At 34.9% G+C, this 68,995-nt stretch overlaps 1 protein-coding gene across 1 annotated transcript; it reads right to left on the reverse strand.

Moving 5' to 3' along the window:
• Positions 1 to 30,986: 30,986 nt before the first annotated feature.
• On the reverse strand, positions 30,987 to 60,544 carry LOC135219022 (histone-lysine N-methyltransferase SMYD3-like). The gene is made up of 6 exons (XM_064255458.1): positions 60,361 to 60,544; positions 49,952 to 50,065; positions 39,929 to 40,719; positions 33,209 to 33,330; positions 32,476 to 32,745; positions 30,987 to 31,610 (listed from the first exon to the last, which is right to left on the reverse strand). Exons 3-6 carry the CDS (start codon positions 40,089 to 40,091, stop codon positions 31,011 to 31,013), a joined length of 1,155 nt encoding a protein of 384 aa, XP_064111528.1. The 5' UTR covers positions 40,092 to 40,719; positions 49,952 to 50,065; positions 60,361 to 60,544; the 3' UTR covers positions 30,987 to 31,010.
• Positions 60,545 to 68,995: the final 8,451 nt, after the last annotated feature.

Below are 68,995 nucleotides of genomic sequence, written 5' to 3' on the forward strand. Positions count from 1 at the left end.
ATGTATGGGTTTTCTGCAATGCATAATTTGGGCTCAATAATACTTGCATATACTCCTGTGGCAACCTCTGGCGCGGCGTAAAAACCGTAGTTCAATGCCTTCATATATAGGCAAAATATGGGTTATGCACTGCATATGGGCTCAATACTTGCATATACTACTGTGGGCGACCTCTGGCGCTGCGTAAAAACCCGTAAGTTCAATGCCTTCCATATATGCATAGTATGGGTTATGCCAAATGCCATAATGGTCTCAATACTTGCGTATACTACTTACTGTGCAACCTCTGGCGGGGCCCCGGCGTAAAAACCCGTATGTTCAATCTTTTCATATAGCAAAATAGGGGTTTATGCAATGGCATATGGGCTCCATACTTGCATTACTACGTGGCAACCCTCTGGCGCGGCGTAAAAACCTGTAAGTTTCAAGCCTTTCATACAAAGTAATGGTTGTGCATGCATACTCAATACTTGGCTATACTACTGTGGCAACCTCTGGCGCGGAATAAAAACCGTAAAAAGTTTCAATGCCTTCCATATATGCATAGTATGGGTTTATGCAATGCTAATGGGCTCATACTGCATACACTTTGCACCTCTGGCGCGGCGTAAAAAACCCGTAAGGGTTCATGCCTTCCATAGCATATTATGGGTTGTGCAGTGCATAATGGGCTCAATACTTGCATATATACTGTCCACCTAATGCGCGGCGTAAAAAAACCCTAAGTCAATATGCCTCCATAGCGCGGCGCCCCGTAAGTTCAATCCTTCCATATGCATAGTTTGGGTTATGTAATGCATAATGGGCTCAATACTTGTGCATATAATACTGTGGCAACCTCTGGCGCGGCGTAAAAACCCGAAAGTTCAATGCCTTCCATATATGCAAAATTATGGGTTTATGCAATGCATAATGGGCTCAATACTTGCATATACTCTGGTGGCAACCTCTGGCGCGGCGAAAAACCCATAAGTTCAATGCCTTCCATATATGCAAAATATGGGTTATGCAATGCATAATGGGCTCAATACTTGCATATACTACTGTGGCAACCTCTGGCGCGGCGTAAAAACCCGTAAGTTCAATGCCTTCCATATATGCATAGTATGGGTTATGCAATGCATAATGGGCTCAATACTTGCATATATTACTGTGGCAACCTCTGGTGCGGCGTAAAAAAACCCGTAAGTTCAATGCCTTCCATATAGCATAGTATGGGGTTATGCAATGCATAATGGGCTCAATACTTGCATATACTACTGTGTGAACCTCTGGCACGGCGTAAAGACCCGTTAAGTTCAATGCCTTCATATATGCAAAATATGGGTTATGCAATGCGTAATGGGATTAATACTTGCATATACTACTGTGGCAACCTCTGGCGCGGCGTAAAAACCGTAAGTTCAATGCCTTCCATATGCATAGTATGGGTTTATGCAATGCTAATGGGCTCAATACTTGCATATACTACTGTGGCAACCTCTAGCGCGGCGTAAAAACCCGTAAGTTCAATGCCTTTCATATATGCAAAATATGGGTTATGCAATGCATAATGGGCTCAATACTTGCATATACTACTGTGGCAACCTCTGGCGCTGCGTAAAACCCGTAAGTTCAATGCCTTCCATATATGCATAGTATGGGTTATGCAATGCATAATGGGCTCAATACTTGCATATACTACTGTGGCAACCTCTGGCGCGGCGTAAAAACCCGTAAGTTCAATGCCTTTCATATATGCAAAATATGGGTTATGCAATGCATAATGGGCTCAATACTTGCATATACTACTGTGGCAACCTCTGGCGCGGCGTAAAAAAAACAAAGTAAGTTCAATGCCTTCCATATATGCAAAATATGGGTTATGCATAGGTGATTATTCTACGTCCCCTTTGAGGGGGGACAGTGCCTCTTTTTGAACCTTTATCCCCCAAAAATTGCGGTCTTGGTGTGACGCCCTAACAAGTCTCCCTTTCGACCTTCCTTTTTTTCATGTATTACTACAGTTTGTCCGTTAAAAATTAGAGACTAATTTTTGTTTAAAATGTCAGCAATAAATAACGTCCTGAATAAAAATCAATGTCATTGATTAACCATATTTATCATTTTCTGTTATTGGAGATACTTAAAGAGCAAATCAAGCAAAAATACGCAAAGAATGACGTAAGAAAAATTTTTTTTTAATTTAAAGAATAATTTTCTGTTTAATTTTTTTTCAGCAATAATATCTGAATCAAAAAACACTAATTGATAGACCTTAAAATGTCTGAATAAAAAGCACTGATTGATAGACTTTTCTCATTTATCATCACCTGTAATTGAATATATTTATGAATTTATAACGACTCAACATAATGCAAGGTGCTTATGGTCTTACTATACTTTTGTCCCCCTTTCGTAGTCAAATAAATGGGCATCCTAGTTATGCAATGCATAATGGGTTGAATATTTGCATATACTACTGCGGCAACCTCTGGCGCGGCGTAAAACCCCTTGTATGTCCCAGGGGTGAGATCGCTTGCGATCACTAAAGGCCCATAATATATATATTTGTATGTATATATATAAATGTATATAAATGTGTAGTATATATATATAATATACACACATATATGTATATATATATATATATATATATATAATATATATATATATATATATATATATATATATATATAAATGTATATATATTATATATATACATACATACATACATATATATATATATATATATATATATATATATATATATATATATTCTTATAATGTAAGTTTTGTAATGCAATTATAATTTTGGTAATATGATTAATTCACCTCAGAACCTGTGTATCATTTTATTTTTGAATGTATGTTTTTGTGTTCAGATTCCCAAATTAAAGCTAAAGATAAAACTGTTAAGTGGTCCAACTTTTCATTTGAAGTAACGTAAGACAGAGAGAGTGGAAGCTTATTTAGCAAGCCTTTGAAAGGGTTGTATCCACACTTTGAGAATGTCTTTTGCTAAGCTGATTCTTTATCGGCGGTGAACACGTGCATAGGGACCTCCATGCCGCATCGAGTCCTTTGAGAACCTGCCCTACAATGATGTTTAACATAGAGAGAGACTGCTTTGTCTGAGCAGAACTTGCGGTTATCCAACCCTTGAAAATAGATTAGCTAAGCTAATTTTGTTACGTCCCTATCTGGCCTGTAACGGAACAAGGGGCCTTGTTCTTTCTGCTCAATATCCCTATAGAGATTGACGTAATATGTTTTCGCTCGGACGTCGTACGCTCAACTACCTCCATTCACCCTGATACGCAGTATAGATTAATTCGCTTTTGAGACGTAGCGGCGTGCGCTATAGAGTGTAGCATTGCTCTCAAGTCTCTCTCTCTCTCTCTCTCTCTCCCAAAATCTCTCTCTCGCGCTCGCTCGTTCGCGAGTGTTTAATTTAACGTAATAATGTAACTTACATTTGTATTTGAAAGGTCACTCAGTAACTGTCTTAACGTATGTGTTGTTTGTGGAATATGAGCATAGTGTTACTAATATTATTTTTGTGAAGGCGCCCACGAAAATATTGAAGAGGTTGAAAGATTGTAACAGGCCTTTTGATTGGAGTTTGCAACTGCGTATAAAGGTATTTTTTCAAATGTTTTGAAGTGCACTTTGAGGTTTTATTTTACCATTGGATAAAATTATCATTTTTTAAATACATTTATCTTTTACTTTGTTGCTTTGACATATCCAATTTTATATGATTAATGTTTGTACTGTCAATGCTTTAATTGTTTTCATATTATGCATTATGTTTTTGCATTGTCTTTATTTTGTTTAATTAGTTTGAATAATATTCTATTATGTAATTGTTGGAATTTAACACTTGCAAATTAATTTGTAGTTAATTGAATTTCATTTCAAATTTAATTATTGCTTTATGATTTAATTTAATTAATTTTCTTGATAAACTTTGATTTAATTTTGGTTAATATTAATTCAAGAATTAATTAAACTTTTGTTTTCAAGTATAACAATTTTCCTGATTGTGAATTTCACTTATAAATTTTGAATTTAGAAATAAATTTTTGTATTTAAAATTTTTGGAAGAGTTTCATTTACTTCCGCCAGTATATAACAATTAAGTATTATATTTAATTTTTGTTTAGGTAGAAATATAGTGATAATTGTGACGTTTCCCACAAATAAAACAGAATCAGGGAAAAATACTTAGATTTGAAATTGCAGGAGTGATGCCTTTAATTAAGATTACCTCACACCTATTTTAATGAACTTAGAACTGATTGTGTTTTTCTTAACGTTTCAGTTATAAAAGGGATCACTATCACCTTAGAGTATTCAGTCGTTTAGTATTTGTGATGATAAGGTCAGGTGTCTGGCTGTAGTGAGGTAAGTAATAACCAGGTACTTGAACAAACTGTGGCCCTAAGTACAAAAGGGTGTCCCAGACCCAGGAATAAAGGGTCATCTTGTACTAGTATTAATGGTATCGGGATACCATTAATACCAAGTATTAATGTATCCAGACCCAGATACTCTAGGCCACTTCGTCACAATATATATATATGGCTGACTGTCTGAGTGAGTGTGTGTGTGTATGTGAGTGTGTGGCTGTCTGGCTGTGTATCTACAATATGTAAATGTGTGTGTATATTTTATGTATATATATAGTATATATATATATATATATATATATATATATATATATATATATATATATCCATGCCATTCAGGTCAAAAATTAAGTAGCCTGAACACTCAAAACATAAATAATCACGCAATCAATGGCAAGATAGAGGTTGGAATTAAACAACACTTCTCTATTTTAGGCGGGTCAGTTAAAGACTCTGATTACCTAACCACTCTAGAGTCATTATATATTAACCGTCTTGTTCCCTCATTGAATAGTGGAGTTTTCACTTCTCCGCTTTATCTGGCATAGTCAACATTTTAACTTCTAGCCCAAGTCTAGTCATTCTACCTCCTTCCTTCTCAACTAACGGTTGGTTGTGATTAGTATTTGTTTTTTATTGTACTTTTTACTTTTTTCGTTTTACTTGTCAATTTTTTAGTCCTTTCTGCCAATTTTAAGTTAATTTTAGTCTTGTATTTTTTTTTACTATATTAAGAATCCTGCTCTTATTTAATGTTAATAAATATGTTTTTATCTCACAGACTGAAGATACACATTGAATCGATACGTCTCAAATAAATGTTTCTTCTGATGTGGTTGTCTGTGATTTCCTGAATGGATGTATGTGATATACTTACATAGACAATAGACTATATATATATATATATATATATATATATATATATATATATATATATATATATATGTATTTTATATATATATATATTTATATATATCTATAATATATATATATATATGTATGTATGTATGTACACATATATATATATATATATATATATATATATATATAGATATATATATATATATGTATATATATATATATATATATATATATATATATATATATATATACGTATATATATAATGTATGTACATATATATATATATATTATATATATATATATATATATATGTATATACTATATATATATATATATATATATATATATATATATATATATATATATATATACACACACACAAAGTATATATGTTGAGCAGAAGTCTGGTTAAGATTAGTTTATGTAGGAAAATATCTTAGCTAGGAAACTCTCATAGTAGCGTTTTTAGTAGATAAAGGCGAAAGAGAAGTAGAAGAGAAACGCAAACCAGGTTGTTTGCGATTACGACACTCGTAAACGCAGAAAAGGACTGAGTGAGACAACAAAAATCGATGATGCGAACTGTTAGACGTAAATTTTGACTCAGGAGCAATGAATAACAAGTGGGTGGAGGTAGCTTACTACTGCCTCACATCATACACCATGATTTGTTAGATGTCGTTGCCGGAAGTGGTAGGCGTTAAAGTTACCCAATTATGAAGAATTAGGGTGGTCTTAAAAGGATCCAGAAGAAGAAGAGGCGGAGCCAGAAATCAGAAATTGGTCGATAGTTCAGTTGGAAGATGGGAAAGAATCAGTTAACTACTCACTTCGGATGCATAACTTGTGTCGGTTTAAACTCCGTTTATCCTGGTCATTAAGACGTGTGATAGGAAAGTGAGATTGTGAGTTTTACAATAATAATTAAGAAAAAAAAAAAAAAGTGTTTAACTTGGCCAGAATTCTAAAGGAAACCGAACTCACATATTTTCTCTACGTGATTTGCCTCCTGAGAGACCAACCAAGAAGATCGAGAATTGGCCAGTATGCAGAACAGTAGTCCGGAAGAATAGAGAAGTATTAGAAATATATTTATATGATCAAGTTCTTAATAGAGATAGAAACTCAACGCTGTGTAGATAAGAGTACCACCATATAACATTATAACAAATAATAACCAAAAATAAAAGGGAACGAAGAACTTGTCGTAACATGCAAATGGTGGTAGCGAATATGGGATTCTAAGTGCAAAAGACCAACGCGTATAGTGACTAAACACACATAGTACACACACAGACACAGTGGAGATGTAAAAGGCGGAGAAATTTTATACCTTCCGACAGACATATTAATTGACTTATCGCTGAAAAGCGGAGCGCTTAGTGATTAGCGCTATAACAACAGAACCAACAAACAACAAAATTTCGAAGGCACAAAACATTCTACAATTGAAGAAAAGAATTACAGAGTTCAATAACTCGAAGGACGAAGAAAAGGGAAATTCGTCGAAGGGTAAGTTAATGAACCATATCTCCTAGACTGGGCACCCGCCTAGACTCAACAACTTCATAACAAGAGGGAAAAAGGGCGAACAAAAATTCATCAAGTGGAAGTAACCTACTTCTTTCTCCCAGGGCGAAATGCAGTGAGAAGCTACGAAGATTAGTGGACGTCCCGTAATGGTGTAGTCATTGCAGAATTCCGCAATCCCCAAGCCAACTTGACTGTTCCAATATTAGCGGAAAAAACAGGATCTTCAAATTCAGCACAGCAGAGCTTCATAATAAACCATTGCTGAATTCAATCAACATAAGAGCGCTAACCATCATTACGGTAGAGATAGCGCCCAATTCACCAACAGCGCCAACAGTCATCACGAAAGAGAACGGTTGGTGACGGCAACGAAAAATTTACAAGGCAGCACGGAAGTGTTCGACGCAACCAGAAACCAAAGAAAGAAGAGTAAGTTTGAAGAATCCTAATAGATTAACGTATGATGATAAATTAAAATAGAATTTTTCTCACACCGAACTGCTTAATGATAATAGTAATGCTTTTCTAAAGATAGTTTTTATCATAATCATTCTTTTGTTATTTTGTTGTTGTAATTTTATTTTGTAAAAGAAAATAATTTTTTTATTTTTTCTTCTTCCTTTGTTGTTGTGTGATCTAGAACTTATAAAGAATATTTTATTTCAGTTTATGAATGATTCGCGAAGTGCAATGGTGTAAATAAAGAATAACGGCATGTACTAATGTTAATGTTTTTCCAGATTGAAGGAAGAAACGTTAGATGTAATCATATAAAAATTATATAGGCAAGATAGGGACTACATAGTACGATAAGACTTCTGCCAACGGTGAAGATAAGTATGTACAACAATGAATATATACTTTAAATTGTATCTTAGTCCATGCTGTAGTATGAAATGAACAGAAATTTTAATGAAATCATAGCCAGGTTGCAACGTTAGCAGAACTCCAAAAACTCGGACCATTTATAGTCTACGCCCACCCCTGACCGACTATCGACTGAGTAGTCAGACAAATTTTCCCCCACGACATCACGTATGTGAGAGTCAACAGAGTAGCCGCTTTCGACAGTAGCGAATATAAACACGACTCGTGTGATTGTTTCTAGCCATATAACAGTACTAACCAATTACTAGTGCCTAGGTATTCTAGAATGGCACAGGCTGCTGTAATAACACAGGCTATACGCTTTTGCGGTAATGTAGAAAAGGGTCATCCAGAGAAGAATAAATTAGAATCATACTTGGTGTCGCAGTGGATAGCCGACACTTCGAAACTGATTTCATCCGTTGAATTGCCGATGAGCTCAAGAAAATAGATGAAGCTTTACTCTATGTTATTTCAGAGAAGGGAGATGCTCATCGGACCCTAAATTCATTCGGGTTCAAGGAAATCAAAACTTTTACAGAATTTAAGAAGTGTGTTTTGAAATTTGGGAGCCTATCACTCAGCAAGATCGATGGTACAACCTCAGTAAGTTTTTACACAGAAGTATGGATGGTAATAGTATAGCAAACCTCCATACTGATGTAGATGATGCCATCCTAACTTACAACTAATGATTTAAAGAGAACATAAGTATATATTGGCAATTGTAATAATTTTACTGATGATGTAGCAGATTTAGTGAGTTTAAGATAGGTATTAAACTACATTGCCTATGGTACAGTATAGGAAGCTATCGGGGAGGAAGATAAAAGTTTTCAAGAAACAAAAACCTAATCCCAAGAGTGATAGTTTTAAAGTTCATGCAAAGGGAATTGCGAAAAAGAGAACTGAATCTAACAAAGGAATTTACTGGTTTTGTAAAAATAATGGAAACAGGTAGAAATTGGAATAATTTTCAGAGAAGGACAGATAATGTTCCAGAAAGATCTAGAAAATTTCAACCATAGACAACAGGGAAACAAGATCCTAGGAATAATCATAAGCACAGCATGGTAGATTTTTCCAAGCAAACAGAAATAGTAGATATAGGCCTCAACAGCCCAGGGGAAATCCAACAATGGTGATCAAACTCAAAGTTCAAACGGGCCAACCCATAGTCAGAGTCCAGGAGATAATAAAACAAAATAATGGACAGGAAGCAAAATTGTGCCAATTGTGGTTATTCCAACCATGCACTCAACATTTGTAGGCGACCAAGATATTGTTCCAATTGTAATAGAACAGGTCACTTAACACAGAAATGTTGGTTTAATAATAATCATACAAACAATAATACTCAATAAGTACACCCAAAATAATAATCAGACGCAGTGACAATTACAGAAAGGGTAGTATACGAAAGAAAGCCTCGTTACCAATTAAGAATGAGAATGAAATATCACTGTAGATAAGGAAGATACATTCAAGTTGCCTTTTGAAGGAAATAGGGAGATAGTATTTTCAGTAAAGGATTGTGAAATATGCCAGGAAGATTTACCATATCATCCAAACAAGAATTAATGGTAAAAACAATGCTCAATATATTTAGATACAGGCAGTACAGTAAATAGTTATAGCTAAACAAACATCAATAAAACATTTAGGCTTTGCTGATTCAGACATACAAGGTCCTGGGAGAATTATAAGAGGAATAGCAGGAAAACAGATTAATGCTTTGGGTAATGTCACACTGGACATAGAGATTTTAGACAAAACTTTTAAGGAAGTGTTTGTAGTACTAGAAGAAAGATTTTATCCTACTCAAGCTCTGTTTTTCATATAAAGCTATGAGGAGATGTAGAATAATGTTAGACTGTGGAGAAAATAAAATCAATTTGCAGCGCAGAAATAGAGAAAATGTTTGTTTTCAGCTAGAAGAATGAAAGCCTTGCATAAATCTGATCGATGTATCCGAGACGACATCTTCTAGAGAAGCGAACATCCAAGAAACTAAGATGGATAATAATGTTAGTCCAGGTAGTCCAGAATTAATGGCTATAATAGTGAAATAAATAGTAGCGATCAGTTTTTTGAAGAAATGTCATTAGTCAGGAATAAACAACTTTAATAATGCAAGCCTTGATACTCAGAGCTCTGACAAATTATTTGCGTGTGAACGAATTGATGAAGATGAATCAGAGAAATTTATTATGAGCATTCAATAATATATGAGGATGAATCAAAAATTGATTGGACATATCTCATAATGGATGAAGGTAGGAAGAAAAATATATCAATGAGGTCCTGTTATTGGGAAAAATAATAAGACTGAATTAAATTCAACAATACTATTGGATGAAAGTTCAGATGAGGAAGAAATATAATTAATTAGTAATGCAGATGACCATACTGTCAGATTTATGCTTAACAGAGAGGTAGTTTTGTACCAGCAACTGCTAACCAAGGTTTGTCTTAGAGCTAAAACACGAGGACTTGCATGAAATAGATGTAATGCTAACTAATGAAGACTTACCTGACTTTGTTAGGATGGACAATTCCCTAGTTCACATGATGGTACTAATTGCGAGACGTACGTCCAGTTGATTAAGTTCTCATTCCATTGTTTTATATGCTGTAATTTTGTCGAATCTGTGCTATTAAATGGATTTCCATTGTTTTTAAATTTTGTCTAACTTTATGTATTGTGTGTGTGTGTCTTGATTCGTTGTTCTAAATATTGTCTCATTTTGTATGTATCAATGTCTGTGCTTTTTGCTGATTTTTATTGCATTGAACGTTTTTTATAGTAGCCTGCCATAGAAGCTCTACAGCTTAGGCGGCTTTGCTAGAATTGTGTGGAGAATTGTACTAATATGATATAAATAAAAACTAAACTAAACTAAAACTAGCTTATACTTATTTAATTACTTATTATTTATTTATTTATTTATTTATGTTTTATTTATTATTATTCATTCGTTTTTATTTATTTGTTATTTATTTTTGTTTTTTATTTTCATTGATTTTATTTATTACTTTTATTTATTCTTATTAATTTTTATTTTTGACTCTTATTCATTTATAATTATTTATTGATGTTTATTTTATATATTTATATTTTTTATTTATCTATTTGTTTTTTATTTTATTTTTATTTATATATTTATTTTTCTTATATTGTTTATTTTATATCACATTTTTATTAATTTGTTTTTGTTTTCTATGTGGAGTTTATTTTTATTTTTAATTTATTGGTTCTTAATTTGTATTTCTATTTATTTATTTTTATTTGATATTTATCTTATTTTATTTCTTTATTTTTTTTATTTGTTTACTTTTTTATTTTTGTTATTTGATTTCTTATTCAAATTTTAATTTAATTTAAATTTTTATTATTTTTTTATTTTTATTCAATTTGTCAAATTTAATTTATTTTAATTTTTATTTATTTATTTATTAACTTTGAATTTATTTATATTTTGTTTATTTTTAAATTTATAGATTGTTAATTAATGTTTATTTTTAAGAGTTATTTTTTTGTATTTATTTATTTTATTGTTTATTTATTTATGTATGTCACTTTTGTTAATTTTATTTGTTACTTTTTTTATTTATTTTAATTTAAATTTATTTATTTATTTTATTTATTTTATTTATTTTGGCTTATTTTTTTTTATTTATGTATGTATATGTTTATTTATTAAATAATTTATTTTAGGGGTTTAAATTTTTCCACTTTATTTTGTTTATTTTTTATTTATTTATTAATTTATTTTACTTTTATTCATTTGTTTATTTATCTTCATATATTTATTACCTTTATTTTTTGGTTTATTCATTCATTATTTTCTATTTTTAATTTTATTTTTTATTTGTTTAGGTACCTTTATTTATTTTATTATGTTTATTCGAATTATATTATTTCTTTATTGTATTTATTTTATTTTTTTATTTTTAATTTATTTCTATACTTTATTTTATTTATTTATTATTTTGTGTTTTCATTTTTTATCCATCTATTTTTTGTTATTTATTCATTCTATTATTTTTATTTATTTTTTGTTTTATTTATTTATTTATTTGGTTTCTTTTATTTATTTCCTTTATTGATTCATTTAATTCCTATATTTATTTTTATTATTTATTGTATTTTATATGTATTTTTTGTTATTTATTTATTTATTTTATTTATGATATTTACTTTTGTTTTATTTATTTTTTTTATTTAATTTATTCACATTTTATATTTACTTGTTTTTTATTTATTTATTTTGTTATTTATATTTTTTATTTATTTTAATATACTTTTTGATTTTATCAATTTTTATTTTTTTATTCTTTTATATTACTTTTTGTTTATTTATTTATTTGATATATTTATTTAATTTTATTTATATTTAAATCAATTTTCTTTTTTATTTATTTTTCTATTTTTTTATTTATTTATTTATTTGATTTATTTATTTATTTATTTATTTAATTTTATTCATTTATATTTATTTATTTATTTATTTATTTTATTTGTTTTAATCATTATTTATTTATTCGCCTTTATCTATTTATCTTTTTTTTATTTATCATTTATTCTCAATGATTTTTCTTTTTATATTATGATTTATTCTTGCTTTTATATTTATTATTATTTTTTCATTTTGATGCATATTTATATTTTGAAATTTTATTATTATTATTATGTTTCACTAGTTGTAATTATTTTCATAATTTTTATATTCATTTTTATTTATACAATAATTGTTTGTATTACTAAATTCCATTATTATTATCATACTAAGTTGTATTTATATTAATATAGTTTTATATTTTCAATTTTATTATTATTTATTATTATTATTATTATTTAATAACATTAATTTCAGGTTTATTTTTAACATTATTTATTTATACTACATTTCTATTATTTTTTTGTTTATCTTAATATACATTCATAATATTTCAATACTTTTACCTCTATTCCTGAAGTAAACCAGCTTTTAAATATGGTAGCTTATAATAATATCACAGCCTCAGCTGTAGTAATATTATGTAGGTCTATTTTAATAATTATGATTTTTCTTATTGTTGCTTAAACTGCTGAACAACGTACCGAAGGATGGCATGTCTAAAATAAGTAATTATGAAAGTCAATTTTAATTTTATTCAAAGATGCCAGAGGCTGTAGTTAAACATTCGTTGTAGAATCCGTAGAGTATTTCAAGGCGAGTAGACTGCCCATGGAGGTCATTTTCACATGCAGGGCGAAGATCAGTGCACAGATTTATATATCAGTCTTTATAGATATACTATGATATCAAAGTCTCTCTCTCTCTCTCTCTCTCTCTCTCTCTCTCTCTCTCTCTCTCTCTCTGTCTTGATACTTTTCAATCTTGTCCTGCTACTCTGGTGTCACATGGTATTGCCTTCACCCGCACAGCCGCCCAGGTGTAAAGGGGGCGTGGCTTAGGGAGGCAAGAGATGACGACAAGCCGATTTCCTTTGCTCTAGCTGTCTAACTTATACCCACCTTTTTTATGACCAGCATGCACTTGTGTAAGAGACTCTCCTGCCACGCCCACAGGGGGACTATAAAGAACCACACTCGCACCAAACATCAGAGACTTCTCGTCACATGTCAGCAAACTACACAAAGAGGCCTCTGGGATATTAATGACGAGCGCTACCCCTCTAGATACCTTGGTTCCTGGAGGACTGTAGGATTGGTCTGGAGGTATGTAAGGAACTGCGGAGGCCCTGCGACTGTGAAAAGGTAGGAGGAGGCTTAAAATCTTGTCCTAGCAGGACGGTATAACCTCTATAGTACATACCTGAGAGCGGTGAGGTCGGGTGACTCTCGACCAGACAGTAAGCAAGAACATCTTAACTTGGTTGAGGGCTTTTCCATTTGGTGACGAATTGGTGCCTGTTAACCCAAGCTCCGTAGGAAACTCTTAACCTCTCTAATGATGGGATATCTGCGCACCAGTGTCATCGAAAGCGCGGACCTGGTGGGCAGGATAGCGACCACTGGAGGTGCAGCAAATATAGGGCCCTGCGCTGGAGGCCTACTAGAACTGAAGGATTGCCCATCCCTGTCACTGTAATGGCAGTAACCGCACTTTGCACAAGTCGTAGAAACTCTCGCTGAAGTCGTGCTTGGGTCCATCTTTTTGTAGTACTTATGTCATTTGAATCATGGCTACTACGAAGAGTAGTGGGGACAGTGAGTCGCCCTGGAAGAACCCTTTCCTAATGTTAACCTCTCCTAGTCTTTTTCCAGAGCTTGTAAATACTGTATTCCAGTTGCCCATTGTATTTTTGAGGAAGCTGATGGTGCTTTCCTCTGCCCCATATATGTTCAAGATTCTGCTTATTATTATTATTATTATTCAATTGTTCTAATTATCCTTTTCCATCTTTATTTTTATATTAATACAGTTATTAGTATTTTTTATTTTTATTTTTTATTATATACATGATATTATTTTCGATTTTGTATTTTTATTATTATTTAATATTTTACTTATCATTATTTCATCATTCTATTTGGTTTTTATTAAATTTACTTTTTATATATATTTTTATTTCAATTTATTATTATTATTATGTTATTAGTTTTGTCTTTATTTTTATTATTTACATATACTTTATAAAAAAAAATTTTTTATTTAATTTATTATTTTTATTTTTATTTATTTTTATTTTTATTAATATTATAATTTTATTGCCATTATTTTTATTTTCACTTTTTACGTTACTTTAAATTTTACTTTTATTTTATTTTTATTTTCATTATTCTTAGTTTTCTGTTTATTATTATTATATTATTATTGTAATCATTCTTTATTTTTGTTTTTATTGTGGTTATTAGTGTTGTTTTTATTTTTTTATTTTTTATATTTATTTATTTTATTTAATTAGTTATTCATTTACATATTTCTTTTATATATTTATTTATTTATTGTTTATATAATTTTATTTATTTTGTTTATTTATTAATTTTTATTATTTTGTCACTTATTTTTATTTATCTATTTATTTTGATTAAGTTATTTTTTATTTTTCATTTTTATTTTTATTTATTTTATGAAATTTATTTATTTTTATGAATTTATTTATTTATTTATATATAATTATTTATTTTTTATGGTATTGATTTTATTCATCTTTATTTATTAATTTTATTTATTATTTATTTGTTATACATATTTATTTACTTTTTTTACTTTATTTTGTTTTTTTTATTTATTTATTTATATATTTTTATATATTTGTTTATTTATCCATTTATTATTTCTATTGTAATTATTTATTTTTATTTGTGTGTTTATTTTTTATACGTATTTTATTAATTAATTTATTTCTATATATTTATTTATGTATGCATTTATTTATTTTTATTACTTATGTAAATTGTTTATTAATTTTAAAATTTATATCAATTCTAATAATAATATTTATTTCATATATTTATTTATTTTATTTATTTATTATCTTATTTATCATCTATCTATTTTTACTTGTATATTTATTTTTATATTTGTTTATTTATGCATTTATTTTTATTTATTGTTATTTTTTTAATTTATTATATTTTTTATTCATTTATTTACCTATTTTTTATTTTTGATTATTTATTATATGTTTATATTAATTTATGTATTTTTAATTTTTAATTATTTTTATTTATTTATCTTTTATTTATTTATATTTATTTATCTTTATTTTTTTGTTTATTTTTTATTATTATCTTTTATTTTATTTATCTATTTATTTTTCATTTATTTATTTTGTTTATTTGTTTATTTATTTATTCATTTATTAATTAATATATATTTTTTATATAAATAATTTTTTCTTTAATTTATTTAATTTTTATATTTACTTTTCATTCTCTACTTATTTTTATTCATTTACTATTATTTTTATTTTATTTTATCTATTTTTTAATGCTTTTATTTATTTTTTATCTATCTTTATTTTGATTTGGTTTTTATTTATTTTTTTTATTTTTTTTTTTTTTTTAAATATTGATTGATTTATTTATCAATTTATTTATTTATTTGTTTATTCCTTTTTTATATAAAAATTTTTATTTATTTATTCATTGTATACTTCTTATTTATTTATTTTTATTTATTTATTTATTTATCTATTTTGATTTTTTATTATTTTTTTTTTTTTAAATATTTATTTGATTTTTTTTTTTTATTTATCAATTTTATTTATTTATTTGTTTATTCATTTTTATATTTTAATTTTATTTATTTTATTCATTGTTATATACTTGTATTTATTTATTTTTACTTTATTTATTTATTTTATCTAGTTGATATATTTTTCTTTATTTTATTTATTTATTATTAAATTTTTTGTTTATTTATTCATTTTTTTAATTTTTTTATTCATTTACATAATTTTAATTTTATTGTTTATGTATTCGTTATTATCTTTTTATCTATTTCTATTTATTTATTTATTTTCTTTGATTCTTTTTTATTATTATTTATTCTTACTTTTATTTTTATTATTATTTTTATTTTTATTATTGATAATATTACTTTTTTATTTTCGTATTTTTTTACTTTCATATATATTATCTACATTTAAAATGTTATTTTTATTATATTTTACTAATTGTATTTATTATTTCATAATTTTATAATTATTTTTATTTTTACAGTTATTGTTTTTATTACTAAATTTCATTATTACCATTTTCCTAGTTGTATGCATATAAATTATAATTTTAATTTTTATTTTTTTATAAAATTTTTTTATTATTATATATATTATTTTTATATTTATAAGTATTAATTTATTTCAGTTTCATTTTTCTTACTATATTTTATTTATACTACATTTCTATTTTTTGTATTTTTAAATTTTAATTATATTGACCTTTTTTTCATTATTTTTACCTCTATTCCTGAAGTAAACCATCTTATAAACATGTTTAATTAAAAAGTATTATAGTATCAACTGATGAATATTATGTAGGTCTATTTTCATAATTATGATTTTCTCATTGTTGCTTAAAAGTCAATTTTAATTCTATTTAAAGGTGCCAGAGGCTGTGGTAAACATTCGTTTTAAAATCCGTATAGTGTTTCAAGGGTCAATTTTTATTCCAAGTCTAGATTCTGACTATTCTTGGCACTACTTAAACAGGCTAGTAGAGTGTCTATGTTCGATATACTATGATATCAAAGTCTCTCTCTCTCTCTCTCTCTCTCTCTCTCTCTCTCTCTCTCCTGATATTTTCAATCTTGTCTCTTTTACTCCGGTGTCACATGGTATTCTGACATCAATGAGTGATACTTTCTTCTTAATGTTGTCAATCAACGTCACCTCGGTCTATTGGCACATCTCCTTTTATGTATTGATACCACAGACCCCGACGATATTTGCTTGATCGTTTTTTATCTCTAAGCTCCTCCCCATTTATACTCTGCTCTTCATATTTCAGTGCTGAAGAGGAAGGCGTCTTTTTAGCTATATTGACATTTTGCTCTTCATATTTCAGTGCTGAAAGAGGGAAGGCGTCTTTTTAGCTATATTGACATTTTAGCATGGCTAAATTATGGTGTATGGTGCCACATAAAATCAGGAAAACGTAAGGAAATGTTTAGATTTTCATTGATTTCCAAGAATTATTTCGGTATGTGACGTCAAATCTGCAGGATGACGTCATTATTCCTTTAGCAAATTTTAATTACAACTAGCTTATATTAAGCATAGATTTCTTCGAAGAATTAGAATTACAGTAACTTAAGATGTGTAATGAATAACATTTCAATTAAATTACAATTATACAAACCTCCCTTCACCACACAGCTGCCCAGGGGTGGGTAAAGGGGGCGTTGCCTAGCCGGCAAGAGATGACGACAAGAACCACGTCCGCACCAAACATCAGGAGACTTCTCGCACAGATGTTCAGCAAACTACACAAAGAGACCTCTGGGATATTGAATGATGACGCCACCTCTCTTTGTAGATACCTTGGTTCATGGACGACTGTAGGATTGGTCTGGAGGTATGTATGGAACTGCGGGGGCCCTGCGACTGTGAAAAGGTAGGAGGAGGCTTAAAATCTTGTCCTAGCTGGACGATATATCCTGTTATAGTACATACCTTAGAGCGGTGAGGTCGGGTGACTCTCGACCAGACAGTAACAAAAACCATCTTAACTTGGTTGAGGATTTCCTTTGTGACCTAATTGGTGCCTGTTAACCGAGCTCCGTAAGGAATCTCATCCCCGCGAATGATGGCTATCTGCTCCTAGTGTCATCGAAAGCTCGACCTCTAGTCTACTGAAAGAAGGGCAAGATTTCATTTGAAAGGGTAATGGTGAGAATCTAATGTTTATCCATTGTTTTCATGCCATTAGGGTCTTGGATGGAGTCAGGAAATGCTGGGTGACACCTTGTCACCATTGGGGAATTTTTTTTAAACGACCGATAATAAAATAACTGGTTTTGGCACAATTTTTAGATTGGCTCGAATTGGTAATTTAATTCTTTTTCTTATGAAATTTGTTTTTCCAGACAGCTCATAAACATTCGGAATGTGTTTTGATATACGTTAGAAATTATAATAATAAATTTCAGTAATTCATAGAACTACAAATTATGATTTTTCTTGTTCAGATTTTAAGATAAGGTGAAATTTATGAAGACACTTATTTGTAGTGTAAGGATTGACTGTTAAGAACTTTAGATAAAGGTTGGTTTATCAGGCTTTTATGAATTATCAGCTGTTTGTTCTTTAGTTTAGATATTAGCATATTGTTAAATATACCGCTGATATAGGCTACATTTGTACACCTTTCTCTTTATAATTTATTTAGTTATCATGACCATAAAATTTCAGAGAAAACTACAATTCTTTTCCAGGATGAACAATTGTATTTTTAAAGATCATCCCTTTTGTAAAGGCAACTTCAATTCCTATTAAAGCATATCGACAAAATATAATGAGCAAAGCAAGTAAAAGAGACGTGATGAATTGTATCACAGCTGGATCCAGATACAACAGTGGAATCTCACAAAGACTGTATATCACAACTCATACATCTTCTCTGCATATCGCCCGATACTTAAAGAGACATAGAAGCAATCACCTATTAACCTATTACCCCAACTTCCCCTAAGATAAAGAAAAGAAAAGAAAAGAATCAAGGCACTTCATAATCAGAACATTGCATATTTTGCGGAAATGACTGTCTAAGTTACACCTGATCCGCGCTATCCTGAAAGGTGTGACAAGGCATCAATTATGTCGCCATTCAGGCCAGGCCGCCCCCCCCCCTGGTATACATAGAATCTTTTAAAGAAGCTACGGTATATTAAATGTTCGTAAATTGCCTAATGATCAGTGGGGCTCTAAAGTAGAACTTAGACCAAGTGGAGCAACAGCAGATCTTCATGCTGCAGATGGACGACACCACCGGAAGTGCTAGCAAAACGTTTGTTAAACCAAAATACTATAAAACAGAGAGCTCTTCTTCAGATATGACTGACATGGATAATACTCCTGCACTACATGCTTGCATAACTGAAATGAAAAAAAGACTATTCCCAGATATGGAATTCAGTTAATCTTCATCAAGTTTATATTGCCCATGGTGGAAAGCTCAAGCGTCGTCAGTTTATGAACACCATTATGAATATTTTAGAAAACGCTAGTATTATTATTCATAAATCATCTGCAAGTCATCCCATAAAGCTGTCAAGAGATGAAAGAATGATGATGTTCAAATAGCTGTAAAAACTATTGCTTCCACACTATTGTAAATGAAGGCTACTTCTGGGGGACGTAGTCAATCAACTGAAGCTACAGTTAAAAAACTTCACCCCATAGTTTCAAACATTTTAGCAGCACATGCTTTATTTGATGCTGACATAACATCACAATGACATCGAATTTGGAGGGCGTCTGCTGTAAATGTTTTAAGGTAAGGTCCAGATTGCTGACTTGGTGATACTTAAATGCAAACTTGTCGGATGTAATACAATAAGCAACTACATTTATATCACGCTGCTACGGCATAGTGTCAAAAGCCTCTGACACTATGTCTGACATTAGGTATGCAGTGTGGCAGAAAAAAAATGTTCTGCCAATAAAGTTGTAGGAGCTCCCCAGTTAAAGACACTGCTTCCAACAGCAGCCGCATTTAGATACCATGTTTACCGGTGTCACCTACTACAGGCTGCCCGATGGAAATGTGCTGATGAAGCCAATCCACCCCTTATGGACCCGACCGACTAATGGCTGGGAATTTGACCCTACTCATACTTTTCTAGTGCAGTTACCACACCCAAAGGAGTATCATATGCTCCAGAATATTTTCTGCTGCTTATTAATTAAATGTTCCTGTGCTATTGGAGGGAATGCACGTGGAAGTGCAAATTGCAGTTGCGTGAAGGCATCTCTAGGATGTAGTAAATTGTTTGGTCAATGTAAAGGTTCAGTCGATTGTTTGAACCGATTCACTAAACTGATGAAAGATAGAAGAGAAGAAGAAGAAGAAAAAAATTAAGAAGAGGCTATTCTTAGAAACATTTTAAATGATAGATAGCTAAATGTAGTAACGGTCTATCACAGTTTGTTTTGTTCAGTGTAATAATGATAACTATTTATACATTTTTAATGGATTTTTCACAAGGCTTTTTTCTGAATATTGGTAATTTTCTTCTCAATTATGGCCATGTATTTTTCCAAATAACAATAAAACTATTCATCTGTTAGAAAGAAGAGAATAATAAAAATGTCACACGGAAGTATAAACTTGAACAGATTTTTTGTCGCGTAAATACTTCAAACTTACTTAGGGTATAGATAATTTACCCCAAAGGGGACAGAGTGTCACTCGGCAGTTTTTTAATTGTTATATCCTATAGTATTAGAAAATGCAAAAAAAACATTGGACTCTCAACATTACCACTTCATGTGGAATTTTCAGTAGACTACTCTGGGAGGCGCAGCAAATATAAGGCTCTGTGCTTGAGAGCCTACTAGAGCTGAAGGATTGTCCTTCCCTGTCATTGCAATGGCAGTAACCGCAGCTGCTTTCTTGGGGGCATTTCGACCAAGTCGTGCTTGGGTCCATCTTCTGTAGTACTTATGTCATTTGAATCATGGATACTACGAAGAGTAGTGGGGGCAGTGAGTCCCTCTCCCAATGTTGACCTCTCCTAGTCTTGTCCCAGACTTGTAAATACTGTATTCCAGTTGCCCATTGTATTTTTGAGGAAGCTGATGGTGCTTTCCTTATCCCCATATATTCATGTTCAAGGATTCTGCTTATTATTATTATTATTATTTTATTGTTCTAATTATTATTTTTTCATTTTTATTTTTATATTTATTATAGTTATTAGTATTGTTTTTATTTTTATTGTATATATTTATTATTTTTAAAATTTTTATTTTATCATTATTATTTATATTTTACTTATTATTATTTGATTATTTTATTTGGTTTGTATAAAATTACTCTTTCTTATTAGCTTTATTTATATTTTTATTATTTTCATATATTTCATTTTTAATATTTTTATCTTATTTATTGTTAACTTTGTTTTTGTTATTTTTATCTATATTATATATTTATTTTTAATATCATTTCATTTTATTAGTTTTATTTTTACTTTTATATTTCTTATGTTAATTATATTTATATATTTTTACTATTTTTATTATATTTTTATTTTTATAATTTTTAGAATATTTTCATTAATTTTTTTTATTTTTTGTTAATTCATATTTTTATTTATTTTTTTCTATTTTTCTCAATGTTATTATTCTATTTTTATTATTATTTTTTGTTTTAATTTTTTATGGGAATTCTATTTTATCTTATTATTTTTTTCTTTTTATAATATATATAATTATTTTAATTAATTTATTTTTATCTTTTATATATTGATCTAAATTTTCTTTTCGTTTTACTTTTATTATTCTTAGTTTTCTGTTTATTAGTATAATTTTTATTTTGCTAATAATTTTTTATTTTTATCTTTATTATTGTTATTAGCATTGGTTTTATTTCTTTTTTATTATATTTATTTATTTATTTATTCTTATATTCTTTTAATTAATCAATTAATTAATTCATTCATTCTCATATTTCTGTACATTTTTATTTATTTTCTTTTATTTGTTTATTCATTCTTATTAATTTATTCACTTTTATATTTATTTATTTAGTTTTATTATTTATTTATTCGTTTTAATTAATTTATTTATTTTATGTATTTATTTGTTTTCACTGATTTTAATAATTTGTTTTTATTTATTCTATTCATATTATTGATTTGTGTATTTATTTATTTATTTATGTTATTTTGATTTATTTTTCCTTATTAATTTATTCATTTTATTTTTATTTATTACATATTTATCTATCTTTATATATTTGTTTATTTATTAATTTTTAAAATTTATTTATTTTGTATGTATATTTTTATTTATTTATTTATGTATTCTAGTTTCAATTTATTTATTTATTTTTATTTATATATCTATTTTTGTATATTTATTTTTATTAATTTATTTAATTTATTGTTTTTATTTTCTTATGTATTCATTTATTTTATTTATTTATTTATCTATTTTTACTTATTTATTCATTTATATTGATTAATTATTTTTATATATTGATCAATTTAATTTTTTTATTTTAGTTATTTATTTATTTTTCTTTATATATATTATATATATATATATATATATATATATATATATATATATATATATATATATATATGTTTTATTTATTACTTAATTTATTTTATTTTTTATCCATGATCTTATTTTTCAATTTTTTATATTTATAATTTTTTATTTAGTTAATCATTTTTATTTATTCATTTATTTATTTAATAAATGATTATTATTTATTCATTTTTAATTATTTATTTAATTCTATTTATGTTGTTATTTTATTTTATCTATTTAGTTTTATTTATTTATATCCTCATTTGTTTTAGTTATTTATTTATTTTTCTTTATTATATATTTATATTCATTTGTTTTTATTTTTAATAATTTATCCATTATTTTTATTTTCTTTTATTTCTTTCTTTCTTAATCTATTTATTTTATTTACTTTTTATATTTTTAATTTCTTATTTATTTGTTTATGAATTTATTTATTTTTATTTATTCATTACTTTATTTATTATTTATTTTATTTATGTATTTATTTATGTTTATTTATTTATTAATTTATTAAATTTTAATATACATTGATATTATTTCATTATTTTTACCTATCTTCCTGAAGCAAACCTTCTTTTAATTTTTCGTGATTTTCCTAGTGTTCATTGTCGTCGTCTTTGTATTCACCCCACCCACCCAAAAAACCCCGGTTTCCCAGTACGTCCCCCCTTATCGTTTTAAGGACATTTACCATTTCTTGTGTGTTCTCCCCCCACCCAAAAACCCCGGTTCCCAACAAGGTCACCCCTTACTGTTTTTATAGATTTTTGGGTTTTATAGTACTTGTTGAGTAATAAACTCAAGATGAATGATTCTATTTAAGTTTACCATTTATTTTTATTACATTGTCTGTGATTTGCCGCTGGTACCTCTGTTGGTGAAAGTTGTAACTACTGTTGTTGTTCCGTGAAGAGTAAGCAGTAAAATGGTGTTGTAGCCTGTAAAGTTATTATCGGCTTTTTACTCAAGCAACCTCCCATATATTGCCCATTTTTTCTGCCGTCACGCAATCTTCGTCTCAACAGGTTATGGGCCCAGGCTGTAGCAGACTATTTCGACGATAAGGCAAAATATGGATTATGGGAAGTGAAGTTCTTTGGCCATCTACGATTGCAGAAGTTACTTGAAGTGGTTACTGGTTCCGGCTCCCCAAGTGCCGAAGATAATGCCAAAGTGTATACCCAGATTGTGCAACTTTTGGATGATCGTAGCCTATCTTTAATTATAAGAGATGCTAAAGACGACGGGAAGAAGGCTATACAAGTTTTAAGGAATAAATTTTAGGCTGCAGTAAACACGGAGTTGACATCTCTGAAGAAGTCTGAGAAAGAAAACGTGACTGACTACGTTATCAGACCCGAGACAGCAACTAATTCTTTGAAGACTGCAGGTGAGACCATCAGTGATAGTCTACTCTGGGCCAGAGAGCAACCAGTAGTCCCCCAGGCTACTGGTTGCCCCCCCAGCATCCGTCTGGTGTAGTGGGCCAAGTGTTCTTCAAGGACTAGGCTTGTATAGGTCCTTTTTGTGAGTCTTCTTCTTGGTCAGAGAGCAACCGTAGTTCCAGCATTTTTTTTAGTCAAAATTATTTTTTGCTTTCTCTCCAATCATTAGTTTATAATTTTCATTTATAAATGTTTAGAGTATTATTATATTCAAGAATATTTAACATGAGTGATGCGTTTAACCATGTTTGTGTTTTGTTTAGAACTAAACTATTTGATACCTTTATTCAGTGCAGAAAAGATAAGAAAAAAATTAGGGAGAGTATTTCCATCAAATACTTTGTCTTTGAAGCTTTTTACAATCAAATTCGTTTTAATGAACGCGAAGAACAACATTTTGGGTTTACTATATATTAACGAGAATTGAAATTTAAGCATTTCAAAATGATTGCCGAACCGGAAAAAATTTATAACCAAATATTCCTACTATTTGCAAAAAGAAAGAAAGAAAAAAGAAAAAAAAGGGGCCACTAGCAAATTTTTAAGGGGGCAAACACCCCCGATATCATGATGTTTTTAGACTTTCGCGTTATACTCCTAAATATGCATTTTATCTAGGACATTATTATATAGGAAATTAAAGTAAAGTAAATGACATTTCTAATGATGTATATGATTTGCTTTTCTTTGTTCGTATAGTACTATGATTCAACAAATGTTGATGTTAAAACCTTGAAAATAAAGTTTTTTCCAAATTTTGTCTTTTAACTTTTTTATGGGTATTTTCTGAAAACATTTTCGTTGTACTATTAAAATTAAATTCTTTTTATATAATGGGGTACAATAACATACATCTTACTCAATTTATGAAGGTGGTATGGTTCGAAAAGGGTTCCAAATTAAAGAGCGGAACCGGGATCAAATTTCTTACCACATTATTCCCTAGTATTACCAAAAAAGAAGAATAAGAAAAAAAAAAAAATGCCCGGGACCCCTATCAAAATGTTTAGGGGGGGCAAAACCCCCAAAATCGCGTTTTTGTTTCATTTTCGCGTTACACTACTAAAAAAATGCATTTTATCAAAAATATTATTATATACGAAATTAAAGTAGATTAAATTACTTTTCTGATGATATATAATGATGTATACTTTGTGATATTATTATAGTACCTATGATTAGACAAAGGTTGATGTTAAAACCCCTGAAAATGCATTTTTTTCCGAATTTTGTCTTTCAACTCTTTTTAAATGGGCATTTTCTAAAAACAGCTTCACTGCAATATAAAATAATAAACATGGTCCTCTATAAATTCTGTATAATGGTGTATAATGATGTATTTTTACTCAGTCTGCGTAGGTGGTTTTGCATGGTTTTGGAAAATGTTCCCAGTGAAGTTCCATTAGTACGGTACCTTCACGTTCGATATACGACATGAGTCATAAAGTTTTCCGAAGCTTGAAATAACAATTGATAGAATAATAATTCGAACCCAGCAGGCTTTAAATCCTAGATAATATTCTATATAATTGCGAGGTATTGCCAGTTCCAAACGCTAGCATTTTTTATGATAAATATTTTAAATGCTGTGGTCCTGACTCATTTATGCGCATTAAGATATGATTTTATACACATTTGACATAAATCTATTCCCAAAATTGAATACGTTTTCATACATCCCCCAATATAAAGCCTGGGTCACGCCATGTCATGGCACAACACGTGTAATGATAGCTATGAGAAATAATATTAGATAGGGTAGCGTAAAAACATAAGAGAGAGAATAATCAGAGTAGTACAGTGGAAATAACGAGAGAGAGAGAGAGAGAGAGAGAGAGAGAGAGAAGAGAGAGAGAGAGAGAGAGAGAGAATTGAGAATTGAGCTTCTGTGTGTGAGTCAAATTTAGTCAACAACCATAGACGTAAAAACCTCTTAGGCACAGGACACTAGCGAGATGGGTGAGCGGCAACAGCCATAACACCGTCTCTATGAAATCTTATGAGAGAGAAGAGGAGGACCAGCCGCCGTCATACAGTAAAGAGGCAAGACTTTGCCAGTGATCCAAAACAGGTTCTTAAGTTGTAATTTGTGTAACTGTAACTTGTATTCTTTGCAATAGTAAAGAAACTCCTGAGAGACTATTATTACTAATCCAGAACTACCAATTAAGAAGTAGAATAAAGACTTAAACGTATAGCCAGATCGTAGTACAAATCATCTAGAAGAGAGAAGCAGGTAAGAGATGTTAAACACGAACACTACAGTCTCTAACATTTCTGGTGCCAGCAATTGTGGAATCCAGATGTAACGTGTAGTGAATATAGTTAAATAAATAGACATTTCGAGTTACCAACAGTGATACTAATCGACAAATAGAACTTAGAATTAATAACGACGGCGGAAGAATAATAGTGATCGATAAAATCCTGCTTGAAGACGTCAAGGAAATTAAGTGTAATCATAAACTTTAAACAACGAGAGCAATTTTTCCCCTCGAAGAAGAAACGAGGCGTAGCGTGTTAGAAACGAATGCATAACAAGTGCCCGACAAAGACAAAACATCATCGAGCCGAGAAGTTGAACTGCAGCAGCCGACAAGAACTCAAACAGATTTCTATAAATAATCTGTTAAAAACGGATGAGTGCATTGCAATTGAACGAAAAACATCCCCATTAAGCCGGCCGGCGCCCCTTAAAAATCATCATTACTGAAGAATTTTCGACAAGGAAGAATCTTTGCCGAAAAAATAAAAAAGAGCGTCAGTCAAGATTGATTTTGAAACACAACAGGTAAATTCGAGTGCCGACAACGAGGAAGTGATATCGAAATCAAAGTAAAAAGAACAACAAAAACTACATATAAGTTTGCGAAGCTGAATTTTTTTATTCTCTCTCTATAGAGTGTGTGAAAAGATTGTGTATTATTTCCCTTAGAAAATATAAAACTTTTTTGTTTTTAATTCTCTCTCAAGGGTATAAAGATTTTTATAAATTTTTTTTTTGTTTAATAGCTAGGAAGTCTTAGGTTTTTTTTTTTTTTGCACTGTTGGTGATATATAATTTTGAATACTTATGTATTTGCGTCTCATTTATTTGAATAAATTTTTTTAACAGGTTGTGCACTTTGAAACCAAATTAATGAATTTTTTTTATATACTATTATATCTTTGAACTAACAGTGCATGAGAATTTTTTTTTAGGTACTGTTGTGCATAGTGAACAATACATATAATTTTTCTTTGAATATTATGCTGTGTATAATTTTATTTGAATAATTTTTCGTGATACATTTTGTTCCCAATTTCATATATGATTTTTTTTTTATGCTGTTGTATAATGATGAGTAGCATATGTGAATAATTTTGGGGGGAAAATGCATAAGCCTTTAACGAATTACTCGACACTGTCAGAGATAGCTCATACAATTCAAGACCAACACCAGACAGACGCAGTCGAATCCCAGTCCCAATTTCTCAAACCTTGGTGATTCAGGGAACTAACCTTAATAACATACTAACGATAACCATAATACAGTGCCAATAACACTAATAATAATATTACTAATAGTACTAACACGTTCCGAAATAGAAGAATGAATCGGGCAGCTGTAATAACACAAGCCACACGCTTCTGTGGACAAGTTGAAGATTCCCATCCAGACGAAAGTAGGCTAGAATCATATACAGTGAACCATTGGTTAGCTGATGCCGACAGCCGCATATCTTCAGGGGGGATAACAGATGAGAGAGCTAAAATTAATGAAGCCTTGCTTCTCGTTAGTTCTCTCTCTCTCTCACACACACACACTAAGCTACGTGTTACTTCATTATCAGTATAGTTTTATTTTTTATAAAGTAGGCTTTAGCCCGATACGATATGACGCAAGTTGGTTTAGCATATGTTTAATGGAATTTGCGTCTGGCTGTTCCATTCGCCACTCCGAAAAGGTAGCTTTCACTCAACAATAATATCCTATTTCGAATATTAACGGTGTAAATCGCATACAGTAAATTATTAAAACACTTTTCAGTTGCAAATGTACGCAGTGTTACATGCGAGAGCACACAGAAGGGTGGACAGGAAAAAAAAAAAAAAAAAAGTATAACCCATCCAAATTAGCATCAGTCTCTAGTATGGGATTTACAGACAGTTCAGTGACGCTTTTGGGCGACGAACTCTGTAACAAATCGTGGAATTTGCTGGTGTATTACACAACATACCGTAATTTACAAGAGTATCAAGAATCACTAATGTACAGAATAACTATACTTGTCCTTGTGCCAAGAGGCAAAAACTCGATTAGCCAGAAATGTAGTTGGCCGAGACTATAATAGAATCGATGTCGGCAATCGAGTAAATTTCTTAATATATGAATAAAGGCATACAGAAAATAGTTGATAGAACGGAAATACAATACAGGCGATATTGAGCTTGAAGACTCCAATCAACAGACGGTAGCAATTATGTATTTTTTTTTTCGTACTGTACTGAGCACAGGGCAAAGGGCAGAAGCGAGGGAAATTAATCAATAGAGGTCAGTGGTTAGCAGAGCGAGGGAAATTAACCAATAGAGGTCAGTGGTTAGCAGAGTATAGGGTCTATAAGAAAGCTTGACCTCACCCAGTGACCTCATCAAACACGTTGCAGTAGGCCGTACGTATCGAAAAGTCCTTGAAACAATAATGAGCTTTAGGAAAAGTTCTAGCAGCAAGAGGAATAAATTTTGCATCTGAACGTTTATCAACTGGCTACCTAACTATGGCTAGACAAGGAATCACAATTGATTTACCTAAAGAGCAACTAGTGATCAGAAGGAAACACAAGACTTCTAGAATACCACCGAGTAAAACATCTGAAGAAAACTAATCGGGAAACTCCTTGTTAACAAGGATCCTCTTATTTGAAATTAAACCGAGACCTAAGACTTAGAGTAAAAATTTGGATTAAATGCAAACTCCAATTTATGAGGGAAAGACATTCTTGCAATAACAGAAGGATCACACGCAAATGGAATACATTATTTTTCTAGCCTAAATGAGGTAAGACAGGGTAAACTAGTTTTACAGGTTATAACAGAACGGAAGGTTAAGTTACCATAAGGTAGAGAAATAGGTTTAACAGAGGAATACACTTCCCTTATTCAAGTCATAGAGAAGGAAAAAAAAGTGGCAAAATCAATAAACAATATTGAATTCATCTTAGTAACACATCTGGGAAGAGGCTAGGATAAGGATTCACTTAAAGATTATCACAGAAAACTGTGCTAGAGCCCAACTTGGCAGAATCAATGGTCGTTACTGAAGACATATCACATGAATACAGATTCCACAGAATACTGAGCCAATTTATATACGAACTTATAAAAGAGTAGCACACTCCCCTAAGATTACTGAAAGAGAAGTTCAAAAAATGAAGAGGCAAGGGATAATTGAACCAATAACCTCTCCATGGTCTTTTCCTGGTTCCAAACAGAGGGAAGAACTGAGAGGGTTGATTTCAGGTTAAATAAGATTACTGAACCTTATCCAGATTTGATACATAGAACTTTATAAATTCCTGTGGACGAAGAAAGTAAACCTTCAATAGTTGTTCCACTAAACAAAATTCGACTACATATATATAGTGTAGAATAAAATTCCTTATAGCCATAGGAGTGATTATGGCCATAGAGTGCAGTGAATTTAATATCTGCAACTTCATGTGTGCATTACACAAAGTTTGCGCTAAATTGCTCCTACATTTCAGACTAGTGTGGCTAAACGGTTGCAAAACACAACATGAAGCCTCTGAAGTACAGTGCAAACAAACTTAATTACAAAAAAATCTTCTCATGCTGATAATAAACCGATACTAACCAATCTTAATTTTTGTTTATTTACTTAATGAATACATTTACTTTGAATATAAGGATCTTGCTGGTCTTTTAACTAACATTCTTTTCTTTCTCTGGGGGGGGTATGTAAGATTTTGTACATTTTTCTTCAGAAACTCCTAAATTGTTTGTGTGTCTGAGAGGATGAATTGTGGTCGTTTTGTTGAAAACAGCTCTCTTTCCACTGTTCCCCTCTCTGTAAAGTGTCTGTCTATTTTAACACGTTACATATATACATGTTCCAAATTCATTAACACTTTAGTCCTTTCAATTCCACTTTATTTAGCAGAAGCATGTACATACATTTAACATAATAAATTCTTATTTAGGCCGATTCCCACAATCACGTGGGAGTTAATGTAAGCTTTTTACATCTCATACTGCGTGTACCTTATAATCACTAACAAAAATGCAATGGAATAGTAGTAGTAAAACATATGCTTCACCTCATAGTTTCGCCTAGAATTTATTTTTTTTACATAAAAAAACCCAGGTACTGGTATACATACATTTCAGGAAAATATTTCTTTACTTTTCCCCGGTTTGTTTTTGCAATGCTGACAATGTTGGTTACTCAAAAACAATACAGAAGTTTGGATACAAGTGGAATACTAAGGGATACAAGTGGAATACTAATTGTGCATGTATATATATATATATATATGTATATATATATATATATATATGATATATTTTATATATATGTAGGTATATATATGTATGTATGTATGTGATATATATATATATATATATATATATATATATATATATATATATATATATATATATATATATATATAAAATAAAATTCCTCATCGTTATATAATCAAGTGAGCACCAATCATATAATCCTTTACATTTTCAAAAGCTTTGATCTCGTTCCATTATTTCTTACAAAAATCAGAGAGAGAGAGAGAGAGAGAGAGAGAGAGAGAGAGGAGAGCGAGAGAGAGAGAGAGAGAGAGAAGAGATTGAGATTGAAACCTACCTGCTACTTGATAATAACACGTGAATAGGAAACCTGCTTTGCTCAGTTTAAAACTTTACTGAGTAAACTGCTTATCAAAGTTAAAATAAAAAATCTAATACTTATTTGTAAAAACAGCTGAGCCAAGAGTTCAAAAAAAAACTAAAATACCCGATACTTGTTTTTTTCAACCAAACAAAATACCCACTAATTATTTTTTAAAAATCTGGATGACCAGTTCAACAAACCCATAAAAAAAAAACTGCTTGGCCAGGGGTTCTTAAGAAAAGCATGACACTTATAAAAATAAAGGTGGGGGGAAAGCACTTAAATGTAGCCTAGTCAGTCACTTCACCCAGTGTACATCAATCCAGCATCAGCACAAACCTCTACTGACCCCATGAAACCCACCAGGGATTTGGAAGGCATTGCAGAATGTTTAAAGGCCACCTCTGATGCCTCGCAAAGGCGTCTGAATTCCTCTTTAGATATGGGTTTTCCCGTTCTTATTTTGCCCTCCACTCGATGCAAGACCCTGAGTGCTGGAGCCACCTGAGAATTCTGCTTCCGTTTTGGCGCCTTCTTGGCGACTGCATTCCGACTTCTTGTTCTTGGCAGACAATCATCGCACTGCACATCCACACTGGAGTGTGGTTTGTTGCAATACTCGCAGCGCAACACAATTGCAGGCAGACACTTGGTTGTTGGCCAGTTCTCTTCACAGGCTTGGCATCTGCACACAAATCTATAGTTCCTCTGGAGTTTTTCACTTCTTACACTCTTCACTTCAGTGTTGAAGTAATCTCCATAAGAAATTGTGAGCTCCTCACCAGATACAATTGGTCTTATGGCATAAACGAAAGTCTCCCGACCAAAGGAAGAGTGTGACATAACAGGACAACACGAGTGGTTGACTAGACTTTTCGTTGGGTACAGTTTGAAAGCTGCCATCTGAAATTATACAGAGGAAGACAGTCATACAACAACAACAACAGATGCATGGAACCAACACTTAACATGCAACATTACATTTTAAGTCACCAAATAGGTGGAATCTGTGGAGAATATCTAATCATATGTTTTTACTGTTCCTGAGTAGTGATCACAGTAAGAATACGTTGTTGGTTAAGACTCGGGAAAACCAGTCAATACAGATTTTGCCGAACATACAAAAACTAAAAAGGGATTTTTCAATGCTTGTCTTCATAGTGTTGAAGTCCTTGAGACAATTAGCAAACTTTGTTTTGGTGGTTTTCAAAATACTCTCAAACGTGGTGGTATTCACGATGCTCTCGAAAGGTTTCTCTTGAAATACGTAAAAATGTTAGTACGTAATGGTAATATAAAACTTTTTCAATATCATTGAAAAACGTGCACACTACAAGTTTAAAAGAAATTTTGGCCCATGAGGATGACCTAGGACGAGTGCCAGTTTACTGAAATACCAAGTACTTTGCAGAGGCAAGACTTAAACATCTATATTGGTAAAGTATTAAATTTAACATGTGAGGGCAATTCCCTAGTATGCTATTTAAAAACTGGTAAAGTCAACTACAAGGGTAAAACTCCAAATTGTTTACAGAACATTTAGGGAAAATCATTAAACCAACCTTTTGTCCAGGAACACCAAAGGAATTCGCTGCACTCCTAACAAAGTTGCAGACTAGTATCTTGCAGGTTTCTAGAAAATCTTCTTTAGTCACAGGTATTGGTTTCCCGTACCATCAACGAAGTATCTTCCACTCACTCCATGAATTTTGCCAACCGAAATGCATGCAACATTCTGCTATCAGATCTTCCAGTGAATATGTACTCAAATCTTGATGAAGATGGTAAACTGACTGAAATGAGGACGACTGTACTTTCCTGTGCTATCGAATCCTACTTGCTCAGGAAGTGATGGTTGATCATCCTTGAGCTTATTGCAGATAGATATCATCTGACTGCAGTTAAATGTTTTCAATAATTTATAGGCGCATGCCCTAGACTCTAAATGATGGGCAAGCACAGAGGTCAAAATCTTGCACTCAAGCCAGTGGTCTTCTGAAAGACCTCTAACACGGCAGGATTTGCTACAGAACACAACCTGGAAGGGGCGAAGGACTGAGTGAATGTACTAACTCTAAATTACAGTACTTAACACATCTTAGTAAAAAGCATAAATTAAAAATTCTTTAATATAGAAGTCTTTATTTTACAGGCATTTTTGAGTGCTACAGAACTTTTCCTAAAAAGCACCACAAACTTCAATCACCTAAAATGACTAACATACTCAATCACCTAAAAGAGGACTAACATACTTTGAATTGATCGTAGAGCTTTCCTAAAAACAGCATAAAACTTAATCAAATAAATTGAATAAAACACACTGTATTTACAAAGCTTACGTTTAAGTATTTTTCGAACCACTGTCAGTGAATAATTAAGCCATGAACTCAAAATAATGAAGATTGTACATTTCCTAGGTAACGACACCTGGATATGAAATTGGATGTACTTTCTTTCAAACACATGAAATTTACCCTAAACAAAGTAACTGAGCATATTACCTGGGTGCAGCCAGGACAAGGAAGAGGATTCACACACTCGCGAGTACAAGTGGAGCAATTTGTAGTCAACTGGCCTTTACCAAGACCAACTGCATATGCCCTTTCCAGACACAGTACCTCACCTACAGATGTTAAATTTTACATTCAGATCAGTATAGTAACTGTAAATAAATGAAACGTGAGACTTTACATTAACCAAAAAATTTACTATGCTTGTACTCATTGGATTATCATGTACCCTTTATTTACCAACTGCACATATTACAGACGTCTCACGTGCGATTAATACATCTTAGGTACTTTATATTATAATTTAATACTCCCTTTCGAATACGAGTTTAGTTGAATCTAGAATTTAGGGCAAAGGCCAAGCACTGGAACATATGAGATCATTCAGCACTGAAATGGAAATTGACAGGTTTGAAAGGTGTAAAGGGGGGAACCTCCCAAATGCACTATGAATAAAAGTGTTAAGAGAGGGTGGAAAACAAGATGAAGAAAGAGAATATGAAATGAGGTACAGTACAAGGAACGAAAGTGGTTGCAGCTGGAGGGCGAAGGTATGCTGAAAAGAACCTCCCAAGGACATGGTAACATTGCATTTTTCTCGCCTTCTGGCCATTGCATTCAAGAGTAACGTCCACTTTTCTCTGTGACGGATGTTTCTCCATCCACGTTTATATATGTAGCTGCCGACTCAAATGAACCTACTAGTTTATGAATAGTTTCTTCCCTTCCTTCAAGAGGAACAGTCAAAAGGATGTACTAAGCCAGACTACGCTCAATAAAAGAGTCCCAACCATGGCACAGTGATATGACTTTACAAGTGTTTCTAATTAAAGCAAGACGACGACGGACAAAGCCACCATTACACCTTGGATACCAAGGATTTCCTAATGGCATGTGTTTCAATGTTCAGTGCTTTATGAAGTGTAATATGTGTGTACTTTCAGTGTTGCCATAAAGTGTTTTTCAGTGGTCCCCGGGGTTGTATCATGTTTCAAACGAGTAAGGACAATAGCTATGTATGATTGGCAGGCACATCGACATCAAGCCACTTCAACTTTTATGGGTAACCGAGTTTGAAATACATTACGACTGACGACTAACCAGTCACCAACGGTCAAGTTATCTCCTACATCCCTGGGAACCATACCACCATTACTCCAGCACAAAACCCTGGCACTGCCAGAATAAAAGGTTTTTACAATGTAAAAACATTTATTCTAAGGAATGAATTATTCTTTTTATGTTCTTTTCTTCTTTATAGAATGAAGCATTTTCATGTTATAATAACCCCTGGATCATTCATTAATTCAAGAGGATTCTACAGATATCCAACAGCAAACCAGGGGAGGAGAATTTATTCATCATAGAGGAAAATTTAATTCAAGTGGAAGGACAATTTACTCCAAGTGGAGGATATGGCACAAGGGCCTCTCTCTCCCCATTACACTCATCCACAATCAGCTACAGGAGCTGATTTCCTATTTAATTAAGATTTTGGAGCAAACTCGGTTACAAGAGGATGCTAGAAGATGAACTACGACATTGCTACAGAGGTTGGTTACTGCTACTTCTCCAGATTCACCTAGATTGTCAATGCCTATTACACCACCTCCAACATCTTAAGTGGGCCCCCCAAACCCCTGGCCCTTCTAGCAGCTGCGAGTTTTCATGAATGGAGATGTCGATGGGTTGATTTATCCAAGCCTACCAGAGCAAAGCAACTCATTCAGCTTAGAATGTGTCTTACGCTCAAGACACAGGACCTTCTAAAATCACACCCTAAATATTCTTCCCAATACAGATGAGATTGCAGAAGGTGTTCTTGAATGTGCTACAGGATCATGTGAATAGCCTATGAATTGAAGCCCTTTGCATAAGAGAACTCTTAGGCTGTAAAACAGAGGGAGAAACATTTTCAGATATTTATGCACAAATCAAACATAACATGCCACAGAGGAAGTGAACATTTGTCCCTGGGAATTCTCCAGTAAGTGAGGAGACTCAGAAGATGATAATTCTCAGGGTAAAGGATGGGAATTAGTGCAGAAACTCTCATGGTAATCAAGGATGAGAAATTAGTGCAGAAACTCATCTCCCTTGATGTGACAGCATCAATACGGTGCATGCTGCTCGTAAGCGCCCGCCAGGAAGGCAACTTCTGCTATTCGTTCCCACACACTCAACGAGTGCCCTGCAGCTAATAGTAATTGCACAAACTGAGGCCATTGCATTGGGCCAGGGCACCGAAATGCCCTGCCAACACTGAACTGCTTTCATGTGGCCAATCAAGTGGCATTGCTACCCCACCTGCTTCAGGTATATTTCAGCCCTCAACGAAGTCCAGCTGTTGGCATGTCACACAAACCCCATCTGTGAACTCCTTTCCCCTGGCTATGTTATATCTCGGGTTCAGATGTTACCTGATACAGGCACCAAAGTCACCGTCAATGGATCATAGCACCTTGATCACTTGAAGAGCCCAAGGAATAGTTTGAACCCTTTCTCTACAAATGTAACATCAAGCGCAGATGGCTCACTAAAGAAACCTCGCTCTGGCCAACTTCCAGACTACTCATGCTCTTAACAAGCAATCCTGTTTTGCCCTGATACTGGTTCACGATGGCATCCAATGCCCACTATTATCTTACAGTCAAGGTCTAGAGCCGAGGTTTAGAAGTAGCCATCATCCTTCCTGACTTCCCCAAGCCAATTATTCAAGTCAAACATGTGAACAGGTTCAAAGAACTTCCCTTTCTGTCACCACATCCCTTGCTGAGGTCAGAGTTCTTTCTATGAGAATTCACGGACATGCTAGTCCCCAAAGAGGATCCAGCCAATGACAGGTCTTCCTATGAGGATTCACCTTAAGGATGGTGCAGTGCCCTTTACTGTCCAAACACCATGTCAGATATCCTTCGCTTTCTGAATCCAGGTCAAGGAAGTACACGACACCATGGTGACCAAAGGGATCACCAAACCTGCTGGTGAGGATCCTCCAGAATGGTGCTACCCCTCGTTGTGATAGCCAAGGGCCTCAGTGTGCGTATCACTGTCAACCCATCACACAACTCTCCGACTCCATTCGCCACCATCTGCAGCCTCAGGTGTCATATCACTGTCAACCATCACACAACTCTGACTCCATTCGCCACCATCTGCAGTGTTGATTCGAAGGCAAGGTATTTTACCACAGCAGATGCCTTAAGCGGAGGGAAAAAAAAAACATTGGCAGATTGAACTTGCTGAAGATAAATAGCACCTGACAACATTCATCACACCATGTGGCCGATTCAAACACTGTAGAGGACCAATGTTGTTTCCCAGCTACAGGTGATGCCTTCTGCCTCCCAGCAACATGACCCTTCAAGGTAGAAAGAATGGCATCAATGTGATTGATGAAATACTTCATGCCGATAAAGATTACTTCAACTAATCTTCAGCGAATTCACGAGATGCTTACCAGATGACATAAGTTCAAGATTAGTCTTAACAGGAATAAGCTCATAGTCGCTGCACTCTGCCTGTCATTCCGTGGACAACAACTCTCAGGAAAGGGCATATCAGCTGATCCTGGTAAGGTAAGTACAATCCTCGACTTTTCCACTCCGACTTGACTTTGACTGACCTTTGGTCATTCATGGGGTTGGTGATTCGGTAACAGAGTTCACCCAGATACTTACTGATGCTGCAGCGCAACCTCTATGCCCTCTGATGAGCCCTAAGAAAGAATTTCTTTGGCCTCCAGACCACATGAGCCATTTCGTTGAGGTAAGGCCACTCTTATCATACCCCGAGTCCTTGTGTTCTCCAGACTGATGCCTCCAGCCTCTATTCCGGGACTGGACATGCCCTCCTACAAGACAGCAGTAATGGCAGACTTTCGTCTAGTTCAGTGCAGCTCCCGGTCCTAACAGATGCTGTCTTTGCTTTACTGCCGTTGAACTGGAGATATTACCTGTGATCTGGGCCTCTATGGACTGGACATGCCTCCTACAAGACAACAGTAATGGCGGAACTTTCGTCTAGTTTCAGTGCAAGCTCCCCATTCTAACAGATGGCTGTCTTGCTTTACTTGCGTGAACTGAGATATTAGCTGTGACCTGGGGGTTATGTCTAAGTGTTGGTTATACATCACACGCCTTCAGCATCAGCATTTTACCATCTACATGAATCACTGACCACTCATCCCAATTCTTAACCACTATTCATTCAATGCCGTCGAGAATCCCAGCATTCAACGTCTAAAGGAAACAGTTCAGCATACCTCTACACAGCATGTGGCGGCCTGGCAGGCAGCTTTGCATTCCCTATGCTTTATCAAGAGCCCAGCACGTCATTCTACTCCAGAGGATGAAATTACTTTTGCTGATACCACAACACACCTAAGTAGTACTGTGACTATCAATGCCGTCACCTCTGAGGAAGCATCGCCACCCCAGGGAGCTGACAGAACTCTCCAGGAACTCTGAGCCACAGCAAGAGCAGACCCATTATACCTACATCTTTCTCAAAAGGAGTGGCAGGCCAAGTCTGCGGATTGTGACTGTTGTGCAGCGGGCCCTCCTAGACAAATGAGGTTACAGTATGATCAGCATGACCTGGCCCACTTCCCATGGTTAACCATTGGTCAAACAGTAAGGATCAAGGTTCCAATTTCCAACCACTGGAGCAAGGTTGGTCGTTTTGAGCTGTGGCAGATCATGGGACTACAAGGACTGTCTGCCCAGTGGCCGAGTCTGGTGGCACATTCACTACCGAGTCCGGTGGCACTTTCACTGCTTTCTACGTCAAGTGCCATCCCCTGGTGAAGACCATCTATCCCAGGTCCCTTGGATGGGCACAGAAAGGTAACTAGTATCTAACCTTCCAGTGGTCCCAAGCAGATCTCAACGGCTTTTGTGGAAAAGAGCCCGCTTGAGTTGGAATGACTACTACACATTTTACCACCCTTGTATTCATTACAACATCATGTACACTTTGTATACCCACGATGGAATATTAATGGTGTCATATATATAATATATATTATATATATATATATTATATATATAATATATATATATATATATATCAAGTACTATACATTTCACTATTTCATTCTGAATATGGCAATGATCCGAGGACATGGTAACTGTACTTTATCCACCTCTACCCTTCTCCCGTGACGGCTGTCTCTCCGTCCACTTGTATATAAATGTACTATATACTATGTCAAATGATCATACTAGCTTATAGGTATATAGTGTCTCCTTCCTCCCTTCAAGAAGTAATAAGACTTATTATGGCTCAATAAGGAGTCCCCAACAGGAAACTTGCTGGTATTTGATCAGCTTAGTGTGGTACAGGAAATACTTTTAAACATTTCTTACTTTCTCTTCTTATTACTGCTACTTCCATTATATAGAGATATAATCACAGTAACAATAACAGGTTTCAGTTGTTAATGGGTTTACTCATGGGGAGTAACAATTTATGCACCATCAATTTGGGGGAATCGGGCAGGAAAGAGGTGCTATTACTTCTACTTCTATAGCCCATAAATTCACTAACGGGAACTTTTAGACTGGTTCAGATAAAGTGGGCGCCTCATGAGTTATTGGTTTACTTGACTTCAAGGAGATGTACTGAGTGCGACTCTCACTCTCTCTCTTGTGATATCTTATATACTTGCTCATAAATATAACCAGGGGTTGCTGTCGATTTTAGTTCTATCTTTCATGATAGCATGTCAGTTATCATTGTAATTTTGCAAATAAAAGTGCAAAGAAATATTAAAAGACATGTGCAATTCAAAAAAAGGTACTGCATCTTTGATCTCAATAACTTTACATAAATATTTTATTACAAATATGTTCAGAATTTGTATCCAATTTTTACAAATATGCTCAGAATTTGTTACCAATTCTAGTCCTAATCTGTTTTGATATTGTGCGAGTTATTATAATTTTACAAAAAAGTAAAATTTTACCTTATAAAAAAACATGTATAACTTGGTAAAATTTATGATAGTCTTGTTAAACAGGCCCTGCAAGGTTGGTAAATAGTGACTTTCAACTTCTCATGGAAGGTAGGAAAAGTTTTCATTTTTTTCCTTAACACCATCTGCATTTGCATATCTTCCTCTTTGCACTGATGTTTTTTTTTTTTTTTTTTTTTAAATTGGCCGAATCTCATAGTTTTATCCAGCCTTGGGTGTTACATATCGAAATTTTACCCTGGTTCTATGGGATAACAAAAATAACAACACAATGATATGGATAATTCATAATGTTAAACACCTAAAATGTGGATGAATCCTGTGCAGAGAACCTCCAAGTTAGCCCCTAACTGTGAAAATTTTTTTGCTTCATCTACTACTTACTACTTTCAAGTTTTTTTTTTTTTTTTTAAAGATTACGTTAGTTTAAGTCTAAGAGGATGGGGTGAAAATGTGGCTATAAATATAATAAAGATAGGAAATTTGGTAAGGGGGAGAGCTAAGGAGTCAATATGGATTAAATGGATGAAATACTGGGCGGGTTAGGTGAAAGACTGGAGGGGGAGGGAGAGAGGAGAAGAGAGAGAAGAGAGAAGAGAGAGAGAGAGAGAGAAGAGAGAGATAGAGAGAGAGAGAGAGAGAGAGAGAGAAGAGAGAGAGAGAGAGAGAGCCATTAAGATACAGTATAATAACATAATTGATACTTCATAAACTTTAGTCGAGATGATACCGACCTGGTTTGATATCTCTAGTTGCAATCAGTCCTCTTCCTTTATTGGGCCAGTGTGACACTTCGACAGCACTACTAAGAGCTGGTGTGCACGGATTGGGGTCGATTAACGCTGGAGGCTTCAGAAACCTGACGGATAATCGCTCCTTCATGGATTCCCTTAGCATCACTAAAAATGGATTATCTGCAGCCAAACGTCTTGTCCTGCAGTCTGGGCGTCCAACCTTCCTTTGCGCTGCTTGGCACTTTAACCGTCTTTCCTCAAGCTGAGGACGTAGTTCTTCTGGACATCCGTATCTAGAGCCAGATCAATATCTTGCAAACATTTCTCATAGTCTTCAAATTCAACATAAAAGCTGATCTACTTGCAAATCCTTTCCCCAAGGCAGTACATCTCTCTAGGGCTACGCCACCATACCTGGCAGGGTCGATGCGAGGAAAGGCAAACTCTGTTGTGTTGTCTTCACTTCCTTCAACCTCTTCATTACTCAACACTGGATGAGGTGCAGCCATGATACTCAGATTATAGAATGCCAGGGCTCTATTATAACTCTTCATTTGAAAATGTAAATCACCTGCAAATCGCAAGCGCTCGGCTTCATCTTCAGACTTCACCGATGGTTCCAAAGCATCACAATCAAAATGATAATTGTCCCATGCCCAGTGAAGGATTTCATCCAGGTCCTTTTTTCCCTTGTAACGCACCAGGGCAATGCCAGAGTATGGCTCAACATTAGAGAGCAGCAACTCCATGAAGCACTCTACGAAGTTGAAATAAGCCATTTCTTTTGATTCCTGTAAATTAACATGTATTAGGCAATGTATTAACATGTATTAAGGCAATGTGAGTGTTAGTCAAGTTAACAGTATTACCAGACACTTTTTCATCTCTTACCTTTGTTGAAATTTATAGGTCATGAAGGTTTACTTCTATTACTATCATACCATAGAAAAAGGCTTAATTGCAACCTGTTTCCACCTTATAGTGTAAATGGTATACAGAGTTCCCACCTTATAGTGCAAATGGTATACAAGTTCTGGACCAAGCTCCACAATACAGATATAGCTAAGATTCCCCCCGAAACATGGTCAATTACAGCTGTTGTGTGAAAATGTTCACAAAGGAATGAACTCATGACTTTCATTAAACATCATATTCCAAAAGATTTCACATGCAGTAAGAGTGCAAAAACATAAATTACCTGTAATTTTTACTTTCATATAAATTACTTTTTAGTGAAAACTGCTCCAAAGCAAAAATGATAAACTTCATAAAAACTCGGCAAAGGCTCAGTTAGTGAGTTTCATTCTAGTACCTATCTCAAGAGTCAACACACTTTCAGGGGGGGTACTAACAACAACAACAAAATTTTATCATCATACCAATAGTAGACAAAAAAAATGACAAATTTTGAAAGTAATATGTAATTTTCCTAACATACAAACCTGAGGTCTTTACACAGGAATTACCTTCTACGCAAGCTGGTGAGTAGACAAAAAATGACAATTTTTAAAAGTAATTTGTAATTCTCCTAATAAAGGGAGTCCCCCCGGCGTTATGATGGGTTTTGGCTTACAACCGTAAAGGTTACAACACTTTTAAATTATATTTATCAGAAATTATTTCCAGGTTTGCGACGCACATTCCGGGGGTTTACGGCGCCTACAACGCTGATCTGGCAGAAGAAATGACTCCAAAAATTGCAAAATAATCAATATTTGAAGGTTTTTTTTAAAATGAAAAAATGCAATAAGAGTGCAGTTTACATAGTTTTTTTAATGCACCAAAAGTATTAAAAGTAAGGTTTTCCTTAGGATTTTTTTACGATGTTCCAGCTTATGACGATTTTCGGCTTACAATGCGTCTCATGAAACAGCAACCCCTTCGTAACCAGGGGACTGCCTGTACTATACAAACCTTAGGTCTTTACATAAGAATTGCCTTCTAGCGCAAGCAGGAGCAGGCTATTCTACACACCAAGGTTGTTTGGCTACCAGTGGGAGAGGTGAGGGGTACCCTAGCTCATCCCTCCCTTCGCTGAGTTACATAACCACTTGCCTTATAACCCAGGTAAAGGCTTGGGGGATGGCTCAAGGTGGGCACTTTATGTAAAGACCTCATCATTTGATTACTTAAAAAAATTAAAAAAAATTTTCATTTACTTCTACAAGAATACAAACCATCAGTCTTTGCATTTTTATTGGTCGTGCAGTATCAACGCAAAGGAATCAGTGCAATGCCTCTGATCAGAGGGGCAAAAAAACCTGTGCTTGATTGTCTGACTTCTGCACTTTTCAAAGTACGTACATAATGGGTTTGAAAGCAGCATTACTCTGAAAAGAAAATGAAGAACATTGTGTCGCAGACAATAAAATTGGGCTAAGTAATAGGTTAATTTTATTGCCCAACCCTCTCTCATCTCGCTAGAGAGGGGGTGGGGATTTGCTTCTATTAGATCATAACCATGAAAAAATACTGATCATTCATCTGCATCTGTGTCTGTCCAGAGTATGATGACCTAGGAACCTATCCTCTACCCGCCAAGAGACAAGGTACAAATGGAGAAAGGGTGGGAGGCCAGTCACACTTCACTTCTATTACCGAACATCTTAGAATAGGTGCTACCTGTCTGTTAAGGGAACTGGATGAGCTACACAACTTTTTATTGATTGAATATGAAATTTAGGTCTTGAGGACCAAGCGCTGCAACTCATTGGGATTATTCAGCACCCTGATGAATAAACATGAATGATAAGAATATGTTCACATATGAACGTAAACAATTGAAGAATGATGATAGATATAACTAATGAAAAAATAAATATCAAAATTTAATATCTAAAAACAACTTTATAAAATAAAAATTACTAAAATCTTTACTAGATATATATGAACCATGTTTTATTAAAATAACCAGTTCTTTCAGATAACCATAAGGTTATCTACCTTAATAACATTATTTAAAGTTTCTAAAACTCTTCCCAGCTATTAAGTACTTTACCATAAGGCAATTAAATCTAGGACAATGCACCCGCATGTGCTCAATGGATAGCTGACCATCCACAGTGACCACAAACTGGGGCACTGCCACTGGCTCCCTCTAAAATATAACTATGAGTGAAGCGGGTACGGCCAATCCTAAGCCGCGTTTAGGATGATCTAAAATCTTCTGATGCGACAGAAACCTGAACTCCAAAAACCAATACTTTTCTAATATTTGTGTACTTCCGTATTTGTGGATCAAATAGGGGAAAACCATCTCTGCTGCCATTTCTTATGGATATATCTTCTCTAATAACTGGGTGGATATTGAAATGTGGCACCTTATTAGTTAAGAAATCACATCTCGCAGCATCCTTTGCTTCACTATCAGCCCGTTTGTTTCCTTTCACAACTTGTTGAGCAGCCACCAGAATACCCAAGGAAAAAGTATCTAGGGATGTGTTGTCATCACCTGATATACAGACTGATTCTTCTTGAACATGAGGGAGGGTGCAATGCCATTAACTACATGAACTCTGGGCTGGAAGCAATAGGAGTCCTCCTTGTTTGATGGCTTCACGAAGCCTTAAGAGATAGTGTTTTTGGGCACCTCTTTCTTGGATCAGCCAAAAGTCTTCAAATCTCAGGCCAGAGTTGCAGAGTCATTTTAAGATAGCGAAGAAGCACTTTAACTGGAAATAGCAACATCTCTTCTCGCTCATTACCTACAAAGTCCGCTTTGGAGGGGATTGAAAAGGTCTCTAACAGGTGGATTAATTAGAACAAAACTGATCCCCATCCCCTTGAGTGTTTAACTCTGTGGACCAGTAAGAAAATCAATATACAGCCCCTCAGGCCGTTTAAACTTTGAGGTTGGCCAATTTATAGGAGGGAAAAAAACACACATAAGGCATGGAAAGAGGAAGATATGCAAATGCACACAGTGAAGGAAAAAAATAAAACATTTTCCTTACCTTCCACGAGAAGTTGAAAATGACTATTTACAAACCCTTATGAGGCCCCTTACAAAACAATTGTGAATTGTACAAAGATATACAACTTTTCCTAATAACTAATTTTATTTTATTTAGTAAAATTATAAATCTGAGCTCACACAAAACCAAAACAACACAATATCAAATCAGGCAAGAAATAAAATCAGTAAAATATTCTGACCATATTTGTTGTAAAATATTTACATAAATTTACCAAGAACGAAGTTACAGTAACTTCTTTAGATTTGTACATGTTTTATGTATATTTCTTTGCAATTTGGAAAATTACATTTACAACCAACTTACCATTGTAAAAGACAAAACTAAAACCAACAGCAACCCGTTGGTATAATCATGAGTAAATTTACAAAAAGACATCATGTGAGATAGTCACAGTACATGTGAGATAGAGTCACAGTACATACTCCCTTGTGATGAGAAGCAGAGCTGAAGTCCTGAGATGCCTGATTTTTGTGATTTTAAGCAGTGTAAAAGTTGCCATTTGTGAATTTTATGGGCTGTAGAAGTACTGGGCACCTCTTTGCTGGCCAATTCTTTCCAAATCAACGGCACCTAATATTGCTTCTCTAAAGGATTAATACGTCCACCACCCCAAACCTGTTATTACTACTCCTTAGAAGCTCATCCATCCAGTAGGGGTTAACATTAAAGAAAAAGCACGAAGTTCACCTACTCTCTTGGCCAATATGCCAGGCCAAGCAGAAATACACTCTTGAGGATCAGATCCCTGTCTGATGACTCTCGTAGAGCCTCGTAAGGTGGACAAGTTAAATTCTGAAGGACAAGAGTCACATCCCACTATGGGCATGAGTTCACAGGCAGGCAAGACTTTTCAAAGCTTCTCACCAGCACGAAGATCTCCCAAGAGGAAGAGAGATCTATGCCCTATAACTGTAAGACCAAGCTCAAGGGTGGCCCTGTAGCCCTTAATGATGAGACAGAGATGCTTCTCTCAGTAAAGGAAGACTAGAAAGTCTGCTACCTGCCGAATAGTAGCTCCACCGGAGAGAAACCCCTTTCATGACACCAACTATGGAAGATAGCCCATTTCCCTTGGTAGACCCTGAAGATATCTGCTCATCTCCAATGCTGTTTGGCAAGGAAACCTCTTTTGCACGAGACACTGGATAGCCTCTAGCCGTGAACAGATAGGGACTCTAAGGACTGGTGGAACCCTTCTATGCGTGGTTGGCAGAGGTCGTGCAACTGGGGGATCTCTCCTGGTGCCTCGGATAGTGGAACCAGCAAGTTTGGGTACTACTTGGCATGTGGCCATTTTGGGTGTAACCAGGGTCATTTTGAGATTTGCAGTGTTCATTACCCCTGTTGATCGCTTGATGAATAAGGCAGAAAGGAAGAAAAGCGTACTGTTGAGATTGTCCCATGGGTGGTGAAAGGCGTTCCCCACTGCAGCCCAGGGATCCAGGACAACTGAGCAAAACGCAGGCAACTTCCTGTTGTGTCCCTGTTCCAAAGAGATCTATTACTTGTCATCCCCAAGATTGAATAGAGATTGAATAGTTTTTCTATGACTGGTCACCAACCACCTGATATTATGTCTACCAGGAAGATCCTGCTATTAAAACCTAGAGATTGGTCTGTCACGACTTCAACAGCACCCTTCTTCAGCATTTTCTTCGCCTCACTCAGGTCCTTGGAAGAGACAGGAACATGTTTGTAAAGCGACCGGTAAACGGGTGGGGGTGAGGGAAGAATCTAATGGAAGTTGGAAGTAAAATATCCTACTCAAAGGACATCAGTACACATGTTTTTGCTGTGTTTTTTCTGCCATGTTGCCCAATGACTCAACAGTCAAAAGCTAACCATCAACCTCGTTGAGGGGAATGCCACCCCCCCAGCATCCTCCTCCCTTCTTCTCCCTACCGCCTCTCTCTGGTTTGGCAAAGGAACAAAAAAAAAAAAAAAAAAAAAAGGGGGAAGGGCTGCTGGCTTGGACCCTTGCCTGATGAGGGTTGAAGAAGGCTGAGTATTCCGTGAGTGGCGTGTGCAGGCCCAGCGGTCTTTGTCACTGCGGAGATCAAGGCTTCTACTTGTTCTCTGTTGAAGAGAAAAGTGGAGCCACCCAGCACAAGGTCTATTTCCCGGAGTTAGGACAGATTTGTGACTTACAAACTTCAAACCCATCAGCAGAGAGCTGTGGTCTCACCTCTCAAGTACCAAGTTTTCCCTATTGATGCTTCCATAGATGTTTTTCTGCTCGGAGTTGCTCCAATGACATACCTGGACCATGACAAGCCAAGTCCGAGTCGATCTGTGCAGTCAAGATGACCTCTCTGAAGGTTTATAAAAGTACTTCTGATGAGGGATTGCTGGTAGAAGCAGCTTAGATGGGTCGGTTGGCTCAAAGAGAGTTCTCTCCTCTAGATATGAGAAAATTCACCTGGTCCAGAACCGACTCGGTGAGCTTCAACCATGGCAATCCTAATGGTAAGGATTCCCTCTGAGGCCCAACCAGGCCTTCAAGGCTTGAGGGAACAATTCCACTGTCAGCCAAGGTCTCGTTCCCAAGATTGTTATACTGACAAATCATTTTACAATCTCAATGTAGGATTTATGCAGCTAAGGAGTATCTGCATCCTTGGGGACACGACCCTCCTTTCCTTCCAAGTTGTGGTCTCAAGTTGCAAATGATCCCTCCCATGGTTCCCAACATAACCCAAGGAGGTCGAAGGAACAGGTGAGAGGGGGGCCTGGCACCCTTTGTTGACCTGCCAGACTGAGGCCTCGCAGAAGAGGAAGGACATGAGTGATTGTCATACTGAAATGACAATAGCTTTACAGACGTGGAGACCAGTTAGGTGAGGGTGAATGGGGTTGTCCATGAGACAGGATGCATGTCCTTGTGAAGCACAGGAACTATCCTGAGGAGAATTGATTAATTCACATGAATGTGAACATGAGCTGCCCAAGGAAAACGGTCGCGCCCTACAGGGTGAGGGGATATCCTATCCTGATGAGGTGCAGGACTTGTCCTGCAGGCTGAAGCCTCTATGAGCAAGTCTGACATGCGAACCTTAAGGTTGGCATCGTTTACTCAGGTACCAATCCTCCACCTATTGAGCTACGTCCTGGGTTGGGGATTCAGGGGTGGGGGCATCATTTATACGTTGCATATCTACTCTCTCTCTCTCTCTCTCTCTCTAAAATCCTCGTTTGGGTCTGGGGACCATGAACGCTTATTGTAGCAGCACGCTTCCACTGAAGCTTAAGGGTTAGAAGTTTTATGGGCATGGGTTATATAGAACCCTACACAAGGGGGCTGCCAGACAACCTTTCTACTATGATGAGAATGAGCCTCTAGGTCAGATCCTCAATGCTCTGTAAATAAGAAAGAACTACACCAGTCATTAGGGATGCCTAGTGTCTGGTATTGGAGCCCTGGCCGCACTGCCTTCGAGCCTTGGATGTCCAGAGAAACCAGAGAGTTTGGGGTTCCCTCTCCGGAGACAAGGTAAATGTGGCCCTGATTGTCCGGAGATGTCTGAGACATGGGTCCCCAGGTCCAGTTACATTCCACACCTTGGGTGTCTAGGAAGAGCCAAGTTGCAAGTTCCCCGTCTTGGGACTGGGATGTGTTATAGGGAGATCTCTCTCTCTTCTGCAGAAGACAAAATGTGAGACGGTATTTAGCCATTTTCACAAGAGGAAAAAGTGTGAGACTGTATTTAACCATTTTCACAAGAAGACAAAATGTGAGATGGTATTTAGCCATTTTCACAGAATAGATCCACCACCTTTCTCTCCGTCAAGTCTGTCTGCCTAATGGGACCATCAGAAGGAGAAGGGGTTTTGTTGCGATCAAGCACCACTGCCTTCTTCCTCTTCGGTTCTGTCCGCCTAATGGGACCCCCAAGGGAAAGAGGCAAGAGCAGATGGAGATGAAGGTACAGGTGATGTCGAGGGAGAGAGAACAGGGTCTTCTTCGATTTCATCTCTGCTTAGTACCTTTTCATAAACTCTGCTAGAAGATCCTTAGCGTCAAAAGACGTCAGAGGGCACGTTAATGTTGGTGGGATTGAATGTATAATCGAAGGCCCATAACAGCAGTCAAGGCAGCCTTAGATCCCATTACTAAAACTGTAGTCCCAGGAGGCCTGGTTGACAGCACAAGTTATGAGATCAAACCCCTCACCAATGGATCCCTTGGATGACCTAGCAAAGGCCAGAGGTTATTCGGATCTTAGTAGATTTTCCCGATCTCCCGTAAACCTGCAAATGATGGCACTTAAGTGACTACCTCACCTTGGTGTGTGTGGGGGGGGGGGGGGGGGGGGTCACCCACACTAAGACACGGGAAGAAGCCCTTGAGAATTTGAGGCGAGTTAGTTCCCTCCCCTCCCCCCCACACACTCCCGACTGCCGAAGCACCAAGGGAGTGTGGAGGAGTGAATTCTCCCCAGAAGCAGCAATGGATCGGACTCACATGGGAAGAGACAAGGAGCTACCTGGCATCCTTGCTGGGGAATATCACTCCAAGGATGGACAAGCAATCTTTCTTGGATTTCCTCTTACCTGCAAATCCCATTAATTGCTCCAGGATCCACTCGCAACATTCGGGGCAAATATCACTACTGGAACACATAAGACTATGGCATCATTCACAGCAAAAGGTGCGCAGATCTACAACGGGCGACAGAAAGCAATTGCATTGTTACTTTTCTACATCGGGCCGAAATCTAAACTTGGGCTTAAATAATTCTCAGGTTTGCATACTCAAAACAAGTACAGATATATATACCAAAAAAACAATTAAATAAAAAGGTGAAAGTACAACAGCCAGGAAGCAATTGGGCAGCGGAAGACAATGCTGCTTCCACGGCTCTCCCACCAGTGGTGTAACTACCAAACAACCTTGTGTAAGACAGCCTGCTCCGGCTTGCAATGAAGATAATTTGTATGTAAAGACTGATGGATAGTATTCGTGTAGGAACAATCAAATGTTTCTCAGCTACAATAAAATGCTTCTCAGCTATGTTAAGAAACATACTAAGGTACCCTTTCTTCAATTAAGAACTTAGCAAACTTCGTAAACTCATAATACAATTTAACATCCTCTGGCCCGGCATCAAAGTCGCCTATACTTGTACAATGTTTGTGAGATCTGATATAGTTCATTGTTGTGATACCAAATATTAATATCATATGAATATTTAATCCGAGTCCGCTTTTCCCTGTCTGAACCCAAGATCTGAGGGGTCATGTTGATGAACACAACGTGGCACACACGTATAAACCCCCCCCCCCCCCAACGCCCCCCCCCCCCCCAAAAAAAAACCAAAAAAAAAATCTGTCGTTTGTTACAGCCATTCTTTTGACGAGTTTCACAGTTTAAAGGTACAATCGTAACTTTGCTTTGATGAGGAATTTCAGCTACTCTTTATTACTCTGTACCACTACTTCATTACACCATAGTCCATTACACAATATACTTTTCCCAAGTCTTTGTGTTTTTAAGCATTATAATTTCATTTATTATGATGGCATTTTCACTATATCTTTGCACCATAAGTAACTTGAAATTTTTTACTATATCCTTCTTTGCACCACGAGTAACTCGAACACGTAAAAGAAAAAAGAAAAAAGCAGATGTAATTTGCAGTCTTATTATATGAAGGTAGTTAATTAGACCGCATTACTGGTTGCCCTTGGTTGCCTATTGGGAATAGATTTTGGTTCACAAAACAGGGCATTCCTAGATGCCAGTTCAATCCTGATAAGTCTAATGCAATAACAATATGGCTTCTATAACTCCATGGCTACCGAGTTTACTAGCAGTTACACTTGTATTTATCCGTATATTTATTTATCAATAAAATATCTTGTTTTCACTAACATAGTTGATATCAGTGCACAATATTCAAACAGGTTCCAATTATATAATAAATTCCTTTGGAAGTTAATCAAAAGTGAGTGTTGATTGGATTGTTTGGAACAACTTTGAAGCATTAATCATTTGAGGAGACCTAGTATTACATAGGCCTAAGGCCCAAGGGAGATGCCAGCATACCTTGGTGACAGTCCTAGGACGAGCACGGTTTAAATGATGGAAGGTTGCTGTTCTCAGAAAAGTTACTGCCGGAGAAATAACTTCCAATTCAATTAAGACGCAAGCTGTCCAAAACTGAAATAGATGGAGAAGGTCCAATAATAATGGTGAACCCAACTCGATATTAGGTTGAGGCGACGTCCTAGAAAATAAAATATGCATATGAGGTTTTACAATGTACTACTTTAGAAATATGATTTTCAAAAGTATCGATTAGAGAGGTGTGTGTGTGTGTGTGTATGTGTCCACTGTCAAACAACCTCCAACCAGTGGCGGATTTGAGGGAGATACGTGGGTTGGGGGGGGGGGGGCGACGACCAGGTTAAGTCTCCCCCCCCCAAAAAAAACTTTGCAAATCTCAAAGCTATAATTGAATTTTGATAATGTGTATTCACTGTGGCCAAGTTAAATATTGAAAGAAACACAGAAAATAAGTTTTTCTTTTCTTTATGCATGTATTTAATACTTGTATATGCCAAGCAACATCAATTGCGACTTTGTAAGCAACAATCTTCACAATTATATATAAAACCTCTCTCAGTACATAAAATATGATGTAAATCAATCATAACTGCATACAAATATGAGTACATTTTACCTACACATCATAAAATGTACCGTGTGTTTGTTATTTTTCATCATAGAAGAAAAGTAAGAGCATATTTGGTACTCTCGTGAAAAGTTGTCAGAATAATGCTTTATTTTTCTCTCTCTCTCTCTCTCTCGTAGTAGCCATCTTGCTTGGTGAGACGTACCCGCGTGAAGTCAGATTAATCAACAGATATCACAAGTTTAACATACGACTAGAATTTGGAGAAATATCTAGAAGTGTTCGTGAACTATCGGTGATAAGATTAGTGTGAAAATAGTAGGATAAAGCGTCTTCTAAGTTAGTTTAACAAGTGTAATACTGAAATCAGAACAAGATGGCAGTAAGTTCCAATTGCGGGAAGAGGTGGCGTAATTTAGCTTGCTTGGCGGATTCGCAATACGATGAGGTAGCAGGAAGGGAACTGGCATTTCTCATCTATGAAAGCAGCAACATCCTAACCAAAAGATACAAAAAGCATTCATAGATATATTAGAAGGATATAATCCTTCAAACTGGAACAACTCTAATGAAAACATCTTGAAAATAATTGAAGAAGTTCCAAATAAAATCCAAGTGGCAAGAGACTCATAAAGAAAAGTATACATAAACCAACATATTCCGACAAAGAAAATGAATAAGGTGAATCTTGTGAATATCCTAATTGATGCATTAGGAAAAAGAATGCCAAAAGCATGCAAACTGTGTAAGGTTTGGTATAGCATAGTCAATCCACAAAACCTAATCAGAAAATGTGCTGCATGCAACATTCCGACCCATCCACAGTGTGCTGAGGTAATGCAAGATTTGAGAAAAGATACAAGAATTTTTTGTTCAACATGTCTATCATGGATAGACAATGTTATTAAATCAAGATTGAATGTACAAATAGTTGAGGATGAAGAAGAAGAGGAAGAAGAAGAAGAAAAAGAAGAGGAAAACGGAAGAGAAGTAAACAAAAATGAAATGACAGAAAAAAATAAGGAAAACAAAGAACAAGATAAAAGTATGGATGCAGAGATACTCATTGATACTACATATGAGGCAATAAAGCAGCATACCTACGAAGAAATAAAATTACGATATGACAACGAAAAAGCAAATCCCGAAGAGGCTCTACCCAGATCTGACACAATGACGGGAAAGAGGAAAAAATAGACAAGAAAGACAAAATCTGCAACCTTTTGAAAAGAGGGAATTACAGATTTGGAGAAAGATGTTACTACAAACATCCTAAGGTATGTCAAAACTAGAAATGAAATATGGTAAATGTGCATACTTAGATGGCTATGGGGATGATTGCAGAGATCTGCATCCAAAAATATGTAAAAACCTAAAAGAAGGAAAGGATGTAAGTTCGACAAAAAATGCAAATATATGCACCCTGTAGCCATGAATCATAATCAAATAAATAACCAACCAAGTAATAAAATCCAAAATAAGAAAAAAACAAATAAAGAGAGAAATCAAGAATATCAGGTAAAAGAGAAAAGCAAACCACCAATGAGGATATGCAGAGGTGTCAGCAAAAAATTTCAAGCATCAGCTCCGAAATTCTACTCAAGAGATAATAACTGTATTTATTATGCAAGAGGATATTGCAGAAACGGAGAAAATTGCAGATTCAGACACAAAATGAATAATTATGATGAAGGAAGATCAAATATTATGGAAAAGTTGGATTTTTTAATGTCAGAATTTCTGGAAATGAAAAAAAGAACAACATACCAGAAACAGGAAAGAGACATGGGAAAATCTTAGTTACTACCAATATTAAATGGAAGGAGAAAACACGCAAACCATCATAGTGATGAATGCGCAGGGTTTAGTTACGAGTAACTCAAAAAGAAAAATAGAGTACTTAGAAGAACTAACCCAAAATGAAAAGAAAATAGATATAATGAATATAAGTGAAACCTGGTATTCCCAAGAGACTGGGAATGATGATCAAATAATAGGGTTCCAAACTTATAGATCAGATAGAAAAAATAGGAATCAAGGGGGAACCGCAATATATGGGAAAGACAAAAAACAAGGAAAAATATATGAGAAATATAGTAACTCAGAATGTGAACTAATAGCGGTAGAATTTGAATCTGAAAAATTGATGAACATAGTAAATTATAGACCTCCTAATACTAAAGAGTTGACTTAATAATTGAAAAATTGGATGATATATGTAGAAATCACAAGGACTGGACTATTCTCCTATCTGGTGACTTCAACTTTCCTTTCGTTAGAATGGAAAGAACGAATAGGAGACTGTGGTTGTACTTATACATATAAAAAGGAGTAATAGTAGTGCAGAAGATAAGAGGCAATTTGAAAAGCTATTAGATATGCTACTAGAATACAACATTCAACAAATAAATCACCTGCCAACAAGAAAGGAAAATACTTTAGACCTAGTATTTGTGAACGAGATGAATTATGTTAAAGAAATAATAGTTTATAATGCGAGTATTTCAGATCATAATGTCATAGAATTAACAGTTCATTCCAAAGCAAGTGAAAATAGAGATAAGCAAGAAAGATGAAAAAGTGGGAAGGATATGGAAAATACAACTTCTACAGTAAAAATATAAAAGGGTCAGAAAATTAATGAAGAATTAAACAAAGATTGGGATAACATTTTCGTAAGTGATGACATAAGGGTAAATACGGAGATATTATATAAAATATTGGAGAAAATAGTGGATAAATATATACCGAAGAAGAAAAGTAAACATCATTCATGCATACCAAGAGACAGAAGGATCTTGTTCCAGAAAATCAGAAAGTGGAAAAAAGGTCTTGCAAAAGAAAAAAATGCATGGAAAGTTATAGAACTAAAAAGTAAGATAGAAAATGCAGAACAAAGATTATACAATCAAAAGAAAATGAAAAACGGGACTTGGAAGAAAAAACCCTATTAAATATCAAGCAAAAACAAACCCAAAAAACTATTATACTCATATGCGAAGAAGATGAATAAAAGAAGAATAGAAATAGGCCCTCTGAGAATTGAAGGGAGATTAACGAATGAAAAAAAGGAAATTTGCAACATACTGGCAGAACGATATAAGAGAGAATTCACCCCTAGAATAGATAATGAAGATAATGATATAGAAGTAAGGGACAACGAAATAGTGAATATTAGCTGACATAGAAATTAATGAAGCTGATATTGTGCAGGCAATTAATGAAATTAAAAATGGAGCTGCTGCAGGGCCGGATGGTAGTCCCTGCTATTTTGTTAAAGAAAGTAGTTCATTCTATCGCAAAGCCACTTGCAATATTATTAAGACAAAGTGTAGATACAGGCAAGATTTATGATGAGCACAAATTGAGCATATATCACCCCTACTTTCAAAAGTGGATCAAGACTAGAGGCAAGTAATTATAGGCCTGTGAGTCTAACATCACATATTATGAAGTGTATGAAAGGGTAATGAAGAAAAATATTATGAAACATTTAATAAAAAAATAATTTGTTTAATATAGGACAACACGGTTTCGTACCCGGAAAAAGTACACAAACCCAACTGTTAGTCCACCGTGAGACATATTCAAAAATATGAAAAGCGGAAATGAAACAGATGTGGTTTATCTAGACTTTGCAAAAGCTTTTGACAAAGTAGACCATAATATTATTGCAAAGAAAAATTAGAAAACCACAATATCGTAGATAAAGTAGGAAGATGGTTAAAAGAATTTTTACACAACAGAAAACAGATAGTTATTGCAAACGATGAGAAATCGGATGGAACCAAGGTAATATCCGGTGTGCCACAAGGTACGGTGCTGGCTGCAATATTGTTTGTTATTATGATTGAAGACATAGACAGTAATGTTAAGGATTCGGTAGTGAGTAGTTTCGCTGATGACCCATGAATAAGTAGAGAAATTACTTGTGATGAAGATAGAACGCTCTACAAAGAGACCTTAACAAAGTATATGATTGGGCAGAGGTAAATATGATGGTATTTAACTCTGGATGGTATTTAACTCTGATAAATTTGAATCAATAAATTATGGAGACAGAGAAGGAAAGCTATATGCATATAGGGGACCTAATAATGAGACAATCACAAATAAGGAAGCAGTTAAAGACCTTGGTGTGATGATGAATAGGAACATGTATGCAATGATCAAATAGCCATTCTGTTGGCAAAATGTAAAGCAAAAATGGGAATGTTTGTTACGGCACTTCAAAACAAGAAAAGCTGAACACATGATTATGCTTTATAAAACATATGTTCGTAGTCCAGTCCACTTGAATATTGCAATATGATATGGTACCCACACTATCAAAAGGATATTGCACAAATAGAGAGTGTACAAAGGTCCTTTACAGCTAGAATAGAAGAAGTTAAGGACCTAGACTACTGGGAAAGACTACAATCCTTTAAATTATATAGTCTAGAAAGGAGAAGAGAACGCTACATGATAATTCAGGCATGGAAACAGATAAGAAGGAATAACAGAAAATATCATGGAACTAAAAATATCAGAAAGAGCAAGCAGAGGTAGATTAATAGTGCCCAAAACTATACCAGGAAAAATAAGGAAAGCACACAGAACATTAATCCACTACGCACCAGCATCGATAATGCAGCGTCTATTCAATGCGTTGCCAGCTCATCTGAGGAATATATCAGGAGTGAGCGTAGATGTGTTTAAGAATAAGCTCGACAAAATATCTAAACTGCATCCCAGACCCTCCAAGATTGGAAGATGCAAAATATACCGGAAGATGTACTAGCAACTCTCTGGTAGACATTAGAGGCTCCTCACACTGATGGGACCTGGGCAACCCGAACGAACTGTAAGGTCTGTAAGGTAAGGTCTCTCAACCCGAACGAACTGTAAGGTCTGTAAGGTAAGGTCTCTCTCTCTAAATAACAATAAAGAAGTTAGCATGGCCAGATATCCGGATCATACCACATAAGAGATTTTTAGATTCGCCGTTACTTTAGTTAAAAAAAAAAAAAAAAAAAAAAAAAAATTCAAATATACAATTACCAGTCTGTTCACATGGGCTAATGGGTGGAATATGTGCAAATGTCAATAAATATTCTGTAACTCAGCATGGGGGTGACACCCACAATATGCCCTATATAAATTAACATGTACACAAAACAGTACATACACACAGATATATATACATATGTATCACATGTTATAGACATTAATTACATAACAAACACATATACATATGTATGCACATATACAGAAAAAATTACATCATAAACACATTATTTCCTGCTGCTTACAATGCAGCTGGTGAGGTTGCTTTGGCAAATACAATCATTACATACATGCATAAAGAACAGTGTGTGTGTGTGTGTGTGTGTGTGTGTGTGTGTGTGTGTGTGTGTGTGTGTGTGTGTGTGTGTGTGTACAATTTGGGAAACCACTGATTAAAACATTTAGGATAAAATTACTAATAAATTACCAGATAAAAGCACAATTTACCAAACAATCAGCTAAAATTAAATATTTTACAACTTAAAAATAAAACATGAGTGAATGAGGAAGGCTACCTATTCAAGGAACGGAAAAAAAAGAAAGAAAAAAAAAAGAGGTAAGTGACCACAACAGTTCGTACATGCCCAGACAAAACAGGCCAGAGCGAGAGGAGACGAAGAAACATAGTGTTTAAGCCTGGAGAGAGGTGCTTGATAAACATAAGAATCAAGGGTCGTTAAGTAGGCTGTTTGGTTAGTGTAATTTTGCATTTGGATGCACGAGTCCTAATATTTGAAAATTTCGGATTGGTTATTCTTCACCCCGTCAACTGCAGAAACCTCCAATTTTCTTATCAATCATAGGAATGAGGTTTAATTTAAAAAAAACCCAATTTCCTTTTCAATAATTTCACTTTGGAACGTAAATTGTCTGAGGGAATAACAAAGATTTGGGGCATATATAGCTAGTTTTAGACCGTTAAAGTTCAATGAAGGTTAGGAAACAAACCTTGCTAACATTTGGTTGATAATATTAAAAACTAAATTTCTTGGGAACGATTTTTTTTTTTTGTGTGAAATACTCAAGTAAAAACTTATTTCAATATGAAAAGATGCCCAATCTGCAGTATATCTAAGTGCCCTAAAAAGAAGATTAGTGATTGTATTTATTTTAAAAGAATGATACATGAACTAGAAAAGTTGCTGGCTAGACCTTCAAATGTATTTTTCCGGAAAACAGAAGTGCTAAAACTGTGGTTATGTCAAATAACCTTATCTAAATATGGGAAGTGCTTTTTCGTCTTCTTGTTCTTAAGTAAATATACATGAAGTTGTTTCACATAAATAAAGCCATGCTTCTTATACTGTTGTCTTCCTTTATTCTAAACTAATCTAATCTATATTTTATATATATATATATAATATATATATATATATATATATATATATAATAATATATATATATATATATATATATATATACTATATATATATATATATATATATATATATATGAACTACAGCATTGTCCGACAGTTAAGGCAGCTAAAAGTTAACCATAAACCTAGATATTACGGGTGCCTCCGTTCCTCATTTTCATTCTGTAGAAGCTACACGGTATTTCCAACACTATTCCTCGGTTGTAATTTTACACTGGATCCTGTTAACATTTACCTAAAGTAGCATAGGACATCTGAGGAAGGGGCTTTTGCATCAATATGGACGAAAGCGAAATCGCATTGAATAGTAAAGGAACACATTAACGGTTATGAAAACTCTAATAACAAAAATATTTATATAACACACAAATATATTATATAAGCTTCCCGCCTTTGCCTTTCACAGACCTGGAAGGGGTCATTAGCCCAGTCAAACATTTGTTTTCATATTTTTTATATTTTGATTAATAAATAAAAAAAATATGTGTTGCATTTAAAGTTGTATACGCAACATTTATGCCTACAATTTTGAGTGCTATAATAAAACTCTTCAGACCTTGAAAAAAAAAAAAAAAAAACAAAACAAAAAAAAAAAAAAAAAAAAAGGTTAGGAAGTCACAAAAAAAATCTATACCGCATTTACTACAGAAGAAATGCATTTATTTAAAGAAACATACAAACAATATAAAACAAAATATAAGATAGCCAGATATATATATATATATATATATATATATATATATATATATTTTCTAAGCCTAAGCCAGTTGTGTGTGTGTAGGAAAAGGATCTTGCTCTCGGCAAACTGTAACCAATTAACAGAAATCTGTCACCATAGCACATCATGCAGCTAAGAAACATTAGGGCAACTGATGCAATACTTTGTACCATGACTGTACGTACATGCATATTGCTATAATAGGTTTCACTAGGCCTGCAAAACTTATAAAACTTACCAGTTGTTATAAATTTTGTACTGGTGTTGCCTGTCCTTTTTTACTTTCAATTGTACCAGGAAGCTGGTATTCTGATGAATTGGCAAATTTTTTGTTGTATGACCATGGAAACTTTGCCACATAGGCCTATGGTGGCTCGATTAAGTTAACAGATTGGTCCTCTTATGAGGTAAAACGGAAACCAAAATTAACGTATCTAAATATATTTATTACCCACAATGGCTGGGGAAAATATCAGCCAATAAAAGTTCAATAAACGGTTTAAAATATAATTAAAGAACACCCTTATATTGGCTTCCGGGTAAAGCCTAAAAACTTCGTTCAAACCAAAGAGGGTATATAGGGTTATACCTGGACTTGGGACTTGCGATCTCTATACCAGTAGTATGTAGTTTTAGTGGTGTTCCCACCAGGACGGCGCTGCAAAGCTCTGTGGCCATCTAAATTAAAGGTTAGTAACCCAAATTTGAACAGGGGATTAGTGTATTGTGGATTTATCTTATTACTGTTCATGTTGAACAAGCAAGTATTTAACATATTTCTAGGGTTTAGTGAGCAGTGCTTAGTGAATGTTCATTGTGTAAGTAGTCAGTGAATGTTTACAGTTTAAGGTTTTAGTGCATGCTTACTGTGGAAGAATCAGTGAACGTTTAGTGTCTTGTGAATGATAGTGTGTAAGTATTCAGTAAATGTTTAGGGTTTAGTGATTTAGAGTGTAAGTATTCAATGAATGTTTAGGGTTTAGTGAATGTTTAAAATGTAAGTATTCAGTGAATATTTAGTGCTTAGTGAAAGTTTGGTGAATGTTAGTATTTAGCAAATGATTAGCGCATAAGCATAAGCCAATGAGTGTTTAGGGTTTAGTGACTGCTAGTATAGTTTAGTGACGTTGAGTATGCATTAGTATTTTACGGTTTAGTGAATGTGAATGTTTTGTGAGTAATTAGTAAATATCTTATGACTGTTAACGTTTAGTGATTGACTGTTAGTGTTTTAGGAATGTTTAGTGTAAGTGTTTACTGATTGATGAGTAGTTGTTCATTCGCTGTTTAGGGTTTATTGAGGGATCAGAGGTTTAATTGAGCATTTAGGGTTTGGTGAGTATTTAGTGTTTAATGAGTGTTTTGGGTTTGGTGAGTGTTTTGCGAATGCTTGGTAATTTTTTAGTTTGATGAATGTTTAGGATTGAGTGAGTGTTTAGTGAATGTTAACTGTTTACTGAGTGTTTAGCATATTGTGGTGCCTTGTGAGTGTTGAGTTATTGAGTGTACTAGTTATTTAGTAGTGCGAGTGTATTGTGAATGTTAGTGTTTAGTAACTGTACATTACATTTAGCTAGTGCTTAGTGGCTGTAAGCTAAGGGACATGTATTTTGCAGGAACCATTTATGCTAGAGACTGTTTGGATCCTACAGCAGACACTAGGGCGTTGACCAAAATGGTTTGAGTGCTTAGGCCAACCTGTTTACATCGGGTAATTTTTCTCTGTGAAATTGGGTTCAGTACTAATAATAATACCAGCACCAATATATAAATAATGGTGGTAAAATATTATTGTAATAATAATGTAAACAATAGTTAAGGTAACGTAAATAGTAGCACGAGCTGGAACAATGGAAATTTTTTATTTATTTACATTATTTTTATAACTGACCTCATATTTACAATGTTATGTTCATTTGAGGTAGATTTATATGGCATTAAAAAGTAAATTGGCACATGTAAGATTTATAGGTTACGTGCATCATCACCATCTCCTCAAAACTTCGGTGTGTCCCAGCGTGCCAACCGAACCGCAGTGTGCACTCTTCAGTGCCACTGTGCCATTTCACCAACCCTCAAGTGAACTATAGTATTAGCATTGATTTAAGGAAGCTATACATTAGTTATTTTTATATATTTAACAAATAATAATCTGGTAACCATTAACAAAGCACACTGAACTCACGATTATTTACATACTACAAAGTAAGAATCTTTATACACATGATACTCTGTTCCCACGGTTGGTAGTATGTTCGTGTCTAACCATAATGAACAGTTTCATAATGATTCGGACAATAGTTAAAAACCTTAATAAAACAGGTTTTTCCCTGCAGTTTTATTTTCCACTTGAGTAGATCTAAGTTATCAGTGACGCGTCGGGTATGTCTTTGGAAATAGACTTTTTCCTAATAAAAGAAATACTATCCGAACTATGTATTTCGTAAGGTGATGCAATATCGTATAATAGCGCAATGGTACCACGGCAGATAGGCTAATATGACAATTGAATCCAGTGGTCTATTTGATAACATGCAAATTATGCTAATTAGCCTTATAGTAACGTAAATATATTAAAACGTAAGGCTACGCTTGGCAACGGTACCTGCACATACACTTGTTAATCACTTACTTCCTTTGCAATTAAACGTACGAAACTGGTGTGAATTACTTACTGTAATAATCCTTATGGCTCTAAACAATAATTTTTGCATGATGATCCTGACCACAAGTTATCTTCTATGGACCAATCACTCGTAAGGTATTAATAAGATGACTCAGATGAAAGCACTGTCAAGCACTGTCAACCGCTCCCTACGGACTGTCGCTTGCAGGTTGCAGCATAGCTCACGCTCTGCAGAGGAGACGAGCAAGAGCAAGTTCCGTTTCAGATATTCCTTGCAGTATGACCAAATCTTCACCAAACAAATCCCCTTCACCACGAAATAATCAAACTCTTGTTTGTTTGAATTTTGTCATATTCCAGATTCAATTCTACTGATTTTACTTTAGTAACCTAAATTCATTTAGTTTGAATCTTGTTTTTTTTCCGAGGTACATGATTATTAACAATTCACTGTAGCACATAGGAAAACTTGCAGACGTCATAACATGTTGGCAATGAAATTTTTACTTGGCTGAAGAACCATGAATTTCCCTATTGAAATGAACCTAAAGTCGAAATATATTCACAACTCACTGTGCTCTTCACGGACGAAACAGAGAGAGAGAGAGAGAGAGAGAGAGAGAGAGAGAGAGAGAGAGAGAGAGAGAGAAAACTCCTTTACGGCTAGGGGATTTTTAACTTCGCTTTTGGCAACACTGGCTAACCGCGCGAAATCAGGCGCAATCCCGACCCACGTGAGTCTCCTGCGTTGCAGAGCTACCTGTGTAAAACGCGTATGGCTGCCGTACCAACGCAATTGCACTTGTTGCACTCATGTACTACAACGACATCGTTGCTATCCATTGTATTAGTGCTTATCAAAATGTGTCATGTTTAACAACGCACATATCAGTATCCTGTTTATTTTACGATAGCGTTGATCGGTATACAAGGAAACAAATGTATTACTTTAAGGCGCCAACTCAATGTGCTAAAAACGAAATCAGGAAATTGTCTCACTTGCTTATAATACTGTTGGGGGGAAAGTGACTAGGAATCGGTATTAAAAAGACCAGCTAGTTTTTCCGCATTCTGCATTGCGATAGCATGGAACGATGTAAATATTTGGTGAATTATTAGAACCAAAGATAAAGTTGAGACTACAATATCATGAGTAACGGTCAGGGACGTCATTTGTCGGGGTTGCCTCTTGGCACAAGGACTTGGTTTGCCCCTCTAGTGTTTGAAATAAAACAATAATAATAACAGTAAAATGAACTCCAAGGCGAATCTTGTATGGCTTCCAAATGCGCACAAATTTCCAGAAATTTCTCCGGGGTGTTACAGCATCCCCGCCCCCAACCCCAACCCCCTACCAACAGCTGACATAAGTTCGAAACCTTTGCATCCCCCCCCCCAAAACCCCCCCCCCCAAAAAAAAAAAAAAATCTTTGGAGTTAGGTGACAAGTGGCCCTAATATGAAGTATTTTATTTCACCTGTCACCAGTTTTGTAGTATATATTTCTTTACAACTCTATCTTGAAACAATTTTATAGTTAATATAGAAACGTTACTGACAACTTAGGTCTAGTAACCTAGTGGGAGGCACTGGGTTGCAGGGAAGACGACGAAAGCCGCCGAGTCGTTACATGACTGATGGCTCATTACTGTGGCTTTTGCTTCGAAACAAAGGTCAGAGGTTGCAAATCGCGTCTACATGTTTGATGACTGCCATATTAACGGGAAAAACAGCGGTTGCTCGCTCTCTCTCTCTCTCTCTCACTTTCACACACACACATACTGAATAATAATTACTTTTTACCGACTTGAATCCATGTGCATCGAGCAAATTACGATAGAAATTACTATAAATGTAAACATACCGCATGTTTTCTTAGTACCAGCCAATCAGAGGCCGCCAAACAAACGTTTCGTAGGCGCAAGAATCTACCTTAAATGTATCGACTATAGTAGTACCACAACACTAACATTATCAACATTTCCCTTTTCGTGAACTCTTGGATCAAGACGATATCGAATCGATGTAAATTGCACATTTTACTAGTTAAAAGAAAACCCGCGCGCTATGGAACAAACAATTAGAAGAATTAAATGGCGTAATTCGGTTACATCAGCATGGAGATATATTTGTTGCTCTTTGAATGAATTTTGAAGGCCTGAGCGGAAAGTTCATAATGTATCTACTTACGATCGCATTGACAACATTTCCTTACATATTCAAGGAGAAACGTGGCTAACTTGATACATATATATTTAGAAAATAATAAAAGGTGGTTAGGAATGATTGATAGCCTTGTGTAGCTATAGAGTTCTCTTGGTTTCCCGCTATATTTGACTAAGCTGCCGCTCAGAGCACATTCTTCACTCATAATCACCAAATAAGGTTCTGTCAGTTCTTTGCAGCACGTCTTCGGCTCCTATAGTTTTCACATCAACCGTGCATTTGATGTCTAAGCCAGTCCCTTACGACGCTCCTGATTGGCTGTTGATAAGCCAGTCACAGGCTTGGAAGCTTTCAGTCTCTCTCGAGAGTTCACATGGTAGGATATATGATCCACCTCTCCTGAGGGATAGGTCTTTCAAAAGTATCCTTCAGGAGAGGTGGAACATACATCCAGCCTATGTGAACTCTCTCGAGAGAGACAGAGTTTCTTGCCTTGTGATTGGGTTATCAACAGCCAATCAGGAGCGTCGTAAGGGACTAGCTTTAGACATCAAAAAACAGGTTATGTGAATCTACTATAGCTGCAACCGCTTTTATTCCTTTTACCGTACCTCCATTCATATTGCCTTTCTTCCATCTTGCTATCCACCCCTCTCCTAACATAATTTCCTAGTGCAACTGCGAGGTTTTCTTCCTGTTACACCTTTCAGACTTACCTACTCCCAATTTCCTTTCCGGCGATGAATGACCTCATAGGTCCCAGTGCTTGGCCGTTGTTAAACAACTAAATATATCTTCTTGACACTTAATTGCTTTCCTCTATAAGGGCGCATCAAATTTGTAACCAAACCAAGCAGTCCTTCAGCTAAAAATGGAATTGAATTGACTATAGAATTAAGGCCGAAGGTTTGAAAGGTGTAATGGGATGAAAACCTCGTAGTTGCACCATTGAGGCCTCGATTGTTAAGAGATGGTGGAAAGTAAGAGGCAAAACGGCAAATACATAGGCCTTGAGAACCAACCGGTGGGCCGGTAATAAAGTCAAGGAGGACAAATTCGCAATATTTCTTGGAGGTCATTATCTTTATATATTTTAACGTGCTCGGTAGGTTTTGCCTAGTCTATAAGTCTATAATGTATGAATCACATAATCATTCTTATGTTTAAAACAGAAATCCCCAACGGGCTTGTACTAAACGCAAAGGTGGATCCATAGAGAAAGAAAGAAAGAAAAAAAAAAAGGCAGGGGTGGTCACTAGCGAAGAAAGATTATTGAAAGTTTTTTCCTTGATCACAACGGTACTAAGTTAATTACCCTAGTGGTAAGTAACTTCTTGAATTTCTAGGTACGTAATGTTATCAAATGAAAGTTCAATTTTATATTGTAAATAATGGTGCTGAATCATTCAGGCACAATAATAGCCTAGTGTTATAATACGCTACATTACGATCGTCACGATTAAGGATTCGGTCGAATATATTTCATTGTCATTTTTAAATTCTTTTACATATACGTGACAATTATTCACACAGAATTTATTTCTTGCCTGAGTCAAGTAACTATAGCAGCCCCTGAACACCGTACTTGTTTGACTACCTCGTCACGTAGACTGTAGACGTCGTTCCAAGAGTTCTTCGTCGAACGTTGCGTGACGTTCTAATAGTTGGGGTGGGGGGTGGGGGTGCAGTTTACATCAAACTTCAGTTCTTCAAAGAGAATAGTCAATGCACCAAAGGTTCTTTGCAGCGTGCTTCGCCCCTAGCTGCAACCCCTTTCGTTCCTTTTGCTGTACCTCCTTTCATATACCTTCTTCCATCTTACTTCCCACTCTACCTAAGTGAAACTGCGAGGTTTTCATCCTGTCACACCTCTTTACTGCCAATTTCCGTTTCAGCGCTGAATAACCTCATTGGTCCCAGTAGCTTGGCATCTGGCCTAAATTCTATATTCAGTTTAATTTATGTCTTTTTGTGCATTTAGTGGATGCACCCAAATGTGACCCAATGGACTCTGGTTTGTCTTATTTTTTTTTTTTTTTTTTTTTTGTTTTTTTTTTTTTTTTTTTTTTTTTTTTTTTATGAACAGGGGTAGTAGCATTAAAAAGAAGAAAAAGAAGTCTCCATTCGGTGGGGTGGCGGGATGTGATTGCTGCCTCCCCCATAATATGATCTTCAATTAAATGGTTTTAGCTGAACAGTGAATTAGTACCATGTTGCAAGAAAAAAACTGCGGCATAATTCAGCACCCATCGCGTAAGAAAACAAAACCGAGAATAGGTGATGATAATTCAATTCTGATTTAATCCTTTGTTTCTTTAACATCCGTAATCTGTCATTTATTTTATTTATTTTGGCAAACAAACGTATTAAACTTTCAGTACGTAAATCAGTGTCTCTTTTTATTATATATATATCTATACATACATATTATATATATAAATGGATATAGGTCTATGCATTTCATCTTGAAGAGAGTAAGAACAAACAGACGCGAACAACGGCCCTAAAGACCCTTGAACTTTAGGTATTCGATGACGCGATCAGAAATCGCTGCACCAAAACAACTGTAGCTCAACGGTTTCGAAACGGTTTGCTCTCTCTTAGTAATATGGCCGATCTACCAAAACGTTTTCTCTCTCTCTCTCTCTCTCTCTCTCTCTCTCTCTCTCTCTCTCTCTCTCTCTCTCTCTCTCTCTATATATATATATATATATCTATATATATATTATATATATATATATATATATTTTTTATATATTTGGGCCACGTAGGCTTACGTTAAACCATTTTTTTACTCAGTTTTAGCAAAAGCGAAAAAATAGAACCTAAACAGCTACAGATAAACCTTTCTACAAAACTTCAGTCAGAAATATATAATTGTTAAAACGCTGTTTTGACGCTCAAATTAAATTAGCGTTCGTTCCCATAGTCGCCATGTGCATGAAAAACATTTGTCAGCAGTTGACACGTATTCCCAAGTGTGTGTGTGTGTGTGTCTGTTTTTATATTATCACATTTTGTAACAATAAAATCGCATAGACAAAAACTATAACTATCATAAAAGATAATGACACCCACCCCCCCCCCCCAGAAATATTTGTCCTAGAGACGACACCATAAGTGCACTATCTCGGAAAGATCCAGATAAACAAATAAAACTCAATTGAATACAATATAGGCAAAAGACCAAACACTGGGACCCCTAAGGCCATTCAGCGCTGGAACTGAAATCGACAGTAAAACGGATTGATAGGTGTAACAGGAGGAAAACCTCGCAGCTGACACTATGAATAAATTATTAGGAGAGGGTGGACAGTAAGATAGAGAAAGAGATATAAAAGGAGGTACAGTAAAAATGAGTAAAAGGGGTTGCAGCTTGGGACCGAAGGCACGCTGCGAAGAACCCTAAGTAATGCCTACAGTACACTGCATGATGCGCACTGATGGCCCTAACCTCCTACGCAGAAAAGAAACCAAAACATCGTAAAACTCAACCAAGGCTATGCTTCGAACCTACTGTGTGAACGACTCCTTAACCTATAAGCATTTGGCAACTCTTAGAGGCAATTATAGCCTACTATGGAGAAGGTTGGCAGACACAACTCCTACAACAAAATGATTAATTCTGCGTCATACCAATACTGCACTAGCTACATAATAGAAGTACGTTTTCCGGGTCTGATTGAGACTAAAGTAACACCATGATATATATATATATATATATATATATATATATATATATATATATATATATATATACGCGCAAATTCGCTGATTTAATAAATTGCGCAAAATCTCCGTGGTAGTGCTACTATATAGCAGAAATGGCTTAGAGTTTTAAAGCGATAGGAAAGAACACTAAAGGCGAAAGCAGCAATGTTAGTGATGCATTCAAGATTAATATACATTAATATTTACTAATTCTGTTATAGTAAGAAACTTCAACTGACTGTTGAGTAAAACTTGAAACTTTATTGAAAGTTAGGCCAATGGATATTGCTACGCAGTCTAAAGAACTTCTTAAAGGAAACAAGAAATCGATTCATTGGTGACCCTGGCTAGGGGTTCAACGAGCGTCGGTTTTATCGTTCAAACTTATTATTTTAGGAATGAGGTTCGGGTCTCCAGAGGAGGATGTCTGTCAGCTTCCCTTTGTTACACGATGCATCCTCTGTATGAGATAAGACCTACACTTCTTCTACAACGACTCTCATATCGTTTGCAGGAGGGGGGAGGTATACAAACAAGCACTGCATAAAGGATACACGGACCGCCTCGCTCTGCTTGACAATGGCGCCAAGCTTCAACAAAGAGTGATGTGTGCTACTTTGGCTCTTCATCTATTCGTCACCTAGTCCAAGGTACTATATAGTACTAAACATCGTACGGTAAATGTAAAGCAGACGACCGCACGAAGATAGCGTTTATCATTATAATTTTTCTATCACAATATAGAAATGGGTGTATGTAATACTTTGGTCCCCGAGGGGCTAGCGTCCAAAACAGCTTCCGCCGTGTTAGCACCTGGGAGTGTACGCTTGATAAAAAGCCAAGTGTATAGCACCAAGTGATGGAAGTGGAAGTCCTATAGGTCTAGCTGTACCACCCTTGTTTGCTATTACTGTAAATCTATTAATGTGTTGTTATTCCACTGATTTTGCCGCATACTTAGACATGAAACAGACGAATGCAATTTTATGAAATGTCGCATTATAATAACTACACCTTTAATTACACATGAAATTTTTAATGACTGGGGTCAACTGACTTGGCGATCATGTTCGGTTTTGCAGTAACCTGTAATCGATTAAGATCTTTGTCATAATTTTGTATATCTACGTTATGTTGGCAAATTAAGATTTATTTTTTTAAAATTCGATATCGTCTAAGTAAATTTGGCTGTGATATGGTTTTCTTGTCTTGTGACTTGGAATCAATAAGTTTAAAAAATCTGGGAATATAAAGTATGACTTTATTAAAATATGGTTTGTGGGCTAACATTGGTGGAACAAACGATCATATACAAAATCAAACCATTTGTATTTGGGATGGTAGCGCAGCCCCTTGAAAGAACGCCTCCTAACCTGCCCTAGGGTACCATAAATCACAGAGTGACACACTGGGATGTTCTTGACGTAACTTTACCCTGGCCACCTGACCTAGCGCCTCAGCGGCGTGGTTAGTATGGAATTAGCGTCCACCTCGGTGGTCGCGGGTTCGATTCTCGGCCATTCCATTGAGGAGTGAGAGATGTGTATTTCTGGTGATAGAAGTTCACTCTCGACGTGGTTCGGAAGTCACGTAAAGCCGTTGGTCCCGTTGCTGAATAACCACTGGTTCCATGCAACGTAAAAGCACAATACAAACAAACAAACAAACAAACCTGACCAAAGGGAATTCGCCATCGGGGAACTTCTCCGCCCGACCCCCCGAACCTCAATTGGGATAGGTTACCATAAATCATAGAAAAATCAACATTTGCTGCTCACAAAGCCTATCTTGAATACTGATTATCCTCTTTGTTGCTGTCTAAAAAGGGGAAGTATGGACTTCTGGCCTCTCATCCAACCTACTTTGACCTTAAGACTACGATATCATACTTCTGTCCATAATATATTGTCAAATAAAAAGAGGTGATGAGGATGTATGGGCCTAATCAATCATTTCCGGCGAAAATTAATAAAAGATTCGTCGATATCACAACAAAAACTATATGAAAAACGGTAGGCCTATTTCACATTCATAAGCCCTTTTTTTCCGAATAATCGTTGTCTCCAGATCCTACACACACACACTCACACACACACACCCATATACATTATCCTTTTCCTATTAAATTCGTCAGAGAATTCCTAGGCTAAGTCACATCTAAAATACCTCACCTCATATGATATATTATACATCGTTGTCAGTCTGTTCATTTCTAGGTACGACGTTCTAAAACAGTATTTTCGACACCAGAGACATTACAGCGAGTTCACGCACAACATATTGGATATTTGCAAAGTCTTTCCCACAAACAAATTAGTCTTTCAGAAACTATTAGAAATGACCAATGCGCTAAAAAAACAAAACAAACGACTAAGGTGTGGACTTTTCATCTGTGCCGACAAAAGTGTCCGCCATCTTGCCCTTCCTGGAAGCACTTTGACGTGTGATAGTACAAAGTTAAGGCAGGCGTTTTTCATAAAATTGCGTAAATATTTATATTCATACTTCTTTTTGTTTGTCTAATTAGTTATCACATGTTTAAAGGAACACACCATTGCGGGAAGTGTGTTCTGAGTTGTAGGCATAGTCGTAAATATTATTATTATATAATAAATATCACCTGAACAATATATTTTTTTTCATAGTTACCTACTCGACAGTATTTTCAAGCGAGTGGTGGTGAGATATATTTTTTCTTACTGAATAGCAAATAATGGTCGTTCGGCTAATTTAAAGCCAACTAGGTCTAAAGAAAAGGGATTACACCTTACACTTTCAGTGAGTGTGAAGAAATAGAGCACGTGCGCT

This window comes from Macrobrachium nipponense, chromosome 1 (assembly GCF_015104395.2).
Source record: "Macrobrachium nipponense isolate FS-2020 chromosome 1, ASM1510439v2, whole genome shotgun sequence".
NCBI classification, from domain to species: Eukaryota; Metazoa; Arthropoda; class Malacostraca; order Decapoda; family Palaemonidae; genus Macrobrachium; species Macrobrachium nipponense.

Coding starts and splice junctions, on each gene's coding strand:
- LOC135219022 (XM_064255458.1), bottom strand. CDS start 40,091: ATGCTAAGGGAATCCATGAAGGAGCGATTATCCGTCAGGTTTCTGAAG. Junction 33,331..39,928: donor AACTAGAGATATCAAACCAG/GTCGGTATCATC, acceptor TAACATCTGTAG/GTGAGGTACTGTGTCTGGAA. Junction 32,746..33,208: donor CTTGTCCTGGCTGCACCCAG/GTAATATGCTCA, acceptor CGCCCCTTCCAG/GTTGTGTTCTGTAGCAAATC.